Genomic DNA, 72,089 nt, shown 5'->3' with positions numbered 1-72,089 from the left:
TAAGACTCAGACGTCACCAGTTGAGCGCTTGGTGATATTGCATAATGTGCTCGTTCAGAAGTTTCAGAGTCGCGGCCGTGAGCCCTGCCTCCGGACTTCCGAACCTTCTTTCGTACCTTGCCTCGGTTCGCGAACCAGACTCGGTTTTCTCTGTTTCTTTTCCTGAGGGGAGGGAGAGGTCCCGTAGACCATCTCTCAGTGGCCGTAGGCTACGTTTTGTGGTCAAAGGCCATTTTGCCCATTTCGGAGCCCGGTTCCCAGTTTTCGGAGCTGTCAGGCCGTGTGCCTCAGTTCGGGACCGCCTAACCATCTCCGTTTGCTCTAAATTTCGGCATACTTCTTATTTTCTCCCTTTCAAGGGACACTGGGGTCGGAGAAACCCACTTCATGGCCGAACGCCACTTCTGGTGCTTAGCAGCCCATTTTCGGGACCCCAAACTGCGTGTTTTGGCCCCCGAGGGTTCGTTTTGCATCGGTTTTCGTTCATTTATGGCAGGTGCCTCTGTTTCATCACCGGGAAGGTCACTGGAGGGTGGGAGGCCAGCAATTATCTTGGCAACCAGTTATATTCCATTTTCGCCGTCCGACACCCATTTTTTTCGCACTTCCGAGCCAATGTTGAACACCTTGGAGCTACTCTCTTCAACCCCAAACCACATATTTGTGATGTACACACATGGGAGGACCCTAAAAGTTCATGGCCGGCCACTATTTCCATTTGACCTTTTTGAACTCCTCCTTCCGAGCCAATGTTGAACAACCTGGGCCCTTTTTCTTGAACTTTGAACCACATATTTGTGATGTACACACATGGGAGGACCCTAATATCATATGGCCGGCCATTAAATCCAATTGACCCTTTTGAACCCCTCTTGAAATTGGCTTGTTCTCTCTCCTGTTTTAGAATTTCCAAATTCGAACCACGGGGTTGTGATGAGGAGGCTTGGGAGGATCCTAATATCATATGGCCGGCCATTAAATCCAATTGACCCTTTTGACCCCTAGCCGGCCGGCTAGGGGAGGTGGCCGGCCGGCCACCTTCAACAAAAGTAATGGGCCGGCCATGTTCCTTGCAAGGTCCACTTTACAGCTGTACAGCTGTTTCCCCCAGAAAATATCTATATCCGGGGGATATTTTGTGGGGGAACAAGAAGCCTCATTTGGTCTCCACTTTGGCGAGAGTCTTCTCCCCCTCTCTTGCCTATATTGCTGGCCTCCCAACTCTAGAAAAAGGGTTACAAGAGTTGCTTGGAGGATATAGATACATATCACCCCATTTCCTTCAAGTTTTGGGCTCCATTTCTTCATCATCTTCAAGCTCTACCATCACCACTCCATTCCAGCAGCAAAGGAGGGGATTCCAGCAGCTTAGAGTCACCAAATCTGGTCCAAGAAGCAACAAAAGTGTTGGTCTTCAAAGGTAAGTCCAATTGCCCTCTTTTCTAGCTCATTTTTGCACCATCTCTAAGCCATACATGCTTGCTGATTTGAGCTCCAACCAAAACTGAAAGTGGCCTTTTTTTGAGCTCATTTTCTTGTTTCATTAAGGGCTCAACCCTGTTTGAGGCCCCCATATTGCAATTGCTTCAATATCCCCTTGTGTGTCAATTTTCTTGCATGCTTTGGCAACCCATTATGCTTCCATTTTTGGGCATTTTTCAGTTCTGTAAATAGGCTTATTTTGAGCCCCTCTTCAACATTGAAGAAGGGCTCATCACTGTTTGAGGCATATTTTATACACCTTGTGTTATATCCCCTCTTTGGTCCCCATTTTTGCATGCTTTGGCAGCCTATCATGCTTCTGTTTTTGGTCTTTTTACAGGCCTAGAGATGGCCTTATTTTGACCTTATTAACATGTTTTATTAAGGGTCTTTGGCCGTTTGGTGAATGCTTTGCATACCTCATGTTATAGCCTCTTTTGAGCCTCATTTTTGCATTGCATTTCTAGCATGTTTGTATACTGTTTTGGGGTTTTTACAGTTCTGGAAATATGCTTATTTTTGGTCTCTCTTCAATATTGTGGAAGGGAATTTTTCAGTTTGGGCCTTGCATATACCACTTGCCTCTTTGGCCACCTTTTGGCCCGTTTTCTTGCATAAAAGCTTAGCCATATCTATGTTTGTTTTTAGGTTTTTTACAGTTCTGTAAATGTGCATATTTTGGGCCCCTCTTCAATGTTGTTGAAGGGCCCTAACCTGTTTGGAGTTAGCAGCTGTGAGTTGCTTCATAATCTCATGTTTAGGGCCATTTTTGCATGCCATTGTTGCCCTATCTTTGCTTGCTGTTTGGCCATGATTTGTACTGTAAAAATGCTTATTTTGAGGCTTCCTTGCTTCTGTCTTTTCATCTCATGTACCAATTATGCATGCTTTGTATAGCTGTAGTTCATTCTATGTGCCTAATTTTGCATTTCGGGAGAGATCCCATGCATCGGGTGTGTTTTAGCCTCATTTCGGGGCTGTTTTCCCCCACATTTCATTGCTGAAAATCCATTAGCATGCTTGCATATCATTTTCCATGCCATTGCATTGCATATTGCATTGCCTCGGTTTGCGTGCCCGTGTGCACGCATTTCGAGGCACTTCATTTTCATCCACCGGCCTCTTATGTGAGTGTGGCTGAGGCTCTCTCATGTTAATATAAGTCCATGTTGCATTCTATATGCCATTTTTGCCATATTGCATTGCATATGCCATTGCCTCGGTTTGCGTGCCCGTGTGCACGCATTTCGAGGTACTTCACTTTCATCCATCGGCTTCTTATGTGAGTGTGGCTGAGGCTCTCTCATGTTAGTATAAGTCCATGTTGCATTCTATATGCCATTTTAGCCATATTGCATTACGTATGCCATTGCCTCGATTTGCGTGCCCGTGCGCACGCATTTCGAGGCACTTCACTTTCATCCATCGACCTCTTATGTGAGTGCAGCTGAGGCTCTCTCATGTTAGTGTAAGCCCATATCACATTTCCATGCCATTGCATTGCATATACCATTGCCTCGGTTTGCGTGCCCGTGTGCACGCATTTCGAGGCACTTCATTTTCATCCATCGGCCTCTTATGTGAGTGCGGCTGAGGCTCTCTCATGTTAGTATAAGTCCATGTTGCATTTTATATGCCATTTCCATGCCATTGCATTGCATATACCATTGCCTCGGTTTGCGTGCCCGTGTGCACGCATTTCGAGGCACTTCATTTTCATCCATCGGCCTCTTATGTGAGTGTAGCTGAGGGTCTCTCATGTTAGTGTAAGCCCATATCACATTTCCATGTCATTTACATTGCGTATGTCATTTTCTCGGTTTGCATGCTCGTGTGCACGCATTTCGAGGCATCTCATTTTCATAGCATTGTGTATGTTAGGATTGTATCTTAGTCGCATTTCATGCATGTCATGCATATTGCATCGTGTTCGGGATAGGAGTTAGCCCGGGCACGGGAAACGAGGTACATTCCGTACTCCGAGTGACGGAATGTGTCTCAATTCCCCAGTCACCGACACTCCGGATCATTCATGATGGAGTTAGGTTTTATTGTGTTTTCATGTGCATTCATCGTATATTAAGTTGCACATTTCGACTCCTCTGCCATCATGCATCGGTATGCGTGATTGGTGGCACGAGGATCGAGGCAAGCATATATTTGTGAAAATACATTGCTATGCCTCTTTCCTGCTCTCTGTTGCAGCAAAATGAAGAATCAGCAACTTTTTAGAGTTTGGCATGCTTTCCAAGAATAACTGCTAAACAGAGGCTAATTGGGGCATCCCGGTGGATTTCCGCACAAGACAACCCGGACATGCATCATCCGTCAGAAGCGAGGCAGTCCCTGACTTGCATGCCAGTTTTACTAAGCTTTCTTAGTTAATTTGTTAATTAATTAGGAATTTGTACATCATTCGGACTGTAATATTTGGACTGTACTATTCTTTTATTCGGGACTGTATATTTATTCGGACCCTCTGCGCGGGGGCAAAACTGTAATAAGTGTGCGTGAGTGTGATGTATGTCTTCCAACCCCACGTCTTTCTTCCCTTTTATTTACATGCTTATGATGGTTAGATTAGGGCATGTTTGAATTAGCATACAGTATGATAGCATGTTTGCATCATTCATCTGTATTGCATGCACCGGGCTCGGCGCATCATATTAACTGCATTGTATTTTTCAATTCTAAATTGAATACATGATAGTTGTAGCATTTCATATGCCATGTTTAGAATAGCCGAGCCTGCTACAGTTTGCATTCTTGCATGTGTTGCATTAGGCATTTTTTTGTATACTTAGGATCATGCATGATTTCTAATGTAGTTTCTATTTTGGCTTGGAGTACCCGGTGAGCTTTATGCTTTAGCATCCTTGCATGCGTGTGAGTGAATGCCATGATAGCATGCTTACCATGAGGCTAAATGCTTATGTGATATAACTGCCTAAATGCCTGTGGGTGAAGGTTGGGTTGTTTAAATTGGAACAAATCATTGACTGTGAGTTTTAAGCCCACTAGATAGTGGCAAAACCATTGTTTTCTAAGCCCACCCGAGGGTGGCAAATCCATGACTTAGCCTACTTGCGAGTAGCACCATCAAACCATTTCCAAACAAAAACAAACATGAAATGTTTTGTTCCAATTCGGGCGATCCAGTCTATACTTGTATGCTGTGCGCATCACATAGTAACCTAGGCTAATAACCGGATTAAGAACACACAATGTTTCTCAAAAATTGATATCATGGTTAGTAGAGGCCGATCTTTGATCGGGCGAGCGGGGGTGCTCACGAAGTGACCTTCCCCAATCGTACTCAAGTTCCCGAGCCGAGGCAACTTTGGTGATGACGGACACGTGGCTTTTGGCACCGAGTCAGGGTTTCCTAAATTTTCCATTATAAAAATATTTAGGTGGCGACTCTGTATCTGGCAAAGCAGTCCATGTTTGGCACTTCTTTCAAAATCTGTTTTTCTCAAAACGATTTGCCGGATTTGGACTCTTTGGTTCAGACTTATAACCGTGACTACAAATCGAGTCCGAGCTGTAGCGAGGTCCCCCGCGAGCTTGTTACAGTTTCTGGCGACTCTGCTGGGCATTTAGAGAACTTGACTCGAACTCGTGATATCTGTTTTTGACTACACTTGTGTGTTTTTTTTGCATTGCATTTGCATTGGTGCGCTTAGGACACCGTGTTTGCCATCTGCTATTCCTGAACGGTTTGCTGGAGGCTTGTCTTGTCAAGGCATGACCATAAGGCTGATCGGTTGTGGGCTCTGCCAGTATGGGAACACAAACCTCGGTTTTACCGGGGCACCCTTTTGACCATTCGACCTAGTGCATATTCGGATCCATAGTGACCATTCCAAACTAGGACAGGTTGCTTACCCGTTTATAGGTTGTTTGAAACCGCTGTGTGCGTAGTGAAACCCTAGTTCCTGACAAAATAGGACAAGGAAACCCTACCCCACCATAGGGGTGTTTTAGCTCTCACTTGCCTGCTATGTGCTTTTAGAGTGCGTCTCTACAAGAATGCATGTATCAGTTTGCAAGTCTGGGGCATCGGGCCTGCGGGCACCAGTTCAGTATTTGAAGTCGGCTTTACCTGTGGGTATCAAACTCGGATTTTGGGACAGAATTCAGTAGAGGGCACACTCATTCAACTATGCTCGTATCTGTTCAGATGGAATCAGGCTGAGGTGCTGTCTGTTTTCTCTTTTGCTAGGTAGTCTTGGAACTATAGCTTCAGAAGGCTCCGATATCCCCCAAGGTTCATCGAACTTGTGCTGATAGACTTTGTCAGGTCAGAGATTCAGTTCAAGGGTAATCAGTGTTCCTTTACCAGAAGCAGGGTAAAAAGGGCTAGTCGGGCACAAATCACCGGTTCAGCAGTTACCAGGTCAGCGGCCCTTATCCACCCCACCAGTGAACAGTCAGGTTGAGGTCTCAGTTTCTACTGCAGGGATAGATACCAACCAGTCAGATGGATCAGCAGAACACATCAGAGATGGAGGCAATGATGCGCCAGATGCAAGAGAGTATGAAACTCATGCAGCAGGATGCTGCCCGTCAAGAGGAATTTTCCAAACAGCAGGCTGCGATCATGGCTCAGCAGGCCGAGCTCATCATCAAGCTGCAACAGCAAAGCGACGCGTCCGCTTCACAACAAGTTCCTCCCCCAACAGGAGCTCCCGCACCTGGGGAGACGCCAAACGTCCAGGACGATACGGACATTCCAGGTGGGCCGGCTCCGCCCCCAATTTTACCTCAACTATCCAAAACACCTACCAATCTACCGAACTCTCCCTTCGAGTTCGAGGTCGACCCCACAGCGTTGAAGTTGAGCAAGCTTGAAAAGCTGTTCAAGAAATCCCAGGGGGTAAAGTCCATCCCGAGCATTGAGGACGGGTACACCGACGCAACTGTAACTCTGCCGGACAGGTTCAAGATGCCTCACATCGATCGTTTTGATGGGTCAGGAGATCCCATGGTCCACTTGAGCTTGTTTTCAGATGTTTTGCGCCCGATGGGCTTGACAAGATTACAGAAGCTCTCCCTTTTTGGCAGGACCCTGTCAGGTATTGCAGTCACCTGGTATGCCAAATTGGAGGATTCAGTGAAACGAAGCTGGGAGGAGATGGCCGAGGCCTTCGTCGCACAATATTCATATAATACCCAAATCGAGATTACGACCCGTGATCTTGAGACGATGAGGCGGGAGCCGACGGAGAGCTTCTCAGAATTCGTAGCCCGCTGGAGGGCCAAGGCTTCAATGATGACCCTGAGACCCACTGACAAAGATCAAATTCGGATGATTGTGCGCAATCTCCAGCCTAAGCTAATGCAGAAAATGATCGTGATCCCCTTCCCTACCTTTTTTGATATGCATGAGATGGGAGTACAGATTGAGGATGCTATGAAGCACGGCCTTTTTGACCAGGAGAAGGAGCAGCCCAGGAGGACATTTTCCCGCAGTTCGAATGCGACCGCCAGTGGTGATGCAGCTGCAAGATCTTTTGATGTAGGCATGGTGGCTACCACCGTATCAAAAACAGCTACTCCATTCGCCGGTGCGTCCGGAAGTAGCTCGCAAGCATCCAAACATCCACCCAAGCCAAGAAGGTTTTCACCCCACTTTATATGCCTTTGTCAAAGGCTCTAGGGGCTTTGATCAAGAAAGGGCATCTGAAACCCCTGGAGCTGCAGCCATTACCAAAGAACCTCCCTCTCTCGCACAACCCAGCCGACTACTGTGCCTTCCATCAGCGAGCTGGCCATGACACTGACATGTGCTTTCGTCTCCGCCACGAAATACAAGATCTGATCGACAATGGGGTCATCCCCGCACCAGGTCCTGCAAAGTCTATCGGCACTTGATCAGTGAACTTGTTGGGGATAATGTGATGTGATCGAGGGATGAACCACCTACGGGCGACGCTCAGTTTACTCCAGATATGGTGGATGGCATGCACTGTTTTGAGCATTTGCGACTGCTAGCTTTTGTGCTTTCTGACTTGGGTATTAGGTCAGTCTTGTTGTTTTGTTTTGAGTCTGTCTTTTTGTTTTGAGTCAGTCTTTTTTTTTGTAGTTTTGGGTCTGTCTTGTTGTATCGAGTCAGTCCTGTTGTATAGGAGTCGGGTGATTCCAGGGGGTGTTGCCTCGGGCGTCACCATTTTGTTTTGTGTTTGTCTTTTCATTTTGTTTTGAGTCTGTTTCTGTCAGGGAGCCAGTTGTGCCAACAGATTTTGAATGAAACAGCAGTGGTTTTTCACGCTCTTGTGTTTGCCTCGGCCATGCGCCAATTGTGCCAGAAAGTTTGAATGAAACGGTAGTATTTTTCGCCTACTCTTCTGCGCCCCAAAATCATTACATCGACCTAAGTTTTTCAAAACTTTTTGAACACTGCGATGAAAACGAAGAGGAAGGAATTCCTCGGGATTTGCAAAACTTGATCAATTGAGAGAAAGAGAGGCATGCTAAGCCCTTAATGATTGGAATCATGCTTGTTAGCGTGAGTACTGAGAAGGACCCTGGCTTGATCCAGACTGGTTTCACACTATCTTCAGCGCGAGCGATTTGTCGCTTTCTTAAAAACTTTCAAAAACAAATGTTTTGCGCGGTCCTGCGAAGACCTGTGTGGAATCACTCTTGAGATTGTGCAGCCTAGGATCGCTCTCAGCCTCGAGACTCAACCCCTTCGCTTCTAAACCTTGAACTTGAATTCAGAAGGTTCAACGGTCAACTACGATGTGAGGCCTGTGTGGCTGGATTTGAAGCAACCCTCGAACAAGAGGCCAGGAAAGTCAGGTCAAGAAGATCAGATCTCATCAAAAGAAGCTTGCAAAGCAAAACAACAGCCATTCTCCTGGATTCAGATGACTTCAGGATCTCAAAACCATTTGACATAGACAAAGCTACACTTTTACCCTTGAGAGGCTTGCTGGGCCGAAAACCCGGAAGGGCGACCCAGGCAAAAGTTAGAGCAAGAGAAAAATACAAAAAAAAGAAGCAAAAAATGCAAAAGAAAAGAAAAAAAGAGAACAAAAAAGAAAGATGCAAAGAAAAGAACAAAAAAAGAAAATCAAAAGAAAAGAAAAAAAATGATGAAAAGAATTGAAAAGAAGAACAAAGCTCGCAAGGTCGAAAACCAGCATCGGGCGCCTTGGCAAAAGTTAGAGCCTAAAAAGGAGAGGTTAAATACCCGAGTGTACCTTAACCTCGAACTACGTAAGGCTTGATTCCCATCTTTGGGATACGTAGGCAACTTCATTCTGAAGTCCAGCCGTAGAACAATTCGATTGTGTCCATGCGATGGTTCTAGTTATCTTTGTCTTCTCTGTATCTGAGGATTGGGTTGTGTTTGTCGCTCTGAGGACTGCCTACAATGCGCTGCGGTGCCATCCAAACAAGAGGCAACTTTCCGTTGCCATTCGATGCACTGCGGGGCCATTCAGACAAGGGGCAACTTTCCGTTTCCATACAACGCGCCGCGATGCCGTTCAAACAAGGGGCAACTTTCCGTTGCCATACAGTTCCCCTCAAGCAAGGGGCAATTTTCCTTCAAATCCGAGGTTGTGCATCTCGAGAGTAGATTCCGTACTCGTTGAGCAGTGGTCATTTGCAAAAAAATAGTTTTTGAGAATTTTTACTGAGGTTGACTAATTCTCTCGAAAATTATTCCAATTTTTCTAAAACTGGACCATTTCTTGGACCCAAAAAAGGAAAACTCTCAGTGCTCATAGCCTAACTTGCATGATTTTAAATCAGAAAATCGAACAAGCGCGTTAATCTAACTCTCATGTTGGTCAAAACTGTTTTAGTAGAAAGCAAAAACAAAAAATGGTCAAAATGATGAACTAGGGGCACAGTTGAGTCAGGTGTTCTGTCTTTTTCCCTTTGTCAAAATACTTGCCAGAAAGGGCACTCTACTTGTCGGAAAGAGCACCGTATTCGCCAGAAAAGGGCACAACAAAGGGCTGAAAACTCTCTCACCCTCCAACCAACGAGGTATCAAGCCAAGTGCGAATTGCGAAGCACGAACTAGAATGAGGGAAGATATTCCACTCCATCGTCTGGATAGATCTTATCACGTCCAAACTCCCCAACAAAGCATCATCAACTGATGTTAGCTGCAGATTTGCTACACACCCAGTTGTAACGCAACCCTTCCGTGGGAGGAATTCACTAGCTGTGAGCGGAAGAAAGAGAATCTAGCAGAATGCTAGGGGCGCGAGCCCACAATTTGCTGTTTATCCATCAACCACCCAGGGGAGGGATGAAAAATGAGAGAATGAAGAATAGAGAGACGTGCGATGAGAGGAAAAGTGAGAAGAGGGCTTTTTTTAGAAAAACAGAGCTTGAGAGCCGAGTGATGTGAGAACCACAAATGAGAAAGGGTGGGAAACGCTACCCGGTGAAACAAACTCCCTGTGCACGTCTGAGTGTCGTGTCTTTTTGTTTTATCTCGATTCTTGTTTTGAGTCGTTTCGAGTGTTACTCGATATGTCTAGGTTGTGTGCCTTTTATTTCCTTGATGAGTCGTTTTGCTGTGTTCAGTCATAGGCTCGATACCCGGTCGAGAGCTCATTTATCAATTCCAAAATAAAATCGTTTTGCGCTCCGAGTGCCGTGCCGTTCTCCACATCTGTGCAAAACAAGATCCGTTCTTTCATAAAACCGCAGGGTTCAACCCAGGTCATGTCAGAACAGCAAAACTAGGACCTATTTGAAGCTATATGGGTTCCAGACTACAAAGCAAAAGCAAAAGAGGAAATGTCGAGCATCTGAGTTTCTTTCAACTTCAGTAAGTTCCGAGACTACATTCCGTGTGTACCTCTTCAGGTCTTGCCAATGCTCCGAAGTATGAGTGTGCCTCTACCTCAAGCTCAGGATCAAGTCTGCTTCAAGCCAGAATGGCAATCAAAGTGCTCCCTCAGAAAACCAGCCCCTGCCAGATGCATCTTGGCTGTGTTTGCAATGAGTTCCTAGGAGACCAACTGCGACGGTGGAAACTAGAGTTCGGACGGCTATTGCCTAGAATGCAAAGGTTTGGAATTTCCGAGACTAAAGTCTGGTTTAAATACCCAGGGGTCTATCCTCGGCTTGAAATCTGTATGGCAGCCCCATAGATTGAGATAGCATGTGAATGCGCCTCGATTCTGGATACTGAATCAACCTAGTCTGTCACCCCGTTGGAGAATAGGGAAAGTTGTGAACGTGACCAGGAAGGAAAGGTAGTAACCACAGTTTAGGAGTACAGTCAAGAAAGTGCAAGAAGAACCCACTCTTTTCAGCTCAAAAGGTTTCTGTGGAATTTTCAACTCATGACTTCGATGTGTAGCTCATCGTCGGTCGGTATGCACGAGGTGTATCCTTTTTGGAATGTATCATGACCCCTCCGAGAGGTAAATCGGAGGTTGCGTTTGGAAATTGGTCTACTTAAGGCTTGTATTCCCTTGCTCGGCATTTTGTGTCAAATATGTGTTGTCACGCATACTCCACTAGCATTGTTATGCTCATTCATTGCATTGTTATGCACATCTATCTAGCATTGTTATGCTCATTCATTGCATTGTTATGCACATCTATCTAGCATTGTTATGTTCATTCGTTGCATTGTTATGCACATCTATCTAGCATTGTTATGCTCATTCGTTGCATTGTTATGCACATCTATCTAGCATTGTTATGCTCATTCATTGCATTGTTATGCACATCTATCTAGCATTGTTATGCTCATTCGTTGCATTGTTATGCACATCTATCTAGCATTGTTATGCTCATTCCTTGCATTGTTATGCACATCTATCATGCATTGTTATGCTCATTCATTGCATTGTTATGCACATCTATCTAGCATTGTTATGCTCATTCGTTGCATTGTTATGCATATCTATCTAGCATTGTTATGCTCATTCCTTGCATTGTTATGCGCATCTATCTAGCATCGTTATGATCATTCGTTGCATTGTTATGCACGTTTATCTAGCATTGTATCTGGCATTATTATGCTCATTACTTGCATTGTTATGTACACTTCACCTGCATCATTATGCACCTTGTCACTTACAATTGTCGTCTTTTCTCCTCTCGCATGCGATGCGTTAGGGCATTTTTGGTTTCGAACATTCGGATGAGTTCCGGTGTTCATTCATCCCTTTTCTCTCTTGCATGTGATATGCTGAGAGGTTTTCTCTTGCGTGTGATACGCTGAGAAATTTATCTTTTCTCTCTTGCATGTGATATGCTGAGAGGTTTTCTCTTGCGTGTGATACTCTGAGAAATTTATCTTTTCTCTCTTGCATGTGATATGCTGAGAGGTTTTCTCTTGCGTGTGATACGCTGAGAAATTTATCTTTTCTCTCTTGCATGTGATATGCTGAGAGGTTTTCTCTTGCGTGTGATACGCTGAGAAATTTCTCTTTTCTCTCTTGCATGTGATATGCTGAGAGGTTTTCTCTTGCGTGTGATACGCTGAGAAATTGCCCTTTTCTCTCTTGCATGTGATATGCTGAGAGGTTTTCTCTTGCGTGTGATACGCTGAGAAATTTCCCTTTTCTCTCTTGCATGTGATATGCTGAGAGGTTTTCTCTTGCGTGTGATACGCTGAGAAATTGCCCTTTTCTCTCTTGCATGTGATATGCTGAGAGGTTTTCTCTTGCGTGTTATACGCTGAGAAATTTATCTTTCCTCCCTTGCATGTGATATGCTGAGAGGCTTTCTCTTGCGTGTGATACGCTGAGAAATTTTGCCTTTCCTCTTTTGCGCGTGATATGCTGAGAGGTTTACCTTCTTCCTCTCCTATGTGTGATACGTAGAGAGATGTTGTGTGTAAGACTCCGGGTATTCTCGGTAGTCGATTTTAGCATCCTCCGCGTGAGACGCAGTGAGAATTGCACGATTTTCTTACATCCCTCTGCATGAAATGTAGTTAGATTTGTATTCACTTGCTTAAAACTGTCGCATAATTGCTTCATTACAGCTCTCTTTGCATGATCATGAGTGATAACCGGCTTCGCGTAGCGTATAAGTCCAACTTTCAAAACCGGCTTCGCGTAACGTATAAGTCCAACTTTCAAAACCGGCTTCGCGTAGCGTATAAGTCCAACTTTCAAAACCGGCTTCGCGTAGCGTATAAGTCCAACTTTCAAAACCGGCTTCGCGTAGCGTATAAGTCCAATCTTCAAAATCTTCTTGCATATCATTTGCACTTTGCCCCCTTTGCCTGCGGGCATGCCTGCGGGTGTATCTCTGTCTATCTTGTATGATTGTCTAAATCTTCGGCCTTGTCAAAAATGGGTCGTCTCTGGGCTTTGACACTCACTCCCGTCATTGTTATGACTTCCGAGTTCTGTCAAAGAGGGGCAACTGTAGACACCCCATTTTTGACCGACCTTAAGACTCAGACGTCACCAGTTGAGCGCTTGGTGATATTGCATAATGTGCTCGTTCAGAAGTTTCAGAGTCGCGGCCGTGAGCCCTGCCTCCGGACTTCCGAACCTTCTTTCGTACCTTGCCTCGGTTCGCGAACCAGACTCGGTTTTCTCTGTTTCTTTTCCTGAGGGGAGGGAGAGGTCCTGTAGACCATCTCTCAGTGGCCGTAGGCTACGTTTTGTGGTCATAGGCCATTTTGCCCATTTCGGAGCCCGGTTCCCAGTTTTCGGAGCTGTCAGGCCGTGTGCCTCAGTTCGGGACCGCCTAACCATCTCCGTTTGCTCTAAATTTCGACATACTTCTTATTTTCTCCCTTTCAAGGGACACTGGGGTCGGAGAAACCCACTTCATGGCCGAACGCCACTTCTGGTGCTTAGCAGCCCATTTTCGGGACCCCAAACTGCGTGTTTTGGCCCCCGAGGGTTCGTTTTGCATCGGTTTTCGTTCATTTATGGCAGGTGCCTCTGTTTCATCACCGGGAAGGTCACTGGAGGGTGGGAGGCCAGCAATTATCTTGGCAACCAGTTATATTCCATTTTCGCCGTCCGACACCCATTTTTTTCGCACTTCCGAGCCAATGTTGAACACCTTGGAGCTACTCTCTTCAACCCCAAACCACATATTTGTGATGTACACACATGGGAGGACCCTAAAAGTTCATGGCCGGCCACTATTTCCATTTGACCCTTTTGAACTCCTCCTTCCGAGCCAATGTTGAACAACCTGGGCCCTTTTTCTTGAACTTTGAACCACATATTTGTGATGTACACACATGGGAGGACCCTAATATCATATGGCCGGCCATTAAATCCAATTGACCCTTTTGAACCCCTCTTGAAATTGGCTTGTTCTCTCTCCTGTTTTAGAATTTCCAAATTCGAACCACGGGGTTGTGATGAGGAGGCTTGGGAGGATCCTAATATCATATGGCCGGCCATTAAATCCAATTGACCCTTTTGACCCCTAGCCGGCCGGCTAGGGGAGGTGGCCGGCCGGCCACATTCAACAAAAGTAATGGGCCGGCCATGTTCCTTGCAAGGTCCACTTTACAGCTGTACAGCTGTTTCCCCCAGAAAATATCTATATCCGGGGGATATTTTGTGGGGGAACAAGAAGCCTCATTTGGTTTCCACTTTTGCGAGAGTCTTCTCCCCCTCTCTTGCCTATATTGCTGGCCTCCCAACTCTAGAAAAAGGGTTACAAGAGTTGCTTGGAGGATATAGATACATATCACCCCATTTCCTTCAAGTTTTGGGCTCCATTTCGTCATCATCTTCAAGCTCTACCATCACCACTCCATTCCAGCAGCAAAAGAGGGGATTCCAGCAGCTTAGAGTCACTAAATCTAGTCCAAGAAGCAACAAAAGTGTTGGTCTTCAAAGGCAAGTTCAATTGCCCTCTTTTCTAGCTCATTTTTGCACCATCTCTAAGCCATACATGCTTGCTGATTTGAGCTCCGACCAAAACTGAAAGTGGCCTTTTTTTGAGCTCATTTTCTTGTTTCATTAAGGGATCAACCCTGTTTGAGGCCCCCATATTGCACTTGCTTCAATATCCCCTTGTGTGTTAATTTTCTTGCATGCTTTGGCAACCCATTATGCTTCCATTTTTGGGCATTTTTCAGTGCTGTAAATAGGCTTATTTTGAGCCCCTCTTCAACATTGAAGAAGGGCTCATCACTGTTTGAGGCATATTTTATACACCTTGTGTTATATCCCCTCTTTGGTCCCCATTTTTGCATGCTTTGGCAGCCTATCATGCTTCTGTTTTTGGTCTTTTTATAGGCCTAGAGATGGCCTTATTTTGACCTTATTAACATGTTTTATTAAGGGTCTTTGGCCGTTTGATGAATGCTTTGCATACCTCATGTTATAGCCTCTTTTGAGCCTCATTTTTGCATTGCATTTCTAGCATGTTTGTATACTGTTTTGGGGTTTTTACAGTTCTGGAAATATGCTTATTTTTGGTCTATCTTCAATATTGTGGAAGGGAATTTTTCAGTTTGGGCCTTGCATATACCACTTGCCTCTTTGGCCACCTTTTGGCCCGTTTTCTTGCATAAAAGCTTAGCCATATCTATGTTTGTTTTTAGGTTTTTTACAGTTCTGTAAATGTGCATATTTTGGGCCCCTCTTCAATGTTGTTGAAGGGCCCTAACCTGTTTGGAGTTAGCAGCTGTGAGTTGCTTCATAATCTCATGTTTAGGGCCATTTTTGCATGCCATTGTTGCCCTATCTTTGCTTGCTGTTTGGCCATGATTTGTACTGTAAAAATGCTTATTTTGAGGCTGCCTTGCTTCTGTCTTTTCATATCATGTACCAATTATGCATGCTTTGTATAGCTGTAGTTCATTCTATGTGCCTAATTTTGCATTTCGGGAGAGATCCCATGCATCGGGTGTGTTTTCGCCTCATTTCGGGGCTGTTTTCCCCCACATTTCATTGCTGAAAATCCATTAGCATGCTTGCATATCATTTTCCATGCCATTGCATTGCATATTGCATTGCCTCGGTTTGCGTGCCCGTGTGCACGCATTTCGAGGCACTTCATTTTCATCCACCGGCCTCTTATGTGAGTGTGGCTGAGGCTCTCTCATGTTAGTATAAGTCCATGTTGCATTCTATATGCCATTTTTGCCATATTGCATTGCATATGCCATTGCCTCGGTTTGCGTGCCGTGTGCACGCATTTCGAGGTACTTCACTTTCATCCATCGGCTTCTTATGTGAGTGTGGCTGAGGCTCTCTCATGTTCGTATAAGTCCATGTTGCATTCTATATGCCATTTTAGCCATATTGCATTACGTATGCCATTGCCTCGATTTGCGTGGCCGTGCGCACGCATTTCGAGGCACTTCACTTTCATCCATCGGCCTCTTATGTGAGTGCAGCTGAGGCTCTCTCATGTTAGTGTAAGCCCATATCACATTTCCATGCCATTGCATTGCATATACCATTGCCTCGGTTTGCGTGCCCGTGTGCACGCATTTCGAGGCACTTCATTTTCATCCATCGGCCTCTTATATGAGTGCGGCTGAGGCTCTCTCATGTTAGTATAAGTCCATGTTGCATTTTATATGCCATTTCCATGCCATTGCATTGCATATACTATTGCCTCGGTTTGCGTGCCCGTGTGCACGCATTTCGAGGCACTTCATTTTCATCCATCGGCCTCTTATGTGAGTGTAGCTGAGGCTCTCTCATGTTAGTGTAAGCCCATATCACATTTCCATGTCATTTACATTGCGTATGTCATTTTCTCGGTTTGCGTGCTCGTGTGCACGCATTTCGAGGCATCTCATTTTCATAGCATTGTGTATGTTAGGATTGTATCTTAGTCGCATTTCATGCATGTCATGCATATTGCATCGTGTTCGGGATAGGAGTTAGCCCGGGCACGGGAAACGAGGTACATTCCGTACTCCGAGTGACGGAATGTGTCTCAATTCCCCAGTCACCGACACTCCGGATCATCCATGATGGAGTTAGGTTTTATTGGGTTTTCATGTGCATTCATCCTATATTAAGTTGCACATTTCGACTCCTCTGCCATCATGCATCGGTATGCGTGATTGGTGGCACGAGGATCGAGGCATGCATATATTTGTGAAAATACATTGCTATGCCTCTTTCCTGCTCTCTGTTGCAGCAAAATGAAGAATCAGCAACTTTTCGGAGTTTGGCACGCTTTCCAAGAATAATTGCTAAACAGAGGCTAATTGGGGCATCCCGGTGGATTTCCGCGCAAGACAACCCGGACATGCATCGTCCGTCAGAAGCGAGGCAGTCCCTGGCTTGCATGCCAGTTTTACTAAGCTTTCTTAGTTAATTTGTTAATTAATTAGGAATTTGTACATCATTCGGACTGTAATATTTGGACTGTACTATTCTTTTATTTGGGACTGTATATTTATTCGGACCCTCTGCGCGGGGGCAAAACTGTAATAAGTGTGCGTGAGTGTGTTGTATGTCTTCCAACCCCACGTCTTTCTTCCCTTTTATTTACATGCTTATGATGGTTAGATTAGGGCATGTTTGAATTAGCATACAGTATGATAGCATGTTTGCATCATTCATCTGTATTGCATGCACCGGGCTCGGCGCATCATATTAACTGCATTGTATTTTTCAATTCTAAATTGAATACATGATAGTTGTAGCATTTCATATGCCATGTTTAGAATAGCCGAGCCTGCTACAGTTTGCATTCTTGCATGTGTTGCATTAGGCATTTTTTTGTATACTTAGGATCATGCATGATTTCTAATGTAGTTTCTATTTTGGCTTGGAGTACCCGGTGAGCTTTATGCTTTAGCATCCTTGCATGCGTGTGAGTGAATGCCATGATAGCATGCTTACCATGAGGCTAAATGCTTATGTGATATAACTGCCTAAATGCCTGTGGGTGAAGGTTGGGTTGTTTAAATTGGAACAAATCATTGACTGTGAGTTTTAAGCCCACTAGATAGTGGCAAAACCATTGTTTTCTAAGCCCACCCGAGGGTGGCAAATCCATGACTTAGCCTACTTGCGAGTAGCACCATCAAACCATTTCCAAACAAAAACAAACATGAAATGTTTTGTTCCAATTCGGGCGATCCAGTCTATACTTGTATGCTGTGCGCATCACATAGTAACCTAGGCTAATAACCGGATTAAGAACACACAATGTTTTTCAAAAATTGATATCATGGTTAGTAGAGGCCGATCTTTGATCGGGCGAGCGGGGGTGCTCACGAAGTGACCTTCCCCAATCGTATCCAAGTTCCCGAGTCGAGGCAACTTTGGTGATGACGGATACGTGGCCTTTGGCACCGAGTCAGGGTTTCCTAAATTTCCCATTATAAAAATATTTAGGTGGCGACTCTGTATCTGGCAAAGCAGTCCATGTTTGGCACTTCTTTCAAAATCTGTTTTTCTCAAAACGATTTGCCGGATTTGGACTCTTTGGTTCAGACTTAAAACCGTGACACAAATCGAGTCCGAGCTGTTGCGAGGTCCCCCCGTGGACTTGTTACACGCCCTTCTGGCCACTCCTTCATAGTCCCATCCCAGGCACATGTTGAAGCTTGTTCATGAGGTAAATAGATTGCTGTAGACACCCCATTTTAGACCGTCCTCAAGACTTGGACGTCATCATTTGAACACTCGATGATCATCCATGTTTGTGTTCGTCTTGAGTTTTCGGAGGTTTCGGTTGCGCGCCTTGCCTCAAGACCTCTCGACTTGTTTACACTGTAGAGCAGTGTAAACAGAGGCAACATGTGATATGGTGGTGGGTTTCCGAGCGGAGCCGAGCGTGCATGCATTCGTCCCTTTTCCCGAGGCTATTTTACTGCTTTCAGTAATTTAATTAATTTGTTTAATTAATTAAGGGTCTGTAATATTTAATTAGCTTGTTAGTTAATTAATTTGTATTATTTATTCGGACCCTCCGAGAGAGGGCAATTTTGTAATAAGCGCGTGTGTGTGTGATGCATGTCTTCTAACCACCATTTCTTTCTCCCTTTTACTTAACCGCTTGTGATGGTTAGTTTTAGGGCATGTTTCAATTAGCATCCTTATGCTATGCATATTTGCATCATTCATCTGTATTGCATGCACCGGATTCGGCACATCATACTAACTACATAATATTTCAAATTCCAAGTTGAATACGTGTATCGAGTTGTTGCATTTCACATGCCATCCTTAGATTAGCCGAGCCTATTCTAGTTGCATTTTGTATGCGATGCATTAGCCATCTTAACATGGACTTGGATCATTCATTTGATTACTAACATGTTCCTTGTTTTGTCTCGGAGTACACTGTGAGTATTTATGCTTTAGCATCTTGCATGTGCGTAAGAGTTAACATGACAGCATGCTTACCATGAGGCTATATGCTTATATGATATAACTGCCTGAATGCCTGTGGGTGAAGGTTGGATTACTTGAATTAGATCAATTCATTGAAATCCGTGTTTTAGCCTGCTCGAGAGTAGCAAACCCTAAACCATTTTTCAAAATAAACGGATATGCGATGCTTTGTTCCAAATTAGGTGATCTAATCTATACTTGTGTGTTGTGCGCATCACATAGTAATTCTAGCTAATTAACCGGAAAAAGAACACATATGTTTTCAAACCTCGATATCATGTTTAGTAGTGGTCGATCTTTGATCGGGCGAGTGGGGGTGCTCATAGCTGACCTTCCCCAATCGTACCCAAGTTCCCGAGCCGAGACAACTTTGGTGATGACGAACATGTGGCCTTAGGCAAAAAGTCAGGGTTTCCTAAATTTCCCAAAAATAAAACATTTAGGTGGCAACTCTGTATCTGGCAAAGCAGTCCATGTTTGGCACTTCTTTCTAAAAATATGTTTTTCAAAACGATTTGCCGGATTTGGACTCTTTGGCGATTTATCAATCTCATATCGCACATTGTGAGATCAGATTAAGAACGGTGACAATTTGAGTCCGAACTGTAGTGAGCCCAAAACGAATGAGACAGGGATTTCCTCCCGAGACGTTCGGGGACGTCTACAATTGTGCACTGATATACAGCCCCTCATCAACAGCTAGAAGATCTTGCACTACCCGAGCTTCAGCTAAGGTGAACCCAGACAGGAAGACATCCTCCTCGCCATGTACAATCTCCAAGATCGGCGTAGTAACCTCTGGCGGCGAATGTATGGAAGAGTTGCCAAAAACAATTGCTACCCCCTTTCCATGGAGATATTTTAACATCTGGTGTAGGGTGGAAGAGACAGCCTTTACTTGGTGCAGCCACGGCCGCCCGAGGAGTAGGTTGAAGGTAGCTGGAACATCCAGAACATGAAATTCGATGTCCTGTTGGGCTGGGTTAACTTGAGTTCTAATCTGCACTGTCCCCATCACCTCCCGACTAGTGTTATCATAAGCCCGATTTACTTGGGCTGTTGGTACGAAATCTGCGGGCTTCAACCCAATAGCATAGGCTGTATGCGACGGACACACATTGATGGCAGATCCCATATCCACCAAGACAACTGGTATCCACTTATCCTTACACTCCACAGAGATGTATAACGGTTTGTTGTGCTTGGAGCCCTCAGGGGGTAATTCTTTGTCTGTGAATGTCAGAGTTAGTGAAGCGCCACTCGAGAACACTAGCCCCACCAACTGTTCAGGAGTTGTATTAATAGAAAGCTTCACCTTGTCCATGGCTGATAGGACAGCTTGTCTATGCAACCGCGAGGCCATGAGCAGTCCCCAGATGGAGATGTCTACTTGAATCTTTTTTAGCTGCTTCAGTATAGCTTCCTCCTCTAACAGCTTGTCCTTCTGCTTCTCTGCTTTCTTGTCATTCCCAGATGCCTCTAGCTGGTCCAGGTGTGGGGGCTTAAAGTACTGCCCACTCCAGGTCATGTGGTCGACTTCTTCGATGTACCACGTATCATCTGGGAGATTTTGTCCCCAGTCCTCGTCAGTATGGGCCAGACGCAAATCATTGTCTTCCCACCACATGCCCTCAGCAATCGACAAACAGCTGTCCGGCTCCGCTGTAGTTGTTTTTGTGCTCACAGCACATTCTGTCCCTACGGAACCCTTGGTTTTCTAGCCCTCTGATCAGTCTCAATCCTTTCTTGGTCGAACCGCTTCAACGCGGCCTTTTGTTCTGTGTCAGCTATACACAAATTGCCTAATTTCTAAGCAAAATTCTCTGTGCCGATGCTCTCCGGCATTTTCTCTTTATCATTGACCGTTTCGGCCATTGAAGACGTTCCTGTTTCTGATTGTCCCTGTTTCGACTGGGACCCCTCATCAATATCAATATCTGGCTCATCACTAAGCCATCCTGCGTTATCCGTTGATCCATTCAGGTCAAACCAGTTGATGTGCACATCCCCCAGATCCTGTTCATTGAAAAATTACAGATTAGCGATGTCCTCCTCAAGTTCTGCTAAATCATCCAACCCCTGACTTGGCCCGTCTTCCCAGACCACATTTACCTCTGTTTCCTCCGGCAATTCCACCATCGGCCTGGCCTGATCAATTGGCGCAATGAAGCGGCAAGGGTTGTATACTTCCTCTGTTAAGCTTATAGGGCCCTTAGGCATGCCCTCTTCTGTCATAGCCACCACCATGGGTTCAGGTTAGGATATTGAAGTGCTCATCATGCACAAGTCTGTGCTTTCTGGAATGAACACCTCAGGATTAGACAGGTGGGAGAGAGTGTTGTATATGCTAGGGTTGTATGGGACGACCATGGTTTAGATCAGGTTTACTTGCCTGGGCGGAGGAGGGGGTTGATTATGTGGCGGGAGAGGCTTTGTGGTGACATTTGGCTTCTCAGGAGGTGCTATTACTTTGTTGTCAATGAGATCTTGAATCTCATGACGTAATCTGAAGCACTGGTCAGTATCTTGCCCATGCTGCTGATGGAAGGCACAATACTTGGCTGGGTTGTGTGTAGGAGAGAGGGGATTTGGTAGTAGGCGTGGTTCTAGGGGCTTCAGATGCCTTTTCCTAATCAGGACCCTCAAGGCCACTGATAGAGACATTTAAAGAGAGGTGAAGGTCCTCTGGCCTCTGGGTGGGTACTTTGCAGGTGGTGGAGTGGCTCCAGATGTGTCGGTAAAGGGTGTGGTTGTTTTTGGTGCGGTGGTGACCATTCCGACGTCAGAAGTCCTTGCGGCTGCATTGCTACTTGTAGCTGCATTTGAACCGTATGTAAAGGCCCTCTTGGGCTGCTCTTTCTCTTGGTCAATTAGACCTTGTTTCATAGCGTCCTCAATCTGTACCCCAATCTCATGAAGATCAGCAAAGGTGGGGAGGGGTAAGCCAATCATCCTCTGCATCAGCTTTGGTTGCAGATTCTGGACGACCATCCTTATCTGGTCTTTCTCCGCTGGCCTGGTTGACATCATGGAGGCTTTAGCCCTCCATCGAGTAACAAAGTCAGAAAAGCCCTCTTTCGGCTCTTGTCTAGTTGCCTCAAGATCACGAGTTGTGACCTCGATTTGAGTACTGTAAAAATATCGAACGACGAAGGTCTCGGCCATTTCTTCCCAACTTCTCTTCACCAAATCCTGCAGTTTAGCATACCAGATGGCCCTAATACCCGACAGGGTCTGACCAAAGAGGGAAAGTTTTTGGAGTCTAGTCAGGCCCATCAGCCGCAGGATGTCAGAGAAGAGCCTCAAATGAACCATAGGATCACCTGAGCCGTCGAAGCGGTCTATGTGAGGCATTTTAAATCTGTTTGGCAATGTCACCGCCGAATCTGTGTAGCCGTCCTTTATATCTGGGATCGAGTTGACTCCCTGAGCTCGCTTGAACAGCTTCTCGAGCTTGCTTACTTTCAAAGCTGAAGGATCGACCTCAAACTCGAATGGTGTATCTGTTGGATAGGCCGATGCTTTGGAGGTGGAGGTCTGAGGCGGGACTAGCCATGCTGGCTGAAGTGGGACTAGTCCTGCTGGAATGTCCGTATTCTCCTGGACATTAGCTGTATCCGCGGGTATCGGAACCCTAGGTAGGGGTGGGTGCGAAGTAGAAGCTGCTTTTGTGGTTGTTGATGCTGTTGCTGTTGAAGCCTGGCAATTACCTCAACCTGTTGGGCTACAACCTCTATTTGACGGGCGGTCACTTCTGCCTGGCGAGCAGCGTCCTGCTGCATGGCCTCTATAGTCTGCTGGAGTTGACGCATCATTTCCTCCATACTGACGGAAGGGTGCTGATCTGTCTGATCTGGTGTATATCCTCTCTTTGTGGTAGAAGTAGAAAAACTGATCCCCACTGAACACAGGTGACTGACGAACTGGTGAACTATGCTGAACTTTTCTCCATCTTATAACCAGGGGGAGTGAAGCAAATATTGGCTGTCCTCTCACAAGATCCCCAGATCGATCAAGCCTCCTTACTCTGGTCCAGAGTGCTTGGGGGGAAACTGCCTCATCGGAAGCAATGATGAACTACTACCTTACAAAATGAAAAATAAAGCAAAAAGGAAACAACAATTAGAAAAACGTACAACACCTCGGCTTAGATAAAGACAACACACGGTTGAAATCATAAGTTGGACACTCTATACTCAAACACTGATTTCTGCCCCCAAATTTTCTGCCTCAAAACTGATATACTGATATCCCCCAAGCTGATACCCAAGCTGATACCCAAACTTGCAACTGATACATACATTCCCTATAGAGACGCACCCTAATAGCACATATCAAGCAAGTAAGAGCCAAAACACCCCTATAGTGGGGTAGGGTTTCTCTGTCCTAGTTTTATCAGGAGCTAGGGTTTCACTATGCACGCATGCGGTTTCAAACAATCCTGCATTCGGGTGAGCAACTTGTCCTAGTTTGGAATAGTCTCTAAGGCTTCCGATATGCAACTTGGTCAAATGGTCAAAAGGGTGCCTCAGCAAGACCACCTAATATACCTCTCGCACCTAACACCAAGAAGTGAAAGGTGGATCAAACGGTACAGCGGTAGTCTAGATCCAAGGTTTGTGTTCCCATCGGGGCAGAGCCAACAACCAGTCAGCCTGATGGTACGCTTTTCTAAGCAAGCCTCTGGCAAACCGCTCAGGAATAGCAGATGGCAAACACTATGACTTAGGCGCATCAATGCAAATGTAATGCAAAGAAACACATAAATATAAATAAAACGACATATCATGAGTTTGAGTCAAGTTCTCTAAATCCCCAGTAGAGTCGCCAGAAACTGTAGACTCAATTTTCTTCGCGCGTCCCCCTTTCGGAGAGGCGCGAATTGGTCTCCGACAGTTCGGACTCCTGTCACGGTTCTAAATCTAATCTCACAAAGTGCAATGTGAGACTGATAAACACAAAAGAGTCCAATCTGGCAAATCATTTTGGAAAATCGATTTTAAATCAAATAATGCCAAAATTGGACTGCTTTGCCAGATTACAGAGTTGCCACCTAAATATTTTATTTTTGGGAAATTTAGGAAACCTTGACTCGTGCCAAAGGCCACGTGTCCATCAATGATGCTCGCATGCGTGCATCATTCATTTGTTTTGCATGCACGGGGCTCGGCACATCATTCAAACTGCATCGTATTTCAATATTTATTTGAATAGAGGCCGATCTTTGATGGACACGTGGCCTGCCGGCCATCTGCCGACCAGGGATGAAGCCTTGTCGGCCACTGATGAAGCATTGCCGGCCACTGGTGTGCTGCATCACCATTTTGCAACAGAGCTCAAACTAGAGGAAAAGAGAGGGTCTCCCAAGGATATGTGTGTACTGTGCACCTCCTTATTGTAGACACCCCATTTTTGACCGACCTTGAGACTCAGACGTCACCAGTTGAGCACTTGGTGATATTGCATAATGTGCTCGTTCAGAAGTAACATGAGTCTTGGCTGCGAGCCCCGCCTCCGGATTTCCGAACCCTCTTCTGTGCCTTGTCTCGGTTTGCGAACCAGACTCGGTTTTCTCTGTTTCTTTTCCTGAGGGAAGGGAGAGGTCCCGTAGACTATCTCTCAGTGCCCGTGGGCTACATTTGGTGGCCGTAGGCCATTTTTCCCATTTCGGAGCCCGATTTTCGGTTTTCGGAGCCGTCAGGCCGTGTGCCTCGGTTCGGGACAGCCTAACCATCTCCGTTTGCTCTGATTTTTGGCATACATCTTATTTTCTCCCTTTTGAGGGACACTGGGGTCTGAGAAACCCACTTCGTGGCCGAACGCCACTTTCGGTGTTTAACGGGCAGTTTCCGGGGCCCCGAACTGCGTGTTTTGGCCCCCGAACATTCGTTTTGCATCGGTTTTCGTTCATTTTTGGCAGGTACCTCTGTTTTATCACCAGGAAGGTCACTGAAGGGTGGGAGGCTAGTAATTGTTGCAGCAACCAGTTATCTCTCCTCCGGAGCCTCCCGGCGCCCGTTTTTCCAACTTCCGGGCTAATGTTGAACACCCTAGGGGTAGTGTTGCCAACTTTCAACCACATAACTGTGATCTACACACCTTGGAGGACCCAAAAAAGTCATGGCCGGCCATTAATTGTTATTTCCATTTTTACCCCTCCTCTTCCGGGCCAATGTTGAACACCTTGGGCCCACTTTCTTGAACTTTGAACCACATATCTGTGATGTACACACTTGGGAGGACCCTAAAAGTTTATGGCCGGCCATTAATTTTTCTTTCCATTTTTGCCCCTCCTCTTCAAATGCAATGTTGAACACCCTAGAGTCACTGTTGCCAACCCCAAACCACATATATGTGGTCTACACACATGAGAGGACACCAAAAGTTGGTGGGAGGCTAGTAATTTTGCCGAAAAGCCAACTTCTTTTTGGTCAAAAGTGGTTCAGCATGAATCCGGGAAGGAGAAAAAGCTGCGCGGCTTCACCGAAACGGGCGTAACTCTTTGCACAAGAGGAATTAAGATATGAGGCCACCACCATTGGAAAGCTTACTTCCGGGGCTTCATTTTGCACTCAAGAATCTCCCAAGTCCAAGTCCGGGGTGGAGAGATGTGGTTGGTTGAAGTCCGTTTGGACTAAATCTGCGCGGCTTCACGGAAAAGGGCATAACTTTTTCTACAGGAGGAATTTTAATGCAAGGTTTGCGCCATTGGAAAGCTAACTTCTGGGGCTTCATCCTAGGGGGTGACCGGCCATTTTTTCTGGCCGGCCGGCCGTTTTTTTCTTTGACCTAGCCGGCCGGCTATGTTAAGTGGCCGGCCGGCCACCTACAACAAAAGTGATAGGCCGGCCTGCTTCTTCAGGTTGAGTGCATTCCAGCTGTGCCTTGGTTTTCTCCCAAAAATATCTGCATCCGGGGGAACCCTTTTGGGGGAATTTTGCTCTCCTTTATGCCCCACCTTTACACCCCTTCTTTGGCCTATATAGCAAGCAAGTCTTGTAGTGTTTGATGGTTAGAAAAACTCTCCTTCAAAGCTCCATAGCCAACTCCATCTTCTTCCATCTCAATTCTTCAAAAAACCCTAACTCCCTAACCATCATTCCTTCTACACCACCAAGCTCTACCACCACCATCTCATTTCCAGCAACAAGTAGGGATTCTTGAAGGCTAAAGAGGCTGCAAATCCATCCAAGAAGCAACAAAAGTGTGATTCTTCAAGGGTAAGTAGTACTTTTACCCTTTTGACCCTTTTTCTTGATCTATTTCTAAGCCCCACTTATTTTTGGTTTCAAGCTCCGGCCCTAACTGAAAATGGCCATATTTTGAGCTCATCTTCACTTCTCATTAAGGGCTCAACCCTGTTTGAGCCTTCCATAATACACTTGCTTCATTGACCCTCTTGTATGTCATGATTTTGCATGCTATTTTTGGCCCATGAGCAATTTATTTTCGAGTATATTGTAAACTGATATAAGGCTTATTTTGAGCCCCTCTTCAACATTGGAGAAGGGCTCAACATTGTTTGGTGTCTCTATGTGTCACTTGTAGTTATATCCCTTATTTGGCCCCATTTTTGCATAAATTAGTAGCCCTCTTTGCTTCTGTTTTTGTACCTTGGTCCGAACTTAAAGTGGCCTTTTTTTGGCCTATAATTCATGTTTCATTCACACTTTTTTTCTGTTTGGTGATTATTTTGTATACTTCATGTTTTAGCACCTTTTGAGCCTCATTTTGCATCATATTTTTAGCATGTTTGTATACTGATTTTGAGGCTGCCATATACTGTAAATGTTCATAGTTTTGGTCCATCTTCAGTGTTGTAGAAGGAAATTTTTCAGTTTGGGTTTTGATTATACCACTTGCTTCATTACCCCTCTTTTGGCCCCAATTCTTGCATGCTATTTTTCCCCTACCTATGCTTGCTGTTTGGCCATGTTTATAACTGTAAAAGTGCATCTTTTGGGACTGTCTAGCTTCTGTCTTTGCATTGCATATCCATATTGTGCATGTTTGGCATAGCTATAGGTCATTTCGGGTGCCTAATGTTGCATTTCGGGACATTTCCTTGCATTTCATGTCATTTCGCCTCATTTCGGGACTGTTTTCCCCCATATTTTAGTGCTGAAATTCCATTGGCATGCTTGCATATCATTTTTGCCACATTTCATCACATTTCATCATTGCCTCGGTTTGCGTGCCCGTGTGCACGCATTTCGAGGCACTCCGTTTTTATCCGTTAGTATCTCATGTGAGTGCGGCTGAGGCTCTCTCATGTTAGTATAAGTCCATACTTCTTTTTCCATGTCATTTGCATTGCGTATGCATTGCCTCGGTTTGCGTGCCCGTGTGCACGCATTTCGAGGCACTTCATTTTCTGCCATCGGCATCTTATGTGAGTGCGGCTGAGGCTCTCTCATGTTAGTATAAGTCCATACTTCATTTTCCATGTCATTTGCATTGCGTATGCATTGCCTCGGTTTGCGTGCCCGTGTGCACGCATTTCGAGGCACTTCATTTTCACCCGTCGGCATCCAATGTGAGTGTGGCTGAGGCTCACTCATGTTGGTATAAGCCCATTTGTCATTTCCATGTCATTTCATCATATTTTACCATTGCCTCGGTTTGCGTGCCCGTGTGCATGCATTTCGAGGCACCTCATTTTCATAGCATTTACCATTGCCTCGGTTTGGGTGCCCGTGTGCACGCATTTCGAGGCACCTCATTTCCATAGCATTTACCATTGCCTCGGTTTGCGTGCCCGTGTGCACGCACTTCGAGGCATCTCGTACTTTGAGACACATATCATTGCCTCGGTTTGCGTGCCCGCGTGCACGTACTTCGAGACACATATCATCGACTCGGTTTGCGTGCCCGCGTGCACGTACTTCGAGACACATATCATCGCCTCGGTTTGCGTGCCCGCGTGCACGTACTTCATAGCACATATTATTGCCTCGGTTTGCGTGCCCGCGTGCACGTACTTCGAGACACATATTATCGCCTTGGTTTGTGTGCCCGCGTGCACGTACTTCGAGACACATATTATCGCCTCGGTTTGCGTGCCCGCGTACACGTACTTCGAGACACATATCATCGCCTCGGTTTGCGTGCCCGCGTGCACGTACTTCGAAACACATATCATCGCCTCGGTTTGGGTGCCCGCGTGCACGTACTTCATAGCACATATCATCGCCTCAGTTTGCGTGCCCCGCGTGCACGTACTTCGAGACACATATTATCGCCTCGGTTTGCGTGCCCGCGTGCGCGTACTTCGAGACATATATTATCACCTCGGTTTGCGTGCCCGCGTGCACGTACTTCGAGACACATATCATCGCCTCGGTTTGCGTGCCCGCGTGCACGTACTTCGAGACACATATCATCGCCTCGGTTTGCGTGCCCGCGTGCACGTACTTCGAGACACATATCATTGCCTCGGTTTGCGTGCCCGCGTGTACGTACTTCGAGACACATATTATCGCCTCGGTTTGCGTACCCGCGTGCACGTACTTCGAGACACATATCATCGCCTCGGTTTGCGTGCCCGCGTGCACGTACTTCGAGACACATATCATCGCCTCGGTTTGCGTGCCCACGTGCACATACTTGGAGACATATATCATCGCCTCGGTTTGCGTGCCCGCGTGCATGTACTTCGAGATACATATCATCGCCTCGGTTTGCGTGCCCGAGTGCACGCATTTCGGGGCACCTCATTTTCATCGTATTCTGTCATTTTCTCGGTTTGCGTGCCTACGTGCACGCATTTCGAGGCATTTCATTTCCATGACATTGAGTATGTTAGGATTATATCTTAGTTGCATTTCACGCATATCATGCACATTGCACCATGTCTGGAATAGGAGTTAGCCCGGGCACGAGAAACGAGGTACATTTCGTACTCCGAGTGACGGAATGTGTTTCAATTCCCTAGTCACCGACACTCCGGATTATCCATGATGGAGTTAGGTTTTAGCTGTAGTTTCATGTGCATTCATCCTATATTGAGTTGTGCATTTCGACTCCTCGACCATCATGCCTCGGTATGCGTGATTGGTGGCACGAGGATCGAGACATGCATATATCTGTGCAAATACATTGCTATGCCCCTTTCCTGCTCTCTGTTGCAGCAAAACGAAGAATCAACAACTTTTCGGGATTTGGCACGCATTTCAAGAACAGGTGTAAACAGAGGCTAATTGGGGCATTCCGGTGGATTTCCGCGCAAGACAATCCGGACATGCATCATCCATCAGAAGCGAAGCAGTCCCTAGCTTGCACGCCAGTTTTATTTGCTTTCTTAGTTAATTCATTAATTAGGATTTTGTAATATTTTGGACTGTAATATTCTTTTATTTTGGGGACTGTAATATTTGGACTGTATTATTTATTCGGACCCTCTGAGCGAGGGCATAACTGTAATAAGTGTGCGTGAGTGTGTTGTATGTCTTCCAACCCCACGTCTTTCTCCCTTTTATTTACCTGCTTATGATGGTTAGATTAGGGCATGTTTAAATTAGCATATAGTATGACAGCATGTTTGCATCATTCATCTGTATTGCATGCACCGGGCTCGGCGCATCATACTAACTGCATTGTACTTTCAATTCCAAATTGAATACATGATAGTTGTAGCATTTCATATGCCATCTTAGAATAGCCGAGCCCGCTATAGTTTGCATTTTTGCATGTGTTGCATTAAGCATTTCTGTATACTTAGGATCATGCATGATTTCTAATAAATTCCTATTTTGGCTTGGAGTACTCGGTAAGTTCTATGCTTTAGCATCCTCGCATGTGTGTGAGAGACTGCCATGAATAGCATGCTTACCATGAGGCTATATGCTTATGTGATATATCTGCCTGAATGCCTGTGGGTGAAGGTTGAGTTGTTTAGATTGGAATAAATCATCGACTGTTTGTTTTAAGCCCACTAGATAGTGGCAAAACCATCTTTTCTAAACCCACCTGCGGGTGGTAAAATCTGCATTTTAAGCCTACTTGCGAGTAGCAAATCATCTTTCAAATAAACAAGCATGGAATGTTTTGTTCCAATTCGGGCGATCCAGTCTATACTTATATGCTGTGTGCATCACATAGTAACCTAGGCTAATAACCGGAATAAGAACTCACAATGTTTTCAAAAATTGATATCATGGTTAGTAGAGGCCGGTCTATGACCGGGGGAGCGGGGGTGCTCACGAAGTGACCTTCCCTAATCGTACCCAAGTTCCCGAGCCGAGGCAACTTTGGTGATGACAGACACGTGGCCTTTTGGCACCGAGTCAGGGTTTCCTAAATTTCCCAAAATAAAATATTTAGGTGGCGACTCTGTATCTGGCAAAGCAGTCCATGTTTGGCACTTCTTTCAAAAATCTGTTTTCTCAAAACGATTTGCCGGATTTGGACTCTTTGGTTCAGACTTAGAACCGTGACGACAAAGTCGAGTCCGAGCTGTAGCAAGGTCCCCCGCGGGCCTGTTACACTTATCATCTCAAAACATCTAAGGAGAGACACCATTGGATCCAAAACCATCAATCAAGCATTCAATGCATGGTGGCCAAAGATCCAACTTGTACACATTCAATAAATGCACAACAAACCAGACACTAAGACCACTACCATATCAAGGATGATCAAAGGCAATGGAGATGAAGGGGATTGACTCATTTTCATCACTTTGAGTATGAAGTGGACCAATCCACCTTGTGTTCAATATGACGTCCGATTGAACACAATGCAATGCAACACAACAATGCTTATCTTGGTATGTTTTACTTGTTCAATTCTTGTTTACACATTTTAGGATTACCAAGCAATTCTTTAATTGGTTTGTCCAAATGTGCAAGTCCTCTAATGAGAGAGGGTCAACCAAGAGAATGTGTTAAGGCGTAGGAGAGACCATGCCTTTGACTAGGAGGAACCCTTAAAAGAGGGTTAAAGCCATTTAAGCACAAGCCTCAATCCCAAGCTTAAACATAACCTCAAGACCAACCAACCCTCAAAGCAAATAAAAAGATGAAGAAATGAGGGAGGTGGCAGAATTTAGTGCTGAAATGACATGAAACACAAGACACTAACATGCAAACAACTCATGTACAACATGTTGAAAAACTTAGGCATTAAAGCTAATAAAAAGCATTACACAAGAGGCATGAAATATTAACCTTAAATGACCAAACCAGCCCTGGATAGAGCTCAATCATGCCAAATCAGAGACCAAAACATGCTGAAAGGTAGCCTAGAAAAGCAAGAAATGCATGCTCATACATTGGCTCATAAACAAGGCACAAAGCACACCTCTCAAAAGCAATGAAAGAGTGGAATATGTGAGAGTGTGACAAGGCTACATGCACTAAAATCATGTGTGAAATGATGCTATGGCATGCAAACAACCCAAACAAAGCATATTAGGGACCTTGAAACTCAAAGCTACTAAGGGCCTTTACACTATAGCTATACAAAGCATGCCTCACATGACCAAGAAGGCTCAAAACAGAGCTAAAGCATGTTAAAACATGAGCAAAAACATGTTGAGATAGAGCTAACATAGGCTAGAATGGCAGGCTAACTCATGAAGCATGATAAGGTAGTGAGCATGATTACACTACAAGTGTAAGAAGCAAACAAGAGGTGCTTCAACCAGCCAAAAATAGAGTTATAGCATGTTAAATTAAGGCCAAAAACATGCTGAGATCAAGCCATGAGATGGTAAAAAAGCATGCTCAACTATGAGGCCATCTACACAAGCAAACAAGATATGAGGAGGGGGGACCACCCCCTCCTATTTTGGTCCTCAGAACCAACTTTCTACCACTGAAATACTTCTGAGTTTTAGTGGTAGAAAGGCCAAGCCAAGGGTGTTCCAAAGGCTTAGAAAGGTGGCTCAAAAGGCTTTACAAGCCAAAGAGCCAAAGAGGGAAACCACCCCCTAACCAACCAAGACTCAAACCAACATTTAAGGCCTTAAAAAAATAGAACTTTTTAGAGGCTAAAACCAGCTTTAAATTAGCATGCAAAGGTGGCTAAGCAATGAACTAGAACAAAGCTTAAAAGATGTAGATTCTTACCCTTGAAGCACAACAGCAAATCAGCAAGAAAACAACCAAACTTCTGAGCCAAAACCACCCGAAGGAGCTCAAACAAGGCCTCCAAGATGCTCAACACTAAGGTGAAGGTGTTTGGCTAAGGGTGTTAGTGCAAAGGTGTAGAGAAAACACACTTTCAAGCACAAAATATATATAGAGAGAGGATTCTAGAGAGAGAGAGAGAGAGAGAGAGAGAGAGAGAGAATTCTAGCTCAGCTCAAACTTTTGTAACCCTTTGCATGCATATAGATGACCTCTATATATGGAAGATACAAAAGCTCCTTGAAGAGATCCAACCATCCATGTGGGTGTAGATGAGCTCATCTGTGCAAACAGCTGTCAAAATATCTGCAAAAATATCTTCTGCATACATTGGTGGCCGGTCGACCATCAGTGGTGGCCGGTAGGGTCTCATTGATGGCCGACAGGACTTATCAATGGCTGGCTGCCCTAAATGATGGCCAGTAGGCCATGAAGAACATGAATATGCAAAGACCAACACATGGTCCAAATATGAGACAGAATGGAAATAAGGTTTGGAAAGAGCAAACCTGGCACGTTCTGTCGTGGAATTCGAGTGCTTAGCGAGCAATCAAACTTGTCACTGGATGTACCTGCAAGAACATCTGAGTCTTGAGGACGGTCAAAAATGGGGTGTCTACACTCTGGTACCGGGTAATACATCTCATACATGGACCACAGTATTGTTTCCCCCGAGCGACGGCCTGGGCGACGACATTGTCTCCCTTAGGCGAGGGCCTCATGACCATAAGCCACAGTATTATGTCCACTGGGCGAGGGCCTCTACTAAGGATGCCACAAAAATATTTCAAGGAAGTGGATCATCATTTATGTAATCACAACACATCATTTTGTATCATTCAAAAACAGTTCATATCATATCATAATGTTGAGAAAGTATTTCATATCGAACATAGCTTTACTAAGTTATTACTCACAGATAGCTTCATAGATAGCTTGATAGCAAACCAATGGATCAACAGCTCACGGTGCGTGACCTATATAAACATAATAGATACATATACTGAAACACACGCTTGGATCACACATAACTTATTTCATTTCGTTCTTAGTGTGTTTCTAGCCTTTATCCTCATTCTTATATCTTAATCTTGGCCTAGGAATGCCTAGGATGCAATGAGGATGTCAAAATGCACTTTGAAACACTTAACAAAATTTGCTAAAAATAGGGCCTTCGCTCGAGCGCAGGCTAAAAAATGTAAATGGTCGCTCGAGCACAACTTCGATTGCTCGAGCGGTCTGTAAACTTTGCAAAAGTACTGGTTGTGTGAATTCTCCACTTGATGACTGCTCGACAGTCGCTCGAGCGTGAGACTGAGGTCTTCGCTCGAGCGCCACTCTTGTAGCTCGAGCGGTCTGCAAAAATTGTAAACTTTTGGGAGCATGCATTTTACGCTCGAGCCAACTTTTAGTCGCTCTGTAAAAATAAAGGTGGTGGCTCGAGCACAGGATCTGTCGCTCGAGTGATGAGGTCGAATTCTGGAATTTCTAGATTCACCTCCAAGCTTCAAAACCTATTTTCAACTTTTCAAAACACATCCTTTGGGCCCAAAACTTGAGAAAACAAGTCTAATCTTGGAAAACATGGAGAATTAAAGATCATTTCATGAAATCAAGGCCCATAAGCATGTCAATTATACAAACTCAAGCTTGAAATGTGAAATCATAACATGACCAAGACATGCATGCAATGATTTGAGCTCCAAGTTTCCAAATCATGAGCAAATGAGCTGTTTAGGTCAAAAACATGTTGAATTCCTTGAACAAAACGAAGATATGGACATGTATGTGGAAATTCTTGAGAATTATCTTACAAAATTATGAGAATTATGTATTCATGCACGAGATGCTCTTCTTTACCACTTCCTTAGTTTAATTCATGCATCTCATTGCCCCAATTTCTTTGAATGCAAACACTAACCAATTAAATTACAAGACTAAAGGCTTGAATGCTTACCTTAGATGCTTAATTGAACTCTAGATGGCTAATTGTGTGAGTTTCTAAGTCAAATCCTCTAAGTCTTTACAATACTCAAGCTTTGAACTCAACTTCTCCTAAGTCTCTCTCTCTCTCCCTCTCTCTCTCTCTCTCTCTCTCTCATGTTTAGGTGAATACAAGATGATCAAAATGGCTTCTAGATGCTATTTTGGCCTTATATAGGCCCACTTAGTTGAGTTTTATTAAACTTAGCTTAAGATTAGTCAATCACAATTAATTAATTCTAATTATTTGGTTCCGAATCGAATTTCAATCAAACTTACCAAAAACTTCTAAAAATCCCAAATAACACATAACCGTAGTCAATTTCGTGATTGGATGCCGATAAGGCCTTCAATTTGTAGAACAAAACAAAAAGACAAACATATATTCCTGTGATAAACAAATAGAAACACAAATAATGCAACATACACATGCAATTAATTCAGAATTTCATCTTAACTACTCATTAGGCATACTTAATCATGGATTATCCGGTAATCATGGGTCGGGGTTGTTACATATATAATAGCCAGAGTTTGCTGAATTCGATAACAAGTCATTCTCCCAGATTAAGTGTACTGCTTCGTTTAAGTTCTTTGTGTCACAACAAATTGCTGGTAGAAATTTTTTATTTGTCTGAACAATTTTCATTTTAATCTGCTAGTTTTGGTTACCTGAGATTGGGTATGGACTACTGTTTCTAATTCTCTATTTATGTTTTGTGATGTGGTCTTCCCCCATTTCCCTAATTGTTTAGTACATTGGTTTTGATGATTTGTGGGTGTTGGTTTGCATTTGGAGTTAGGGGGGACTTTGGGAATTGATTTTTTAAATTTTTTTTGAAAAGGAGTAAAATAAAAATAAAATAAAATAAAAATTATTCGATAACCTCTAATGATTTTTTAACCTTTTTTTTTATAGTAAAATTAAGGTTCCCAACACCCCTAAGTGTGGTGTTATTCTTGTAGTGTAGGTGCTTTTGGTGTTTTGTTTTCTTGTCTTTGGTTTGGTTGGTATCCACGTGATTGGGACATGTTAATTTTTTTTTAATTAAAATACTTCAAAAAATTTTTATTTTTAAGTAATATTTAAATGAAAATTTTAGTTTGAGGTTCTTGATATTAAAATTTTATCAGATAAAGGACATGTAACATTTTCATAATATTTGAAGTCCCTCAATATTTTTATGAAGAAATTTTGATATAGAGAAATTTTGGCACAGAGAAATTTGTCTTCACAAAGAAATTTTAGTTCTTCAAAGAGAAATTTTAGGTTGTCATAGATAAACAAATTTCTTTAGGATGAGTTGAAATTTCTCTGTGATGAATTGAATTTCTCTAATAATATTATTGAGGAACCTTAACTAGTAAGAAAAATAAATTGGACCTTCTAGTCTAAGACTATAGGTGTAGGGTAGCCATATGGAATGTAAGAACTTTATCTGGTAAGACTATGGAATTGGTAGATATCTTGATTAGGAGGAAAGTTAGTATAGTTTGCGTATAAGAAACGAAGTGGATGTGTGAGAAAGCTAGGGAAATATAAGTTATCGATTTTAAACTATATTACAGTGGTAAGGATAGACGTAAGAATGAGATAGGAATAATAGTTGCTAAGAGTCTTGTAGAAAATGTAGTGATGGATATTAGGAAAGGTGATAGGATTATATTTGTTAAACAAGTTATTGAAGAGAATATAGTGAACTTTATTAGTGCATACACTCCATGAGTAGGATTAGATTATCAGACTAAGAGAGATTTTTGGGACCAATTGGATATGGTATTACAGGAGATACCCTATAGGAGAAAACCTAGTTATAAAAGGTGATTTCAATGGCCATGTAGGAATAAATAAACTAGGTGATGAAATGTGCATTGGTGATAGAAATGACGCTGGTGAGAATATTTTAGATTTTGCATTGGCTTTTGATCTGGTGGTAGTCAATACTATGTATAAGAAGAGATAGAAGTATTTGATAATCTTTAAGAATAGGTCAATTGGGAGCCAAATAGACTACTTTCTAGTAAGAAAAGTTGATTGCCTAAAATGCAACGACTATAAGGAGATTCCTAGAGAGAGCTTGACGTCTCAATATAGGATGTTGATATTAGATTTATGCTTTATAGGGCAATACTAAATTAGGAAGGATAGTGGGCGTTGTAGGAAGAGATGGTGGGACCTAAAAAGGGATAAACTAGAAATATTTAAGAATAGAATGGATAAAGAAGGTACTTGAGACTTGGAAGATGATGCTAATACTATGCGGAACTCGATGGCCAATTTTATGAGGAGAATCTCAAAGGAAGTTCTTGGAAAGTTGAAACAAAAGTGACCCAACTTTAGGGAAACTTAGTGGTGGAGAGAGGAGGTTCAAGCAGTATTAAAGACGAAAAAAATAGTGCTTTAAAAAGTGATAGAATGATGGAATTGAGGGAAACCATAAGAGCTATAGTTTGACTAATAACAAGGTCAAAAAAGTAGTAAGGGAAACTAAGTTGAACCCAATCCCACATCCTTTGTATAGAATGCCCATTTTTTATTATACACTGTTGCTCATTAATAAATTATTACTTTTTAAATCATCAGTCAGTAATCTCTCACCCTATGCAATTTTGTTACAAAATTATATAAATTTTTATAAATTTACATAAGTAATCTCACAAAAATACGTAATTTGAACATAAATTCGTGTAAGTTCAGTATTATGAATAGACTTACGTAAATTTGTGTTCAACTTATACATTTTTATGAGATCACTTATGCAAATTCGTAAAAACTTACGTAATTTTATGATAGGATTGTATGCAGTGTTGTAGACGCGCCCTTGGGCTTCATGCTACAGTTCGGACTCAAATGTCACGGTTCTGAATCTAGTCTCGCAAAGTGCAATGCAAGACCGATAAATCACCAAAGAGTCCAAATCCGGCAAATCGTTTTTGGAAAACTGATTTTTGTAAAGAAGTGCCAAACATGGACTGCTTTGCCAGATACAGAGTCGCCACCTAAATATTTTGTTTTGGGGGAATTTAAGAAACCCTGACTCGTGCCTAAGGCCACGTGTCCATCATCACCAAAGTTGCCTCGGCTCGAGAACTTGGGTACGATTGGGGAAGGTCATCTATGAGCACCCCCGCACCCCCGATCAAAGATCGGCCACTACTAAACATGATATCTTATTTTTGAAAACACATGTGTTCTTATTCCGGTTAATTAGCTAATCTTACTACGTGATGCGCATAACACACAAGTATAGACTAGATCGCCTAATTTGGAACAAAGCATTGCATATCCGTTTGTTTGGAAAATGGTTTGAAAGTTTGCTACTCGCAAGTAGGCTAAATCAAGGATTTCAACGAATTGTTCCAATTCAAGCAATCCAACCTTCACCCACAGGCATTCAGGTAGTTAAACACTTAAGCAGTTAACCTCATGGCAAGCATGCTATACATGGCAGTCGATAGCACACATGCAGTATGCTAAAGCATAAATACTCACAGTGTACTCCGAGCCAAAACAAGAGCTAGTTAGTAATCATGCATGATCCTAGTTCATGTCAAGATGGCTAATGCAACACATGCCAAATGTAACTAGAAATAGGCCCGGCTATTTTAAAATGGCATGTGAGATGCAGCAATTGATAATCATGCAATCAAATTGGAATCGAAATATGATGCAGTTAGTATGATGCGCCGAGCCCGGTGCATGCAATATAAATGAATGGATGCACGCATGCAAAGCATAAGGATGCTAATTGAAAATATGCCCTAGAACTAACCATTGTAAGCGGTTAAGTAAAAGGGAGAAAGACGTGGGGTTGGAAGACATTCACACACGCACGCACACTTATTATAAAATTCGCCCTCTCGACGGAGGGTCCGAATAAATAATACAAATCAACTAACTAACTAACTAACTAACAAGCTAATTAATTATTACATAACCGAATGAATTAACTAGCTATAACTAATTATTACAAAACTTAATTAATTAACACATTAACTAATTAAATTGTAAATTAAAGCTAACTAACAAGTAAGCATTAAAATGAGATTGCTAGGCTGCCTCAGCTCTGCCTTGAAGAAGTTGGAGATGCATGCTCGGTTCCCGTCCCGAAAAGCTCTCCGGTTGCTCTCAAGAGGCTCTGTCTGCAGGGTGTCCTCAAGTAATTCCTGCTGAACCTTACCAAAACCAGTCTGGGGAATACATCAGTGGCCTGCCGGCCATGGGGAGCCACTACCGACCATCCTACCGACCAAGAGTGAGCACTGCCGGCCAAGAATGAGGGACTGCCGGCCATCTGTAAGGCACTGCCGGCCACTGATGTGCTGGGACACCAAGCTGCAGTAGAGCACAAAACAGAGGAAATAGAGGGTCTCCCAAGGATATATACGCACTATGCCACCCCATATCACCTAGAAACATCAAGGGAGAGGCATAATTGGATCCACGACCATCAATCACGCATCTCAATGCATGATGGCCAAAGATCCAACTTGTGCAAATCAATGAGAAATGAATGCACAAGAAAAACACATAAAGCCTAAAACTCTATCATGTGTCATCAAGAGCGTCGGCGACCGAGAATTGAGGCGCGTTTCATCACTTAAAGTATGAAACGTCCCTCGTTTCTTGTGCTTGGATTAACACTTAATCCAAACAACAATACAATACAAGCATGGCAAATACAATGCAATGAGGGCAACCTACCAATGTTAGGGACATGCAACAAGTATGCAACAATGTACCAAACATGCGACAACATGTGATATAACAAGCACATAACAACATGCAAAATGGATAAGCATGCATCAACATGCAAACATGCAAGCATGCAACAACATGCAAAGAAACATGCACAATGAACTTAAACTAAAAGGGGAGACCTTAGCCAAGCCCAAATCAGTGGCCATAATGCTAAAGTAAAGGCACCAAAAGGCAAGGCAAATAAGCATGTGAATTGGCTCACCAATTAAGGCACTAAGGTGCAACTCTCAAGAGCACTTAAGGAGTGAAAAGCATCCAAGCATGACAATACTATGTGCTCTGAAATGAAGTAAGAAATGATGCTAAATCATTTAATCAACGCAAGTAAAGCATGCATAGGTCTCTAAAGCATGAAGCTATCAAAGAGGACTACACATGAGGCATGCAATACATGGTAAATACACATGAACTAAGCATGGACAGAGTTGAAATGGGTCTTAACAAAGACCAAAATGTGCTTAGATGAGGGCCCAAAGACCTAGTCATGCAAGCATACACACTCGGCCATAAACTAGGCAATAATGCACAACACTCAAAGGCACCTAAAGCGTGAATGAAGTGGGAATATGGCAATGATACATGCTCTGAAATGAAGCATTAAATGGTGCCAAATCATCTAAATAGCTTAAAGATATCATGCAAGAAGCATCAAAACACAAAGCTAGCAAGGCCAATTGCACTACAGCTATACAAAGCATGAAGCATATGGAAAAGGCAACCTAAAATAGTCCTAAATCATGTTAAAATGAGTCTAAAACATGTATGGAAATGAGCCAAAACAAGCTAGCATGGTGAGCATAAGGCATGATGCATACAAGGCAAATAAGGTCGATTACACTACACCTATTAAGACCAAGCATGAGATGACTCAACCGACAAAAATCAGAGTTATATCATGGCATAATAACCCCTAAAACACACTGAAATGATATCCCAAAGACCTAAGCATAGAGGCATGCACAATGATCCCTTCATGAGGCATAAAACACAAACTCTTCAAGACATTGAAAGCATGTCAAATGCAGGTGTATGACCACATTTCATGGACTGAAATAATATTCAAAATGATGGCAAAGCATGGAAACATCACATGTATGGCATGGTAGGGGCCTCAAAACCCAAGGCTAGCCAAAGCATTTACACTATAGCCATACAAAACATGAGTGATATGACCATAGAAGCCCAAAATAGTCCTACAACAGCCCAAAATAAGAATAAAATCATGCTAGAGCAAAGAAAAAACATGATGGAATGATGAGTCAAAACATCATGCATATAAAGCTAGTAAGCAAGATTTGTTCTACAAGTATATGGAGCATGCAAAAAATGACCAAACCAACTTTAGACAGAGTTATGTCATGGCAAAACATCACCAAAAACATGCTGAAATGGACTCAACATAAGCTAGGCAAACATGCTATTTTGATGAGCTACAAATGGGATTATGCTACACATATAAGAAGCATGCAAAATATGACCAAACCAGCCATGGAAAGAGTCAAGGCAGGTCCTAAAAGTCACAAAAAAGGGCCTGATTCAAGCCTCAAAATTAAAGGGATACATGCTCCTTTGATAGGCCAATAACTCAAGGAAACAAAAACAAAAAAAGAGGGGGTCACCCCTTCTAATTTGAGGCCTCAAAACCACATGCCTACCACTGAAAATCCACTGGATTTCAGTGGCTAAAAGGCCAAACCAAGACCACCTCGAAGGCATTAAGGCATGGCTTAAAACAAGGCCAAACAAGGCAAACAAAAGGGTTGTGCACCCTTAACACCAAGAAGACCTTAAGAAGTCATCAAAAGCACTCAAATACAGAACTTTTTTCAGTTGAAAGAAGGGCCTAAAACAATATGCAAGGATGACCAAAATGAGATACAAAAAAATGCTAAAAAGGAGAAAATACTCACCCTTGAAGATCAACTTCGAAACCAGCAACCTCAGGGGTCAAAAACCAAGTTTCAGAGCTCAAGTAAAACTCTCAAGAACCTCAGCTCAAAGATGGTGGTGTAACACTATGTGTTGTAGTGTAAAACTACAAGAAAAATGGACTTTAGAACACTATTCTATGCAATATAGAGAGAGAGAGAGTGAGAAATATATAGAGAGAGATATATCTTCTCTTCAAAATGGCTGAACCTCTGCTAAGGAGAGAGGGCCTCTCCTTATATAGAAGAAAAACAATGCAAAGCTTGTTAAACAAGCTTGGAAAGGGGCCAATCCCTCCATACACGTATGGAGGAGAGATGAGTGAAAACCAGCTGGCTCAAAAGATCTGGCATGAAACCTGTTGAGACAAGGGTTCTGCCAGCCATCAGTGGTGGCCAACAGTGGCTCATTGATGGCCGGCAGGCTCTATCAATGGCCTGCATCAACAAAGGCATGGCCGGCAGGGCCAAAAGGTGGCCGACAGTGCCTTATGAGAATCAAGCTGGAAGGGCCAATACATGGTCCAAGAATGGGGCAGAAAGGATGCAGGGCTTGGAAAGCTCAAACATGTGACGTTCCGCCGCGAAAGTCGAATACCCGACGAGTAATCAAAGTTGTGGCTGGATGTACCTGCAAGCACAACTGAGTCTTGAGGACGGTAAAAAAGGGGGGTGTCTACAGTTGCCCCTCTTTGACAGAACTTGAAAGTCACAAAGTGACGGGAGTGAGTGTCAAAGCCCAGAGACGACCCATTTTTGACAAGGCCGAAAACTCAGGCAAACACTCAATATAACCATGCAGAGATGTGCCCGCAGGTTGGGGCAAAATGCAAATGATATGCATGATGCAAGAGCATAACTTATGATTATGCAAAGAAAGTTGTAATGAAACAATTATATACAATAAATGCAACAGTTTTAAGCGAGTGAATATAAATCAAACTACATTACAATGCAGAAAGGATGTAAGAGAATTATGCAATTCTCGCAACGTTTCATGCAGAGTAAACGCAATACCGTCCGGTTTGTCTGGTCGTGCCAGCTTCAAATGAACCATACATACAATATCGTGCCTGCAAAAGAAAGAAACTCAACAGGTACGATATCGTTAGAAACATGCATAACAATGCAAGTGAAAAGTGCGTGACAACGCAAATGAAGTAGCGCATAACAATGCAAGTAACATGCGTAACAGCGCAAGTTTAAAGAAATGCGAAACAACGCAAATGAAACATGCGAGACAACGCAGGTTATAGAAATGCGAAACAACACAAATAAAACACGCGAAACAACGCAAATAAAACATGCGAGACAACACAGGTTATAGGAATGCGAAACAATGCAAATAAAACAAGTAGAGCATGCGTAACAGCGTAAGTAAAACATGTGTAACAGCGCAAGTTAAAGAAGAAGACATACCTAACAGCACAAGTAAAACAAGTAGAACATGCGTAACAGCGCAAGTAAAACATGCGTAAGTAAAACATGCGTAACAGCGCAAGTTAAAGAAGAAGGTATGCGTAACAGCGCAAGTAAAACAAGTAGAACATGCGTAAGTAAAACATGCATAACAACGCAAGTTAAAGAAGAAGACATGCGTAACAGCGTAAGTAAAACATGCGTAACAACGCAAGTTAAAGAAGAAGACATGCATAAAAGCGCAAGTAAAACAAGTAGAACATGCACAACAGTGCAAGTAAAACATGCGTAAGTAAAACGTGCGTAACAACGCAAGTTAAAGAAGAAGACACGCGTAACAGCACAAGTAAAACAAGTAGAACATGTGTAACTGCGCAAGTAAAACATGCATAAGTAAAACATGCGTAACAGCGCAAGTTAAAGAAGAAGACATGCGTAACAGTGCAAGTAAAACATGCGTAACTGCGCAAGTAAAGCAGTGCGAAACAACACGAGTAACAAGCGTAACAGCGCAAGTTAGAAATATGCGAAACAACGCGATTAATGAGTGTAACAGTGCAAGTTAAAGAAGGTGCGAAATAACGCGATTAACGAGCGTAATAACGCAAGTTAATGAAAGGGTGCCAAACAACGCGATTAACGAGCGTAACGACGCAAGTTAATAAAAGGGTGCGAAACAACGCGATTAACGAGCATAACAGTGCAAGTTAATAAAATGGGTGCAAAACAACGCGATTAACGAGCGTAACAACACAAGTTAATAAAATGCAAGACAATGCATGATATAGGAGATGCAAAACAATGCATGATAGAGGTATGCAAGACAATGCATAATATAGAAGATGTAAAACAATGCATGATAGAGGTATGCAAGACAATGCATAATATAGAAGATGCAAAACAATGCATGATAGAGGTATGCAAGACAATGCATAATACAGAAGATGCAAAACAATGCAAATATACAGAATGGATATTTTAATACAACAAGTATATGCTAGGTGACAACAAAAGCATACTTGATAAAGACATCTTGAAGGCAACTCCCGGTTTACCTCCCGGAAGATTTGGGATGTATCAAAAGGATACACCTTGCACGCTTTGATGGGCGATGGCCACCGTACATTGAGGACATGATTTCCGGGTTTCCACGGAGGCGTTTTAAGTCAAATTTTGAGCACTCCTCGGAATTGTTGGAACCCAGGGGCACATACCAAGGTATAATAGGCAAAATAAGCTGGTGGCGGATTTCCGGCCATCGGGGAAAGCCGCCGGTCCCCTGCCAGCCATCACAGGCCACTGCCGGCCATCAACAATGAACTGCCGGCCATCGATGGCAGATTCGGGCAAATTGGTCTTTTTGGCCGTGGGTCTTTATATATACCCAAAATCACTTTATTTGCTCACAAACCCTTGCATAGAAAACATTTCTCTTGCCCTCTAGGTGTGTCTTCTCTCTAGATTTGCGCATTCTACGCATTTCCCAACACCCTAAACAACCTTGAATCGCTAAAACCCCTTTGTTTTCTTCGATTTGAACCGATAAAAAATTGAATCCGAGGTGTCTTTCGTCATTTCCACCATTCAAGGATCATTTCCCCTAAATTTCTCTTGAGGTTAGTTCACTCTTCCCGGGTTTTCAACTTCATTTGAATTTTCTGTTTCTTAGGGTTTGATTTATTCAAAACCTCGCCATTTTGCTCATTTTTACCCATTTTTTTGCATCTATCTCAGATGGCTGACGATGTCCCGCATGATGAGGGCTTCCCCGCACTCCCTCCAATAGAGTTGGCAGCAGACTTTGCGGCCGAGCCGGGGGTCGAGCCTCAGCCTTTACCGCTGAGCATTCGTCCCTTCGACCCCGTGAGGTATCACCCGGAGACTCATATCATACCAGTGACGGGAGGCATCCATGCCTTTACTGATTTTGATAAGGACGCGGCAGACGACCTCTTGCTGAGGGAGCCGATGTCTCATTTGTCGGCCACTATTGTGGAGGTACCAACTCTACTCTTCTGCAGTATTATTTTCAACTATTTGCATTTATTGCACTGTTTTGATCTGATTGCATCACATGATTTGATCTGACTGTATTTCAAACATTGTTGCTCTGCATTTAACTGTACTTTACGCATCACTGCCCTGTATGTACTGTATACGACCACACCTCGTGCGTCACTGCCCTGAACTCAACTGTATCTTCGATACACCACTGATTTGCACGTAACTGTATTTTCAATACATCGCTGATCTGATCTGAACTGAATTGCATTTTCAATACATCGCTGATCTGACTTGAACTGCATTTTCAATGTATCACTGATCTGAACTGCATTTTCAATACATCGCTGATATGACTCGAACTGCATTTTTAATACATCACTGATTTGATTTGAACTGCATTTTCACAGGATGGATCCCGCTCATTCAGAGGTTATGGTGCTACGACCGCTCAGGACTGGTATGACGTGCTTCCTCCGAGGGTCCGCCGGATCATTGACGGGACCGGCTTCGGTGTATTTTACTGCAGCTTGACGCGAGTCACAGCGAGTCGCCCTCTCCTAGGGGCTCTTGTGGAGAGGTGGTGGGACACTACCAACTCTTTCCACTTCTCTACGGCGGGAGAGATGATGATGACGCCGTTCGACTTTGCCATGATCACTGGCCTGGGCGTAGGAGGTGACCCGATTCCTCTTGATCCCGACATGGGAGAGTGGGTGGCCGCATGGGATGCATTACTCAGAGCGCGTCCACCGATACTTCGAGCAGGTATGGTTAGACACACTTGGTTCGAGGAGCATTACAGAGGGGAGGATCCCGATACTAATGATAAGGTAGAGCAGTATGCCAGGGGCTTCCTCTTGTTCCTTTTCGGTACCACCTTGTTTTCGAATAGGTGGAATACCATGGGTTTATATTTCCTGGGCCCTCTGGTGGTGCTCCCGCGGGTTCATTTCTACAACTGGGGCACAACCGACCTTACTACCCTCTATGAATATATGAGCTTGACCTCTCAGATGTGTGGGAGGTTGATTGGCAGCTACTGGCGAGCTTGGAAGGTACACAGCTTAGTTCCCCCTTTCATTATTTCGCTTAGCATTTCCTGTTTTCGTTGTGTTCAACACTTGCACTTTCTGTATTCTCAGTATTTGCTGTTGCACTGTATGCTTTCTGTTTCGCATTTTCTATATACCATACATACTGCACACTGCATACCATACACTGCACACACAAAATCTAATATTTGCTTTAGACCCGCATTCCTTATGCATTGTACTGTATTCTACTTTTTGCATGTTCAACACTCTGTTTATACACTGTGCTGATCACATCTTTCTAATAGCTATGGGTATACGCATACTTCCCGACACTTGCTCCAAAGCCTGTGGAGGAGACCCCAGTGACAGTCCCATTTTCTAATGTGTACGACAGCCAGCTCCGTCGTAGGACCCGAGAGAGCTTTATATTCTTCCAGCAGTATTTTGACACGGGCACAGCGCGCGATGTAAGTCTGCAATACGATTATTTCAATTAACCTGATGCACCCTAATTCGTTATTTGACAACTGATTATCCTGTTCATTTTCTTTTCTTAGATCACGTGGTAGCCATGGAATGCGATCCCGTCAGGAATCCGAGATCAGTACCACACTGCCCGGACTATGTCTCCATTCCACATTCTCTTCGAGGGCCCGATCTGTCGCGCCTGGTTTTTGAGTGAGCGCTTCGTGCGTCAGACCTTGAGACTCCCTGCTCCATTTTTATCGATGGTACCTCTACCATCGATGAGGGAGACACACAGGTTGTCCGCCGACCAGGTGATTCAGTTCATGGTAGGACAGGAGACGGATTTCTTTCACGCCAAGGGCGACTACGCAACCTTTATTCAGACGCATCTAATGCCATCTTTGTCTGGTGTCCGAGGAGGAGAGGGAGCCAGGGCTCCAGCTGCGAGAGGGAGAGGCGGAGCAACCAGGTCTCGTAGGAGGAGAGGTCCTGAGGGGAGAAAGGGGGTTGTATGGCCAGCACTGCTTACTACTATGACACGGCGACGGCGGGCTGGAGAGACTTATCAGGTTCCCTTCGCTACTCCTCCAGCTGGTCATGAGCTTGTCTGAGCTTACGGCTCGACCCCGGTATGTACTATATTTTTCATTTTGCACGGTCATTTCATTTCATTTGATATCCTGCAGATTACTAACGACTTCAATACTCTTGCAGGCTCCTATTGAGTACACTCGTCAGTCTTTGGAGCTGACGGCCTTGGCGATAGGGATGCTGCAGACAAGCCTGGACCTACTCGGCATTTATAGTATTCCGGTAAGTTCTTTCAAACTTCATTTCATGCCACAAAGTCTTGTCTTGACATGCCATCATTTGCACAGTTCCACACTGCACTAATCTGATATATTGCTCCCATACACCGCTCACGTTGCACGTACACTGCAAATCATCCACTGCTCACAGCACATTGTAGACGTCCCCGAACGCCCCCGGAGGATGAGTCCCGTTCCGTTCGATATTGGGCTCACTACAGTTCGGACTCTCAATTGTCACGGTTCTAAATCTGAACCAAAGGGTCCAAATCCGGCAAATCATTTTGAGAAAACAGATTTTGAAAGAAGTGCCAAACATGGACTGCTTTGCCAGATACAGAGTCGCCACCTAAATGTTTTATTTTGGGAAAATTTAGGAAACCCTGACTCGTTTGCTTAAGGCCACGTGTCCATCATCACCAAAGTTGCCTCGGCTCGGGAACTTGGGTACGATTGGGGAAGGTCAGCTATGAGCACCCCCTCTCGTCCGATCCGAAGATCGGCCTCTACTAACCGTGATATCCAATTTTGAAAATGTTATGTGTTCTTATTCCGGTTTTTAGCCTAGAATTACTATATTATGCGCACAACAAACAAGTATAGACCAAATCGCCTAAATTGGAACAAAACATTTCATGTTTGTTTTGAAAATGGTTTGCTACTCGCAAGCAGGCTAAAATGCAGGTTTTGCCACCCTCAAGTGGGCTTTTAGAAAAGATGGTTTTGCCACTATCTAGTGGGCTTAAAACTCACAATTTTAATGAATTATCCAAATTTAAGCAATTCGACCTTCATCCACAGGCATTGAAGCAGTTATATCACATAAGCAGCTAGCCTCATGGTAATCATGCAATTATGGCAACACTCACACGCATGCGGCATGCTAAAGCATAAAAGCTCACCTAGTACTCCAAGCCAAAACAGAAACCAGTTAGTAATCACATGCATGATCCTAGTTCATATTTGAAATGGCTAATGCAACACATGCAAAGATGCAATCCCAAACAGGCTCGGCTATCCTAAACATGGCATGTGAAATGCTGCAACTAACAAATACTCAACTTGGAATTGAAATACGAGTGCAGTTAGCATGATGTACCGAGCCTGGTGCATGTAAGACAAATGTATGGATGCACGCATGCATAGCATAAGGTATGCTAATTTAAATATGTCCTAGTCTACAATCATAAGCGGGTAAATAAAAGGGAAGAAAGACGTGGGGTTGGAAGACATACACACACTCACGCACACTTATTACAAATTTACCCTCGCTCGGAGGGACCAAAAGAATAATACAATCCGAGTAACGAATTACCTATCCTAGCTAATTAATTTATTACAGACCCTCTAATTTAACAAATTAAATACAGAATAGGGATGGTCGCAGCCCTGCCTCGGGATACGCGAATGATGCATGCTCGATCCATCTTGCTCGGAAACCCGTACCATGCCACTACTGCCTTTGTTAATGCTGCCCTGCTCCTTTGAAAATTGCCAAAGTCTTGGGATATGTTTTCTGCACACTGTAGAACACCATCAGCTAAGAGAAATAACCACCGGCCATGGGAAATTTCCATCGGCTTCTTTCAAGTCTGTCGGCCACATATTATTTGCCGGTCGGCACTAAACAATGCCGATCGGCCACAAATTCCTGCTGGGACCTACAGTTGACAGTAGCAGAGGGCAGAGCAGTACATGGCATGGAATTTTGAGCAAATGTGAGCTTGGTCACACTCTCAATCATGCAAGAGACTCAAGGGAGCGTGACCCTCGACCTTTGGGCCATCAATTGTGCATTTTGATGCATGATGGCCTAAGAGGCCGAGGTTGCAATTCAATCTAAAATGCATGCAAACAAAACACATGAATACCAATACCCTATCATATTGGGGTCAAGGGGATTGGCGACCGAGGGTTGAGGCGCGTTTTGTCACTTGAAGTACAAACACTCCTCAATCCCCATGCTCGGTTTGACACCCCAAACCAAGCAATGCAATGCATATATACAAACTTGGATCAAATGCACAACATGAGGTTAAAATGCAAAACATGCCAAATGTAATGCAACCGAAACATGCAAACTAAGTTAGTGCATTCTAAATGTGCCAAGTATGGTACAATGTATATGAGATGCAACTAGATAAATGCCATGCCAACATGCAAGTATGATACAATGTAAGCATGAGGACCAAAACAATGCAACATGATCATGCAATGGTGGTGCTAAACCATGAAGGGCAGACCTCAGTCCATCCCAAAACAGTGACCAAAAAGTGTCCAAAATGGTGAACAAGCACTCATGCCAACATGCAAGCCAAAGGGGTCCAAAGCTAAGGCACAAACAAGGGGCATTGTACTACAATCATCATGACCACTCATGGCATGGACTAAGCGACCAAAAACAGATGTTCAATGCAGCAAAATACACCCAAAAACCCGCTGATATGGCAGCCCTAAAATGTCTTAAACATACAAGCATGCACAATGCCCATTTCAAGGCACAAAACTACAACACCTTACAGCATGGGAAGGGACACAAATGACAATATAAGACCACCTTACATGGACTAAAATATGATCTTAAATAATGCCAAATCATGAGGATAGTCTAAGTTAAGCATGCTAGAAGCCAAAATACTCAAGGCCTACAAGCCAAAATGCAAAGCAACTACATCAAGCATGTCAAACATGACCAAAACAGTGGCCAATAGACCTTAAGCATGACAAATCATGACCAAAAGCTTCAACAAGCTAAGCTAAATCATGCAAGCATGGAAGCCTAAATAGAAGATCCATTTCTACGCAAAATGGAGGGATACAAAACAAGGGTATTATGCATGCAAAAGACCACAAACCCGACCAAAGATAGAGATATATTATGACCAAAAGACACCTAAAAACCTCTGAAATAGGGCCAAAATCAGTCATGCATGCATGTTGCCCTTTAAGCCAAAAATAAGGATAAAAGAGACACAAAGAGGAGAGGGGTGTCCCTCCCCTATACAAGACCTCAAACCATCTTCTTCACCACTGAAAATCCACTGGATTTCAGTGGTGAAAAGAGCAATACAACAAAGTCAACAACGCTTAAAGAAAAGGCACCAAAAGAGGCCAAAAGAGGCCTAAGAGGGGGAGTTCAACCCCCAATGCCAAAATGACCTCAATGAGATGTCTTAAGCATGAAAATACAAAGCTTTTTTCAGTTATACACAAAGTCTAAAACAGAAAGCAAGATAGGTCAAAAGCCAATGCAAGATTGGAGAAACTAAAGTAAAGTGATTACCTTGAAGAACCCTTGAAGAACAGTTGGTCCAGCCACCCTTTACTGACCAAAATCAGTCCAAAATCTCAACAAAGAACCCTCAAAGTCCCTCAAAGTCGAAGTAAGGTGTGGTAGTGTGTGTTAGTGCAAAACTAAGGTAAAAATGCACTTTTAGGCCACAAAACACACACAAAGGATGAGAGAGAGAGGGGAATATAGAGAGAGAGAGAGAGAGTGTATAACATGTATATGTGTATAAGCTCTGATTTTTTTGTTCAAAAGACTCTAACCTCAACAATGGAAGAAGAGAGGTGCTTAAATAGGCAAAGGGCAATGATTTTAGCTTCTCAAAGAAGCTAAATGAAAGGGGCAAAGGGGGCAAAGAGGTTAAGGCTTCTTGAGGAAGCTAAGACAGCTGGCCAAGCATTTTGAAGAAGCTTTGACCAAAGGGTCAAGCTTCCTCAAGAAGCTTTGACCAAAAGGGGACAAAAGGGGCAAAACAACCACTTCATGCACGAGGAGGAGTGTTGGTGCATTCCAGCTGGCACAGCTGGCATGAACCAAGTCTGAAGGGTGCAAAAGGGTCACACCAGCAAAAAAAGTTACCGGCCAGAGAAAAGTGCCAGTCGGCAAAATATAGTGCCGACCGGACATTGGTTTCAAGATGCCACTGCCGGTGGCACCAATAAACGGCCGGTGGTGTGAGGGGACAGCCGGTGGGGTGTGGGAATGGTCAACAAGCCATTCCCTGCCCCTCAAGGCAAAAACACAAGTGTTTGGTACAAAACCAGACACCGAAAAGTCGGGTCGAGAGATCCTGAGGCGAGGCGCGCAGCCGAGACCTCCGGGAACTCGAGACGAACACAAGCACGGATGATTACCGAGTGTTCCAACGTTGATGTCCAAATCTTGAGGATGGTCAAAAATGGGGTGTCTACAGTTGCCCCTCTTTGACAGAACTCGAAAGTCATAACAATGACGGGAGTGAATGTCAAAGCCCAGAGACGACCCATTTTTGACAAGGCCGAAGACTTAGACAGACATGCAAGACAAGCAGGATATGTGCCCGAAGGCAGGGGCAAAATGCAAGACAATGCACAAAGCCGAACATAACTTATGATCATGCAAAGAAAGCTGTAACGAAGCATAACATGCGACAGTTTTAAGCTAGCATACACCAAACTACACTATAATGCAGAAAGGATGTAAGAGAATTATGCAATTCTCGATACGTCACACTCGGATGATACTACACCTGTCCGGTTCGTCGGGTTGTACTAGCCTTAAATGAACCGTACATACAATATCGTGCCTGCAAAGAAAACAAACTTAACAGGTACAATATCGTTAGCAACATGCATAATAATGTACTCGAAATGCGTGACAACGCAAAGCAATTGGGAAGCATAACAACGCTGTGAAGGCACAGACATGTAAGTGGAGCACGCGGTCTACGCAGGCAACGAAATTGATCATAAGCATGCGGTCTACGCAAGCAATGAAATTGGTCATAAGCATGCGGTTTACGCAAGCAATGAAATTGGTTTCAAATGTGCGGTCTACGCAAGTAGAACATGCGGTTTTCATAAGAATGCGGTCCACGTAAGTAGAACATGCGGTCTACGCAAGTAATGAAATTGATTACAAACATGCGGTCTACGCAAGCAAAACATGCGGTCTACGCAAGCAAAACATGCGGTCTACGCAAGTAATGAAATTGATTACAAACATGCGGTCTACGCAAGCAATGTAATTAATTATAAACATGCGGTCTACGCAAGCAAAACATGTAGTCTACGCAAGCAAAACATGCGATCTACGCAAGCAAAACATGTATGAGAAGAGTTGAATGTATACATGTAAGTAAAAACATGTTATTCACAATGCTGAAATGTAAAGTACTGTAACACAGCATAATTGAAACGAATTGTGGAATCCACAAGACATGAAAAGGATACCGTAAGGGACGTTCTTCGTACGTACCGAGCATCGCTCGTAGAAGTTATGGCCTGAGGTCAACTCGAAGGTTCACGTTTCAAAAGTGTGCTTCCCCGCATTGTCTCGAGTGATGAAGGTGCCAACCCATGTAGTTGACCCGAACAAAGGTGCGGAAGGTGCGTTGACCGCCAGGGGAGTTTTACTGGTATCAATTCTGACTCTTTGCTACCCTGCCATTCTATGCTTTACTTTGTTTTTTACTGGTAGTTTAAGCACATTGCACTGCCTCGGGCAGGTTTTATTCTTTATCAAAATTACAAATTTTGCAAAACACGTGATGGGAATGAAACAACCATTTTGTTCAAAAGATATTGCATTCGTAAATTTTCTATGCATCGCATCGCAAGGTATCACACCACAATGTGAACGAAATTGAACCTGTTTTGAACATTGAGTACTTGCATCGTAATAATCAGGTAGTGAACTGACTTACAACTCGATAAGCAAAACAAAGGCATGATATAACCAATCAAGTGTGAGTACAACTCGATAAACAAATCAAAGACTTAAAGAGAGTGAAATACAACTCGATAAGCAAATGTACAATAACTCGATAAGCAGACAAGTGGGTCTCCGCAAGAATCGATTACCGGGGAGGGGGGATCGGAGGTGGTGGAGTTCTCCAATCCCTAGCGTAAACAGCTCAGGGAGCAAGGAGGAAGACCATCGGCCAAGGGTAGAGGTCATCGGCCACAAGAAACGGCCATCGGCCAGAAATTTGTTCTGTCAGCAAAAGGTGATGGCTGGTCGGCACAATATTTGGCCGGCTGTCCATGAATGAAGGAATCACCAGAATGTTGACACCTGTCCTCCACCCAACCTTATCTCCTACAAAAGACCTCAGCTTCGTAGTTTTTCTCAATTCCACACTGATTTGCTCTAATGGAAGAGTTTCTTGCTCAAAATCTTACAGCTTGGATTGCTAGCTTGGACGGCTCGGAAAAGTTGAATTTCTGGGGTTTCGACATAAATGCACTATTCACTCTGGGTCGTACCCTGTTGCACCTTCCGTTTCTTCATGCCGCGGTGAGGTTTTGGAATCCGGTGACGCATGTCTTTAGCTTCACTGGGCAAGAGATATGTCCTACCTTCGAAGACTTCCGAGCCTTAATGGAGTCCGAGTGCGACGAGGAGCTCCTGCCCTAACTTAATTTTGGCCATGCCCAATCCTTAGGGCAAATGTGTGGACTCGTTATGCATGACGCTCGGTCTCTGATTTGTGACGGGATGCTGGATATTTCGAGTTTGGTCGATCGTTTTTTTGATGCCGGTGATCGCAACAACCATCATTGGCAAGGCTTCCGGCGACACGCCCTCTGTTTGTGCATGCTATCTCATTTTCTATTTGTCTCAGGCTCCGGAGGGTCTAGTGTCCGGCTGACCAAGGTTGCCCAAGGCTTGAAGGAACAACCATCATTGATCGCAACAACCATCATTGGCAAGACTTGATGGGCTTAGACGCCTTTTATCGTCGTGAGACGACCAGATTAGCAGGGAGTCCACTACTACTACAGGTAATGTTTCCCACCCAATCTCACATATGTATCGCTCACATCACTCGGCCCTCAAGCTCGGTTTTTCTCACAAACCCTATTCTCACTTTTCTCTCATCGTACATCTCTCTATTCTTTATTCTCTCATTTTCCATCCCTTCCCAGGTATGGTTGATGGACAAACTGTAGGTTGTGGACTCTTGCCCAGCATATTCAGCTCGCGGCTACTTCTTCCAACACCGTCTAGTCAATGCCCTTGATGAGGGATGGTGGTTCGCTTGGATGTGCCGCTTGTCCGCAGACCGTATTGCTTGGCAGTGCCCTTGGCTCAGCCTTCCGGCAATGAGTTACAACATGTCCCAGCAGACTGGGATTCAATTGATTGGTCTCACTCACTGTGTATTCTATTTCCCATTCCAGATTCGGCGCCAATTTGGCCATGATCAGACCTGCCCGCCAGAGGGCATAGAGTATCCTGCTGCATTCCCAACCCGAGGCGCACAGCTTGCTCGGCAGGCCACCGCGTGGAGGACGAGAGAACTCCTGGCCCCCGCTCCTACTTTCAGTTGCACTTTATCTGATGAGTGCTTGGATTGGCTTAATGAGGAGGCACAGGTCGGGCCCACCTTGGCGTCAGCGGTTTTGACCAGCTCTGGGAGGGGGCGCAGGAACACCTGACTTGACTATGCCCCGGATTTATTGCTTTATTAGTACTTTCAAGTTTTCTTTATGAATGTAATAAAAAGAAACTTTGATTGTATGCAAGAGCAGGAGAACTCTGCTTTGAAATCAATGAAATTGAAGGTTGTGGCACTGAAAATTTTCCGCTTTGGTCCAAAAATGGTCTAAGTTGTAAAAAAGATTAATTTGAACAAAGTCAACTTTTATTAAAACTTTTCAGAATCATTTTCGATATGGATCAGAACTGGACACGCCTAAGATTTGTCGCTGAGATGCACAACCCCAGATCCCTACAACTGGAAAGTTGCCCCTAGTCTGAAGAGTACTGTGGCACTGCATGGCAACGGAAAGTTGCCCCTAGTTTGAATGACACTGTACCGGAGATCATAACCGGACTCTTGAATGTTGAATAGACAAAGATGACCGAGATGATCAAATGGACAAAGTTGATCGGGGAAAAGTTTATGGCTGAACTTCAGGATGAAGTTGCGTACGTATCCCGAAGATGGGAATCAAGCCTTACGTAGTTCAGGCTTTGGTTCACTCGGGTATTTTCACTCTCCTTTTACGCTCTAACTTTTGCCAAGGTCGCCCTTTGCGGGTTTTCAACCTTGCAAGCTCAGTTTTTATATTTTCTAACTTTTTGTGCTCTAACTTTTGCCCAGGTCGCTCTTTCGGGTTTTCGGCCTAGTGAGCCTCTCAGGGGTAATATTTCTTCAACTTGTCCATGTTGATCGGTTGGGAAAATTCTAGGCCATCTAGGTCCATCAGAACCACAGCTCCACCTGACCAGATAGCTTTGATGATATAGGGACCAGTCCAATTAGGTCTGAACTTGCCCCTTGGGTCGTGGATGGGAGCTCGGTTGTCCTTGAGCACCAAATCTCCTTCCTTTAGATTCCTGGACTTAACTTTCTTGTTGAAAGCCTGCGCAATTCTGCGTTGATAGCCTTGAACATGGTACAGTGCTTTCAGTCTTCTCTCATCAAAGAGCATGAGTTCCTCAAACCTGCTCTGCTGCCAATCTGCTTCGGCTATTTGACACTCAGCCAATACTCGCAATGATGGAACCTCAATCTCGATAGGTAGAACGGCCTCCATCCCATAAACCAATGAATACGGAGTCGCTCCGGTAGAAGTTCTGATTGACGTCCGGTAGCCCCACAGAGCAAATGGCAGCTGTAGATGCGCCCGCGTGGGGCCTGCGCTACAGTTCAGACTCGATTTGTGTCACGGTTCTTAATCTGAACCAAAGAGTCCAAATCTGGCAAATCGTTTTGAGAAAACAGATTTTTAGAAAAAGAAGTGCCAAACATGGACTGCTTTTCCAGATACAGAGTCGCCACCTAAATATTTTATTTTCGGGAATTTAGGAAACCCTGACTCGGTGCCAAAGGCCATGTGTCTGTCATCACCAAAGTTGCCTCGGCTCAGGAACTTGGGTACGATTGGGGAAGGTCAACTATGAGCACCCCCTCTCGCCCGACCCGAAGATCGGCCTCTACTAACCGTGATATCTGTTTTTGAAAACGTTATGTGTTCTTATTCCGGTTATTAGCCTAGAATTACTATGTTATGCACACAGCAAACAAGCATAGACTAGATTGCCTAATTTGGGAATAAGCATTGCATATCCGTTTGTTTTGGAAAATGTTTTGGAATTTGCTACTCGCAAGTAGGCTAAAACACGGATTTCAATGAGCTATTCCAACTCAGGCAATCCAACCTTCACCCACAGGCATTCAAGCAGTTTATATCACATAAGCAGCTAGCCTCATGGTAATCATGCTATCATGGCAACACCCACACGCATGCAGGGATGCTAAAGCATAAATACTTACATCGTACTCCGTGCCAAAACAAAGAACTCGTTAGCAATCAATGCATGATCCAAGTCCATGTTTAAATGTCTAATGCAACTGTAGACGTCCCCGAACGCCCCGGGAGGGTGAGCTCCCGTTTTGTTCATTTTGTGGTCACTACAGCTCGGACTCGATTTGTGTCACGGTTCTTAATCTTGAACCAAAGAGTCCAAATCTGGCAAATCGTTTTGAGAAACAGATTTTTGAAAAGAAGTGCCAAACATGGACTGCTTTGCTAGATACAGAGTCGCCACCTAAATATTTTTTATGGGGGAATTTAGGAAACCCTGACTCGGTGCCGAAGGCCACATGTCCGTCATCACCGGAGTTGTCTCGGCTCAGGAGCTAGGGTACGATTGGGGAAGGTCAGCTATGAACACCCCCTCTCGCCCGATCCGAAGATCGGCCTCTACTAACCGTGATATCCGTTTTGAAAACGTTATGTGTTCTTAAACCATTTATTAGCCTAGAATTACTATGTTATGCGCACAGCAAACAAGTATAGACTAGATTGCCTAATTTGGAAACAAGCATTGCATATCTGTTTGTCTTAAAAAAAAGTACTTTGGAATTTGCTACTCGCAAGTAGGCTAAAATACGGATTTCGACGAATTTTTCCAACTCAGGCAATCCAACCTTCACCCACAGGCATTCAAACAGTTTATCACATAAGTATCTAGCCACATGGTAAGCATGCTATCATGTTAACATTCACACGCATGCGAGATGCTAAAGCATAAATACTTACATCGTATTCCGTACCAAAACAATAAACTAGTTAGCAAACATGCGTGATCCTAGTTCATGTCAAGTTGACTAATGCAACACATGCAAGATGCAATTAGAGTAGGCTCGGCTAACCTAAACATGGCATGTGAAATGCAACCAATTAATGCACGTATTCAATTTGGGATTGAAATACAAATGCAGTTAGAATGATGTACCGAGCCCGGTGCATGCAGAACAAATGTATGGATGCACGCATGCGTAGCATAAGGTATGCTAATTTAAATATGCCCTAATCTACCATCAGAAGGTGGCCGCAGCCGTGCCTCAGAATGCGCGAATGATGCATGCTCGGTCCATTTTGCCCGGAAACCCATACCATGCCACTGCTGCCTCTGTTAATGTTGCCCTGCTCCTCTGAAAATTGCCAAAGTCTCAGGGTATCTTCAATGAGAACTGCATAACACCACCGGCTAAGTGAAATGACCACTGGCCACGGGAAATTTCCATCAGCTGCTTTCAAGTCCATTGGCCTCATATCCTTTGCCGGTCGGCATTCTTCAGTGCCGGTCGGCAGAAACTTCCTGCAGAAGCTGGTTTTTGACAGCAACAAGGACAGATAGTGCATGGCATAGAATTTCAAGCACGTGTATGCGCGGGCACACTCCCTATCATGCAAGGGACTCAAGGGAGCATGACCCTCGACCCTCGGGCCATCAATTATGCATGATGGCCTAAGAGGCCAAGTTTTGCAACTTTGATATCAAACGAAATGCAAGCACAAAACACAAGGGGCCCCAACCCCTATCATGATTGATCAAGAGGCAAGGGATGCATGCTCAATGAAATGCAACCTAGGCATGGAGGCTAAGTATGCAACATGAAAATGCAAATGAGCAATGTATACTAGGCGCGCAACCTAAACATGTAAGCAAACATGGCATGCAACAACATGCGATGATGGACTTAAACTAACATGGATAGCTCGCAAGCATGCCAAAAATCAGTGGCCAAATTAGGGGCAAAACAGCCCCGAAACAAGGCGAAATGACACCCGATGCATGGAATTTCTCCCGAAATGCAAAACTAGGTACATGAAATGGCTTACAGCTATACAAAGCATGCATAATTGGTACATGGAATGAAAAGACAGGAGCAAGGCAGCCCCAAAATAAGCATTTTTACAGTTCAAAGCATGGCTAAACAGTAAGCACAAGTGGGACTAAATTATCATACAAAAATGGCTCCGCAAGGGAGGCAATGAAGCAAGTAGTAGATACAAAGCCCAAACAGAAAAAGACTCTTCTACAACACTGAAGAAGGACAAAAAATATGACTACTTACAGTTTATTGCAACCCCCCAAAACAATATACGAGTATGCTCAAAATGCCATGCAAGGTAGGGCCCAAAAGAGGTCAAAACACAAAGTGCACAAAACATTCATCAAACAGCCAAAGACCCTTAATGAAACATGACAAGGGGGTCAAAATATGGCCACTTTCAGTTCAGACCAAAGTCCAAAAAGAGAAGAAAAATAAGCCAAAAAAACATGCAAAATGAGGCAAAAACATGGATTTCAAAGCAAGTAGCACATGGGTATCTAAACGGTGATGAGCCCTTCTTTAATGTTGAAGAAAGCCTCAAAACAAGCTCACTTACAGTTTATGACATGCCCGAAAACAGATTACACATAGGCCAAAAATAACATGCAAGATTAGGGCCTAAAGGAGAGATAAAGAAGGAAGTGTAATATGGGGACCTCAAATGATAAAATTCCCTGAATGAATCACGAAATAGAGCTCAAATGAAGGGTACTTTCAGTTTTGGTCGAAGCTTAAAACAGCAAGCAAAATAGCTAGAAAAATGTTGCAAAATTAAGCTCAAAAAGAGGGAATTGACATTTACCCTTGAAGACCAACCCTTGGTTGCTTCTTGGCTTGAGAAGTGATGCCTCCTAGCTGCTGGAAAGCTCCCCAAGCTGCTGGAAATGGAGTAGTGGTGGTGATGCTATAGGGTGTAGTGCAAATAGGCCAAGAACAAGGGTCTTTGAACACTCTAACACACCCAAATGTAGAGAGAGAGAGATATAGAGAGAGGGTGATATATATGTTATATGTATGTATTAGGTCTGATTTTGCTGAACCAAAACAATGGAGGAGGATGGGTTTCTTTTATAGAGCAAGGAAATGGCATAAAGCTTCTCAAAGAAGCTATACAAAAGGGTCAAAGGGACCAAGCTTCTAAGAGAAGCTAATGCAAAGCTGCAAGCTTCTTGAGGAAGCCAAGACAAGGGGTCAAAGCTTCCTCAAGAAGCTTTGAGTAAAGGGTGCAAAAAAAGGGGTCAAAAGGGGTGCAAAGGGTACAAAATAGCCACACACGTGCATGGGGAGCAGAGCCTGTGCATTCCAGCTGGCACAGCTGGCATCCAATCAATCTGTAGAATACTCCGGAAGGTCGTCGGCTAGCAAACTTGGTCGGTCAGCCATCTTTTCTGGCCAGTCGGCTATCTATTTGGCCGGTCGGCTATCTATTTGGTCGGTCGGCCATTTGTTTTTGCCGGTCGGCAGGAAAAATCTGCTCTGTAGGTCCAACTTCAAATGGACATAAATTCTTCATATGAACTCCTTTTCAGGTCATTCTTGTGTCAAAATTGAAGCCCCGGAAGTAAGATTTCCAATGGCAACAGCCTTGCATCAAAAGTCCAACTGTGTAAAAAGTTATGCTCGTTTTAGTGAAGGATGCTCAGTTTCGGTCCAACCGGGATGATGCCCAACTTGAACCAATCATATCTCCGCCCTCCTGTCTCGGATTTAAGAGATTCTTGAATGAAAAATGAAGCCCCGGAAGTCTTCTTTCCAACGGTGGTGGCCTCATAGCATAAATCAAAGTGTATAGACAAATAAGCTTGATTTAGAGAGGACTGCTCGTCCCTCTCTTAGCAATTCTTGCCTATCTTCTTCTCCAACTTGGCTTCTCCCCTCTTCTCCTCTTTTCTTCAACTTCAAACCCCTAAGTAAGGTGTTTTGAAAGATTTTTCAAAGATTTCATCTCTCTTTCATTTATTTCCACTTTGTCCTTGCTCGGTTTATTGAAAAGCGCATTTTTTGACAAAATGTGAGCCTCGGAACATCGTAGAAACTTTATTTCAAAAATGTTTTGAAAGAGAGGGTTTTAAGGTCTAAAAACCATTCAAAATAGCTTTGGTACGAAATGGGGTGTGAAGTTGGGATTTGACCCTCTCATAGCCGAAGAAATTGAACCTTTGCCCTGCACACCTTTCATCATTGAGCAAACCATCAGTAGCGCCCAAGTCTTAAGGGCGGTCAAAAATGGGGTGTCTACAGTTGCCCCTCTTTGACAGAACTCGAAAGTCATAACAATGACGGGAGTGAATGGCAAAGCCCAGAGACGACCCATTTTTGACAAGGCCGAAGACTTGGACAAACAAACAAAATACCAATAAATAAATGGTTGTGCCCACAGGCTGCCTACGTATCCCTTTGCAAGGAATCAAACTAGCGTAGTTCAGGGGCAGGATACAAATGATATGAAAGAAGACTTTGATAATTGGAGTTATACGTTATGCGAAGCCGGTTTGTATTCAAAACAATGCAATGTACTAACAAGTACAGGTGAGGTGCGCAAGATAGCGCGATAGAATGTATGCAAAATGCAAGTAAGGTGCACAAAACAGTGCGACGCAATGCACTGACAAATGCTACAAGCATTTTCTATGCAAGATGAGAGAGAGCATGTAATGAACTGCACAAGATAGTGCGATGCGCAAGAGAGCGCGAGTGTAAACCGCGCAAAATAGTGCGATCCGCAAGGGAGCGCGAGTGATAAACTGCACAAAACAGTGCGATGCGCGAGGAAGCGCGAGTGATTAAACTGCACAAAACAGTGCGATGCACAAGAAAGCGCGAGTGATTTGAAATGCACAAGACAATGCGATACGCTAAACGGCGCGAGTGATTAAACTGCACAAAATAGTGTGATGCGCAAGAAAGCGCGAGTGATTTGAAATGCACAAGACAGTGCGATACGCTAAACAGCGCGAGTGATTAAACTGCACAAAATAGTGCGATGCGCAAAAAAGCGCGAGTGATTTTGAAATGCACAAGACAGTGCGATATGCTAAACAGCGCGAGTGATTAAATTGCACAAAATAGTGCGATGCGCAAGAAAGCGCGAGTGATTTGAAATGCACAAGACAGTGCGATATGCTAAATAGCGCAAGTGATTTGAAATGCACTAAACAGTGCGATACGCTAAACAGCGCGATTGATATGCAATGCACTGAACAGTGCGATACGCTATTGATTTTGAAATGCACTAAACAGTGCGATACGCTAAACAGCGCGAGTGATTAAATTGCACAAAATAGTGCGATGCGCAAGAAAGCGCGAGTGATTTGAAATGCACAAGACAGTGCGATACGCTAAATAGCGCGAGCGATTTGAAATGCACTAAATAGTGCGATACGCTAAAGAGCGCGATTGATATGCAATGCACTGAATAGTGCGATACGCTAAACAGCGCGATTGATATGCAATGCACAAAATAGTGCGATACGCTAAACAGCGCGATTGATTTTGAAATGCACTAAATAGTGCGATCCGCTAAACAGCGCGATTGATTTTGAAATGCACTAAACAGTGCGATACGCTGAACAGCGCGATTGATATGCAATGCTGTAACAGCGCCCGCGTGGGCCTCGTGCTACAGTTCGGACTCGATTTGTGTCACGGTTCTTAATCTGAACCAAAGAGTCCAAATCTGGCAAATCGTTTTGAGAAACAGATTTTTGAAAAAGTAGTGCCAAACATGGACTGCTTTGCCAGATACAGAGTCGCCACCTAAATATTTTAAAATGGGAGAATTTAGGAAACCCTGACTCGGTGCCGAAGGCCACATGTCCGTCATCACCGGAGTTGTCTCGGCTCGGGAGCTTGGGTACGATCGGGGAAGGTCAGCTATGAGCACCCCCTTTCGCCCGGTCCGAAGACCGGCCTCTACTAACCGTGATATCCGTTTTTGAAAACTTTACGTGTTCTTATTCCATTTATTAGCCTAGAATTACTATGTTATGCGCACAGCAAACAAGTATAGACTAGATTGCCTAATTTGGAAATAAACATTGCATATCCGTTTGGTTTGAAAATGCTTTGGAATTTGCTACTCGCAAGTAGGCTAAAATACGGATTTCAACGAGTTCTTCCAACTCAAACAATCCAACCTTCACCCACAGGCATCCAAAACAGTTTAACACATAAGCATCTAGCCACATGTTAAGCATGCTGTCATGGTAACATTCACACTCATGCGATATGCTAAAGCGGAAATACTTACCTAGTACTCCATGCCAAAACAAAGAACTTGTTAGCAAACATGCATGATCCAAGTCCATGTGAAGTGCCTAATGCATCGCATACAAAATGTTGCTAGAATAGGCTCGGCTATCCTAAACATGTCATGTGAAAATGCACAATTATCACGTATTCAGTTTGAAAATTGAAGTATTGATGCAATTAGCGTGATGTACCGAGCCTAATGCATGCAATACAAATGCATGGATGCACACATGCATAGCATAAGGTATGCTAAATTAGACGTGCCCTAATACTAACCGTCAAAGCAGGTAAGTAAAAGGGAAGAAAGAAGTGGGGATTGGAAGACATTCACACACCCACACACACTTATTACAGATTTGCCCTCACTCGGAGGGACCAAATAAATATTACAAATTAATTAACTACGCAAGCTAATTAAATATTACAAATTAACTAATTTAATTAACAAATTAAATTAAATTAATTAAAGCAGGAAAGCGTCTCGGGAAACGCGCCGCCATGCGCAAGCTGCCTCTGTTTTCCTCCCTTTCCTCCTCTGGAGGCTGTCAAAGCCTCAGGACTGCATCCTTGGACAGGAGGGATCATCACCGGCTGAATGAAACTTCCACCGGCAGTGTAGTATGTCCATCGGCACAAAATAGGGTCTGTCGGCAGAGAAAATTGTGCCGGTCGGCACATTAAAATGCCGGTCGGCAGAGTATTCCTGCAGAACCTGCAACTCACAGCAACAGAGGGCAAAACAAGGCATGGCAGCACAATTCAAGGCATGTATGCACCAACCATGTCTCTTATCATTGTGATGACTCAAAGGGACATGTGCCTCGGTTCTCGGACCACCAATCACGCATTTCCATGCATGATGGTCCAAAGAACCAAGTATGCAACTTTGATTTCAAATGCATGCAAACCAATCAAACAAATTAGGCCCGATTCCTATCACCAATTCAAGGAACAAGGCATGCATGCAAAATGCAATGCAACCTAGGCATACGAGCTAGGAATGCAACATGACATGGCAATGCACTTATGCAATCATGCAAGCATACATAGGGCAATGCAAATGGATGGCAAGACGGACTTATACATGAATTAGGCAGCTCTAAAATAGGCCTAAAACAGTAGCCATTGTGCTAAAAGGTGAGGGCTAAATGGCATGCACACACACATGCACATAAGGACCAACACTTAAGCATGAATCAAACAACATTCAAGCACACTTGAAAGGGACAAACATGAACAATTAGCATGCAACATAAGCATTGAAATCATGTCATAAAATGATGCCAAATCAAGTTATAAGACAAGCAAATGCATGCAAACATGGTCCAAATGCTCAAAGCAAACCAATGGAGCATTGGACTACACTTAGCAAGACCAAACATGGCATGAAATCATCAACCAAAAACAGAGTTTTGGGGCATCAATACAAGGCCCAAGGACCACTTAGATGGCATCTAAATGACTCCAAAACAAAGGCATGCACAAACACCAAAACATGTAGCATTGCAACACATGCTTTCAAAGCATTAAAGAGGCATGCAAGGCAATCAAACAAGCATGGAAATGGGACTGAAATGGCATGTAGAATGATCCCAAATCACCAAAACAATGCAAAGATGGCATGCTACACATGCACATACTCAAGGCCAACAAGCATAAATACAAAGGAGCTATATAATGCATGCTAAAATCAACCCAAATACTTATGGACAGATCTAGAACATGGCAAAATAAGCACATAATCTTCACAAGACCAAGCCTAAAACATGCTCCAACTAAGGCTAACAACCTAAGGCACATTAAGGCATAAACATGGCATTACAAGGCAACTATGCTAAACATGCATAAGGTTCCAAAACCAACTTGAAATCATGTTATATTATAGATATATAAGCATGAAAAACAAACCAAATATGCTCAACACACACTCAAGCATAGACTCTCCTTAAGAGGTCAAAATATGCCCTTTTCAAGGACAACAAGGAGAGGGGGTGGCCCTCTCCTTCTTGGGACTTCAAAGCATCATCTTCACCACTGAAATCCCTCAAGATTTCAGTGGTGAAGAGACCTCAACACTAAAATCCCGGAGCTAACACAAAATGGCTCAAAATGAGGCCTTTTGAGGCCTAAGGGTGGTCAACACCCCTCAAACAACAAAACACTCTTAATAAACAATAAAGAGGGCTTAAAAATAGAACTTTTTTATGTTATACAATAATCACAAAAACATCTCTAAGACTAGTAGAAAATTGATGCAAAAAAGGGGGAAAAAAAGGACTAGTTTCTCACCCTTGATGCCTTCTTCAACAATGGTGCTCCAATGGCCTCCTTGAGCTTGAATCCAAGACCAAAACTTCAAAACACACTCTTTAGAACCTCAGCTCCTAGAGGAAGGTGAAACACTAGGTGTTTGTGTGCAATAATGAGACACAAAACACCTAGTGTGCAAAATGAGAAGGAAAGAGAGATAGGTGAGTGTATCTAACCCTAACCCTAGAAAACCAGAGCTCTCCTCTGTCTTCTCTCTCTCAAAAATGTCTAAGCCTCTCTCTTTTGCCTTAGAGAGAGCTCTCCCTATAAGCCTCTTGTAAAGCTTACAAGACAAGCTTTGCAAGAGGGAGATCCCTCCATACACGTGTATGGAGGGGAGCAAAGGTTATACAGCTGTCCAAAAATATCTGCAAAAGCAGATGAACAGCAATCGGCCGGCAAAAAATGCCATCTTGGCCAAACAAAGTGCCGACCGGCACAAAAAAGTGCTGACCGGCAACAAATAGTGCCGACCGGCAACAAATAGTGCCGACCGGCAAACTAAATTGCCGGTGGCAGCAAAAACCAGCCGGTGGCACCTAGCCACTGCCGGTGATGGGTGGGGATGGTCTACAAGCCCCACTCTGCCTCTCAAAGGCAAGATGCAAGTGTTTGGTGCAAAACCAGACACTAAACGGTCGAGTTCGGGGATCCTGAGGCGGGGCGCGCGAGCCGAGACCTCCGGGAACTCCAAACGAACACAAACATGGATAATCACCGAGTGTTCAAACGGTGACGTCCAAGTCTTGAGGACGGTCAAAAATGAGGTGTCTACAAATGCACAAAATAGTGCGAGTGAGATACAACGACAAGATGCACAAGACAGTGCTAGTGAGATACAAAGTGTAAGTGCACAAGATAGTGCGAGTGAATGCATGTTCTATGCAAATGACGTGCATTTTCTATGCAAGTATGGAAGAGTGCATTTTCTATGCAAAAGATACGAGCATTTTCTAAGCAAGAAACAGGAGCATATTCTATGCAATATTGAAAGCAAATTCTATGCAAAATCGAAAGCAAGCATATTCTATGCATGAATCATAACGATGCGCGGCACGCATGTCACAGAAGTGTATATGAAAGTGCACATTCTATGCAATGGAAGGGCATCAAACATGTACTCTGGTGCCTCCGATTTACCTTTCGGAGGACTTTGTAACACACTCAGCTCAAAAAGGGCACACCCTGTTTATGTTGGCAAGAGATAACATCTGTTGCTGCTTTAATTGCCATTCTGACTTGAAGCAAGATTACACTTGGGGTCGAGATACACTCATACTCCAGAGAAATGGCGAGGTCTGGGAAGGTGCACCTGAAATGCAATCTCGGATCTTGCCAAAGCTGGAACACCCTAAGATGCTCCAAATTTTCCTTTTTTTCTTTTGCTTTGCAGTCTGGAACCTACATAGCTTCAGATAGGTCCTTGTTCTACTGTTCACACTTATCGGGGGTGGACCCTACGGGTTTATGAAAGAACAAATACTGTTTTGCACAAATGTGGAGAATGGCACAGCACTCTGAGCACAAGATGACTTTTTGGAAATTGAGAAATGAGTTCATAACCGGGTATTGAGCCGACGACTGGCCACAGCCAAAATGACTCGACAAGGGAAAAACAAAGGTAAACAACCTAAACACATCGAGTAACACTCGAAGCGACTCAAAACAAGAATCGAGACAGACAAAATAAAACACAAGACTCAAATGTGCACATGGAGCCTGTTTCCCCGGGTATTGTTTCCCACCCTTTCTCATTTGTGATTCTCACATCGCTCGGCCCTCAGGCTCTGTTTTTCTGAAAAAGCCCTTTTCCTCACTTTTTCTCTCAACGCACATCTCTCTATTCTTTAATCTCTCATTTTTCATCCCTCCCCAGGGTGGTTGATGAATAAACAGGAAGTTACGGGTTCTTGCCCCAAGCATTCTGCTAGATTCTCTTCTTCTGCTCACAATAGTGAACTTTCTCCCACAGAGGGGTTGCGATGCGGCTGGATGTGCAGCAAATCTGCAATCGACATTGGTTGACGATGCTCTTACTGGGGAGTTTGGACGTGATTAGATCTGTCCAAACAAAGGAGTGGAATATCTTGATCCGTTCCCGTTCGTGCTTCGCACTTGGCTTGATACCTCGTTGCGTGGAGGATGTGAGAGCCTTCTGCCCTTTTGCGGTCAGCTTTAGTGGTGCCCTTTTCTGGCAGGTAGAGTGCCCTTTCTGGCAGATGCATTGACAACGGGAGAAAGACAGGAAGCCTGACTCAACTGTGCCCCTAGTTCATTATTTTGACCATTCTTTGTTTTTACTTTCTACTGAAACAATTTTGACCAATGTGAGAGTCAGGTTAACATACTTGTTCAATTTTTGATTTGAAAATCATGCAAGTTAGGTTATGAGCATTGAAAATTTTCCCTTTTTGGGTCCAAGAAATGGTCTAGTTTTGGAAAAGATGGAATAATTTTCGAGAGATCAGTCAACCTCAATAAAAATTCTCAAAAATTATTTTTGCAAACGACCAATGCGCAACAAGCACGGAACCTACTCTTGAGATGCGCAACTTCAGATCCGAAGGAAAATTGCCCCTTGCTTGAAAAGAGCTGCACGGCAACGGAAAGTTGCCCCTTGTTTGAATGGCACCGCGGCACACTGTATGGCAACGGAAAGTTGCCCCTTGTTTGGATAGCATTGCAGCGCATTGCAATCAGTCCTCAGAGTAACGATGACAACCGAACGCTCGGATACAGAGAAGGCAACGATGATCAAAACCATTACATGGACACAGTTGATTTTGAAGTGTTTTATGGCTGGACTTCGGAATGAAGTTGCCTACGTATCCCAAAGATGAGAATCAAGCGTTACGTAGTTTGGGGTTAAGGTACACTCGGGTATTAACCTCTCCTTTTTTAGGCTCTAACTTTTGCCAAGGTGCCCGTTGCGGGTTTTCGACCTTGCGAGTTCTGTTTTTCTTTTCTTTTCAATTCTTTTCATTCATTTTTTTTCTTTTCTTTTCTTTCTTTTTTATTTCTTTTTTGTTCTTCTTTTCTTCATTTCCTTTTTTGTTCTTTGCATTTTTCTTCTTCTTCTTTTTTGTTCTTTTCCTTTTTTCCTTGCTCTAACTTTTGCCTAGGTCGCCCTTCCGGGTTTTCGACCCAGCGAGCCTCTCAAGGGTAAAAGTGTAGCTTTGTCCATGTCAAATGGTTCTGAGATCTCGAATCCGTCTGAATCCAGGAGAGTGACTGTTGTTCGCTGACAATGCAGGAGTCCATCCCATGGGGGCTGGATTTGCCCCTAGTGTTGTGAATAGGAACTCAGTAGTTCTTCAGCAATACTTTCTTCTTTCTTCTCTTCTGGGGTTTGGCATTCTTGCCAGTCTTCATTGATTTGCAGGACGACCAATCTTCGGCTCTTCGAGCACAATCTGGCATCTTTTGCCCCTAGTTCGAGGGGTGCTTCTGATCTAGTTTTGCAAGCTTCTTTTGATGACATCTGATCTTCTTGATCTGACTTCCCTGCCCTTAATTCATGGGCTGCTTCAAATCAGGCCACACAGGCCTCACATTGTGGTTGATCGTTGAACCTTCTGAATCCAAGTTCAAGGTTTGAAAATGAGGGGTCGAGTCTCGAGGCTGAGAGCGATCCTAGGTTGCACAATCTCAAGAGCGATTCCACACAGGTCTTCGCAGGATCGCGTAAAACATTTTTTTTTTAATCTTTTAAGAGAGCGACTAGTCGCTCGCGCTGAAGACAGTGTGAGACCAATCTGGATCAAGCCAGGATCCTTCTCAGTACTCACATTAACAAGCATGATCTCAATCATTAAAGGCTTAGCATGCCTCTCTTTCTCTCAAATGATCAAATTTTTGCAAAAACCTGAGGAATTCCTTCCTCTTCGTTTTCATCACAATGTTCAAAAACAGCTTCGAAAAACTTAGGTCAACGCAATGACTTAAAAGCAGAGAGAAGCAGGTGAAATGCACTGTCGTTCCATTCGACTTTCTGGTACAACTGACACAAGGCAGAAGTAAGCACAAAAGCATGAAAAACCATTGCTGTTTCATTCATAACTGTTGGTGTAACTGGCTCCATGGCAGAAACAGACTCAAGAGAAAGCGAAAAGATAAACACAAAACAAAATAGTGATGCCCGAGGTAACACCCCCGGAATCACCTGACTCTAACAAAGCAGGACTGACTCGATACAACAAGACAGACCAGACCAACTCAGTACAAAAGACTGACCATATACAAAACAACAAAACTGACCAAATACCCAAGTCAGAAAGTACAAAAAAACTAGTGTTCGCACATTGCTCAAAATTGTGCGTGCCATACGCCACATCTGAAGTAAACTGAGTGCCGCCCGCAGGTGGTTCATCCCCCGATCGGATCACATTATCCCCCAGGTTCACTGATCCAATGACGATAGACTTTGTTGAGTTGGTGCGACGATGACCTTATTGTCAATCAAATCTTGTATTTCGTGGCGAAGACGGAAACAACCATCAGTGACATGGCCGACTTGCTGATGAAAGGCACAGTACTTGGTCGGATCATGGGAGGAAGGAAGTCTATCTGGTAGTTGTCGCAGCTCCAGGGGTTTCAGATCCCCCTCTCTAATCAGGACCCTCAAGGCCGCTGATAAAGACATGTACAGTGGTGCGAACACCCTCTGGCCTCGAGGTGGGTATTTTGAGGTTTGTGGAGTTTTGCTGGATGCACCAGCAAAGGGGTTGGTAGGCGCTGACTGGGTTTGCTGGTCTCTTCCGAGCAAGGGTTTAGAGCTGAAAGGAACATTCCTAGTACAGCGGCCTTTCTCCCGGATTGCCCCTTGATTCAGACTGCTCTCATTCTGAGTGGCGAAAGTGTCATCTACAATTTTTGCAACAACTGTGAGTACTTGCTGTTTGTTCAGCCCTTCGGCTTTCAAAGCCTCAATATCCCACTGAAGGTGTTCATAGGGACCAATGCCTGCCCCTACCTTATTCTTACCACTTGCCTCCACTTTGCCAAGGGATTGGCCTTCTTCAAATGCAGCCCGTCCTGAGGAGCCTTTTGACATGAACTCTCTGGTATGTGATGCGGTTGATGATGGGGCCAAAACCCCAAAGGCCAGATCTGCCACAGTTCTCTGAAGGTCTTCAATCATTTTCATCAGCTCAGAAGTAGTGGGTTCGTGGGTTTGAGATGATTGGGGTTCAGATGCACCCATCATGCATAAGTCTGGGCTCTCTAGGATAAACACATTAGGCCTGGGTAGATGGACTGGGGTGATGTACATACTGGGGTCGTAAGGGACGACCAGTGTGTGGATTAGATTGAGATGTGGATGACGTACCTGGTCATTGGGGTCTGAAGGTGGAGCTATCGTGTGGTTGTCGATGAGATTTTGGACCTCATGACGAAGGCGGTAGCAACGGTCGGTGCCATGACCGCGCTGCTGATGGTACATACAGTACTTGGAGGGGCTATGTCTGGCTGGAAGTGGGTTAGGAAGAGGTTGAGGGTCGAGGGGTTGGAGATGCCCTCTTTCCATCAAGGCTTTTAGTGTGCTAGTCAGGCTCATATAGAGGGGAGTGAAAGTTCTGCCCTCGGGCTGGGCCGGCTGTTTGTAGGCTTGGTTTGGCAAAAGGGTTGGCTGTGGTGACTGTATTGATCTCGGTGGATTTGGGAGTGACGCCACTACCAGCATTGGTACTCCCTACAATCGCCCTCCTTGTCGGTTTACTTGTTCTGGGGATGATCCGACTGTCGAACGCATTCTCGACCTGAACCCCCAGTTCATGCAAACTTTTGAAAGTGAATAGTGGAGCGACTATCAACTTTTGCAACATATCGTGCTCGAGGTTTCGCACCATCATCTGCACTTGATCCCTCTCGGAAGGCCGATCTGTCATCTGTGCTGCCTTTGCTCTCCATCTTGCGACAAATTCCACAAAAGGCTCTGTTGGGTTCTGGCGGGTTGTTTCAAGCTCTTGCATGGTCATTTTAACCTGGGCATTGTAGGAATACTGATCGACAAAGGCCTCGGCCAATTCTTCCCAGTCTTGCTTAACTTTATCTTCCAACTTAGCATACCAAGTGGCTGCTACACCCGACAGGGTTCTTCTATACAGAGAGAGTTTCTGTGGCTTAGTCAGTCCCATCGGCTTTAGGACATCCAAGAAAAGTCGGATATGTGCCATTGGATCTCCAGACCCGTCTAAACGGTCAATATGTGGCATTTTGAATCTGTCTGGGAGCCGTACGGCAGCCTCAATGAGGCCATCCTCAATGTCGGGAATGGAATTAAGGCCTTGTGCCTTTTTGAAGTGCTTTTCAAGGTTTGTAATTTTCACTGCAGTCGTATTGAGCTCATTAACATCAAGGGAATAAAGCCTCTCATTAGGCTGCACTAGGGGTCTGAGCACTTGAGCTTGAGTCAACCTTTCTCGAGGATTCGGACACTGCAAATCTTCAACTGGCGGAAGTGGGTCAAAGTTTGGCTGGGGTCCCAAAGCTGGATGTGAGGCAGATGCCCCAGATGGACGCTGCATTTCAATACTGGTCTCAGCTTGCATGGCAGTTCCCTGATTTAATGCTGCTATCACGGCCACGAATTCTTTCGAACCCTAGGCCATCATGGTCTGCTGAGTCTGAACAAAGGTGATGTGACTGGCGATTGACGGATCAGATGAACCGGTGAGCCCTGACTGGCCTTTCTTTGCCTTGCCTCAGCGAAAGAACACTGGTTGCCCTTGAATTGAATTTCTGACCTAACAAAGTCTATCAACACTAGTCCAATGTACCCCGGGGATATCGGAGCCTTCTGAAGCTATAGTTCTAGGACTACCCTAGCAAAAGAGAAAACAGACAGTATCTCAGCATAATTTCACTGGAACGGATTTGAGCATACTAGGATGACGGTACTCAATACTGATCACTGTTTCCCAAATATCTGCCTGTAAACTGATACCCTCGGGTAAAACTGATTCCCCAAATACTGATGCTGATGCCCACAGGCCTGATACCCAGACTTGCAAATTGGTATATGCGTCCCTGTAGAGATACACTCTAAAAGCACATAGCAAGTAAAGAGATCCAAAACACCCCTATGTAGGGGTAGGGTTTCCCTGTCCTATTTTGTCAGGAACTGGGGTTTCACTACGCACACAACAGTTTCAAACAACTTAGCATCAGGTAAGCAACCTGTCCTAGTTTGGAATGGTCACTGTGGATTCCGAATATGCACTAGGTCGAATGGTCAAAAAGGGTGCCCCGGTAAAACCGGGGTTTGTGTTCCCATACTGTCAGAGCCCATAACCGATCAGCCTTATGGTCATGCCTTGACAAGACAAGCCTCCGGCAAACCGTTCAGGAATGACAGATGGCAAACACGGTGTCCTAGGCGCACCAATGCACATGCAATGCACAGAGACACATAAATGAAATCAAAACAGGATATCATAAGTTCGAGTCAAGCTCTCTAAAATCCCCAGCAGAGTCGCCAGAAATTGTAGACGTCCCCGAACGCCCTGGGAGGGTGAGCTCCCGTTTTGTTCATTTTGGGGTCACTACAGCTCGGACTCGATTTTTGTCAGGGTTCTTAATCTTGAACCAAAGAGTCCAAATCTGGCAAATCATTTTGAGAAACAGATTTTTGAAAAGAAGTGCCAAACAGGGACTGCTTTTCCAGATACAGAGTCGCCACCTAAATATTTTTTATGGGGGAATTTAGGAAACCCTGACTCGGTGCCGAAGGCCACATGTCCGTCATCACCGGAGTTGTCTCGGCTCGGGAGCTAGGGTACGATTGGGGAAGGTCAGCTATGAACACCCCCCCTCGCCCGATCCGAAGATCGGCCTCTACTAACCGTGATATCCGTTTTTGAAAACGTTATGTGTTCTTAAACCATTTATTAGCCTAGAATTACTATGTTATGCGCACAACAAACAAGTATAGAGTAGATTGCCTAATTTGGAAACAAGCATTGCATATCCGTTTGTCTTAAAAAAAGTACTTTGGAATTTGCTACTCGCAAGTAGGCTAAAATACGGATTTCGACGAGTTTTTCCAACTCAGGCAATCCAACCTTCACCCACAGGCATTCAAACAGTGTAT

This window comes from Camellia sinensis, chromosome 10 (assembly GCF_055761805.1).
Source record: "Camellia sinensis isolate YWXY chromosome 10, ASM5576180v1, whole genome shotgun sequence".
NCBI lineage: Eukaryota > Viridiplantae > Streptophyta > Magnoliopsida > Ericales > Theaceae > Camellia > Camellia sinensis.
Note: the sequence above shows the minus strand (reverse complement) of the source record.